This window comes from Natrix helvetica (genome assembly GCF_964273705.1).
Source record: "Natrix helvetica genome assembly, chromosome: 4".
NCBI lineage: Eukaryota > Metazoa > Chordata > Lepidosauria > Squamata > Natricidae > Natrix > Natrix helvetica.
Window position 1 is genome coordinate 153110518 of NC_138550.1, and position 72089 is coordinate 153182606.

Below are 72089 nucleotides of genomic sequence, written 5' to 3' on the forward strand. Positions count from 1 at the left end.
GGAGTGGAATGGAACGGAACGGAACGGAACAGAATAGAATGGAATGGAGTGGAATGGAATAGAACAGAATAGAATGGAATGGAATGGAATGGAACAGAACAGAATGGAATGGAGTGGAATGCAATAGAACGGAATGGAATGGAATAGAATAGAACGGAATGGAATGGAGTGGAATGGAATAGAATGTAATGGAGTGGAGTGGAATAGAATGGAACGGAATGGAGTGGAATAGAATAGAATAGAATAGAATAGAATAAAATAGAATAGAATAGAAAGGAATAGAATAGCAGCAGAACCGTCCTATACCATTTCAGATAATCGACTGTCTAGTCCAGTGATGGCTAAACTTTTTGTTGTTGGGTGCCTATCTTGTGAGCGTGTGTGTGTGTGTGATAGCACGTGCCGGCACCCATAATGTAAAGCATGCTCCCACATGTGCATGAACGCACCACCACCCCACGCTCCCCCCATGCGCGCCCCACTGCTCGCCTCCAAGCTGAGCTTGGTATTCCTCCGGGGGGTGGGGCAACAGAGGAACCTGTTTTTGCCCTCCTCGGGCTCCAGAAAAGCTTCTGGAGCTTGGGGAGGGCAAAAAAGCCTGGTAGGCCCATTTTTTGCCCTCCCGGGGCTCTGGAGGCTTTCTTGGGGAGGGAGAAAATGGCCTCTCCCGGCCCTCTGCAGAGGCCGAAAATCACCTGGCCAGCACACATATGCGCGTGCTGGAGCTGACACCGGGCAACGGCTTGCGTGCCTGCAGAGATGGTTCCGTGTGCCACCTGTGGCACATGTGCTATAAGTTTGCCATCTCGGGTCTCGTCTCTTCTTAAAAATCTCCAGAGATGGAGTGCCCATGATTTCTGAAGGCAAGCTTTTCCACTGCAATGGCAGTGATTCATGTAACTTAACAACTAGAGCAAACAAGGCTGTAAAATGGGCCAAAACTCAATTAAGAACTGTCTCACTTAAAAACAGAAATTTGGGGCTCCATTGTGGTTGTAAGTCGGAGTACCTGTACTATTTTAAAAAATTTATAGCCACAATGGTGGCCCACCTTTTGCTTGAGTTGATTAATATCTAACTCCCTAAAATCCCAAGGATATAACTGATTACTTCCACCTTTGCTGTTCCTTATTCCCAAACAATGAAAAAAAGGATTGAAATGAGGTCAAGGTGTGTAGAGCTATCAGGCAAGGAAGACCAGACACTAATCCAATCAAGGCATGAGATATTTTAGCATCTTTCAGAGTAAGATGTGAAGGCTGAAACCGCCAAGGCTGTTTCGTCTGGTATCAGAAATATTTATGGTTACAGCTTCTTCACTTCTTCTTTTTATTGGATTTCAAGATAGAACACATGTGCATTGCCTCTTGTTTTATCCACAAAATGACTCACAATTGTGAATTATTTGGGGCTGAGCGATACTGAAAGGCCTAAAGCTGTCAGCCACTCAGCTTCATAGACATGCACATATTTGAACTTAGGAAACTTCTCATAAAAAAAGAACTGGAGAAAGAAATTGGAACTTTGGTACTATATATGTTGACAGCAGCAAGAGTATTGTAGGCACAAAAATGGGAGGACACTTCGATTCCTAGCATGGAAGAATGTTGGTGAAAATGGCAAAACTGACTACCTTAATTGAAGAAAAGAATACAAGTACTTTTGTTTGCACGTGGAAACCACTTCTGAACTTCGTGCTTGATGTGGAAAAGAATGTAACTCAGACATTGGGTTTTACAGATTAGATTGATAGATCAGTGATGGCTAACCTTTTTGTCCTCACGTGCCAAAATCATGTCCGTACGCCCGACAGCGCATTTGAGTGCCCACACCCACAATGCACTGTGCCTCACCCCCACTGCGCATGCGCACGACCCCATGCTCCCTCCAACTCCCAATGCATGTAGGCAATTCCCCCCACGCTCCCCCCACACATGCACATCAGAGACCCCAAAATCAGCTGGCTGGTGGGAGGGGCGCGCAAATGCGCAGTGGAGTTGAGCTGGGCATCAGCTAATTTGCCTGCAGAGAGGGCTCCACGTGCCACCTGTGGCACGCTTGTCATAGGTTCGCCATCATGGTGATAGATCTTTATAGAAATGACTTGTTCCTACTGTTATGGAAAAGCAAAAAGCTGGATTTGATGTTAATGCCTTATGTTAGAGAGATTTGGAAGTCAATGCTTCGTTTTCCCCCTCCATCTTTCCTCACTTCACTTCCCCCTTCCCCCTCCTCTCCTCCATTGTTCTTCTATTTACTTTTGTATTTTATAATACTTTATAACTTAATAAATTTTTTTGATTAGGCCTGCTTAGTTCCAGTCCAACTGTCTGATACGAAAGGCCAGGTCCACATATGAAGGTTTCAATTAGTTTAGTTTAGTTTAGTTTAGTTTATTAGACTTCTAGACCGCCCCCTCTCCCCGAAGGGACTCGGGGCGGTGTACAGGTACCAAATTAAAACCATACAATCGATAATAAATATAATTAAGATCGGATTAAATAGACCCCTGTACAAGTTTATAAAAATTAAAAAACTTGACCTTAAAACCAAACCGTAAAATTTAAAAATACAAACTGAGGTGGGAAAGCTGGAATTAGGCCAGGCCGGCTAGCTGAAACAGGTGGGTTTTGAGCTTCTGGCGGAAGGAGCGGAGGTCCGTGGTCGTTCTATTGTCAGGGGGAAGGTCATTCATAAATTAAACTGATTTACTCCTAAAAGCCTATGCACAGGAATCTTCTCAACTAATTGTTGGCACCTGCGCAGAGTTAGATAAGGGTCAATGGCAATCAAGGGGGTGGGGGGAATTGGACTTTGTTCCCTTGTGGCTATGTAGGGATTCTAGGCAGATCGCTCTTTTCACTTCACCCCCAGGTTCTACCATTCCTTCTCCTACACCAACTTCCTAGTCCCTATGCTACCCTGGTTCTCCCACTACTCTTGATATTTATTAAATTTATATGTTACCAATCTCACTATCGAAGCAACTCTGGGCAGCTTACAACACAATAAAATAGAATAGCCGGAGGCAAACAATTCAGGTGTTCTCCACATCCAGGGCCAAAACAGAAAGCAGAAGTCTGATTCTGGTAAAAATAAGAGATATAAGATTTCCATCCAGGACCTGATGTATTTTAACAAGCCAGTGACTGCATCTTATAGCAGCCAATCTTCATTATTAGGACTTTGATATCTGTGCAAGATTCATCCTTGATTCTTCCGCCATTAGCTACTGAATACTGGCTGACAGTTGTAGAGAGAGATTTATTGTCTTGCTCTGGGGCAAATCTTTGAATGCAGGCTGGGTCGTCCCCAGAGCTAAAGGTTCTAGTTTGATGTCCCCCAGCCTTCCTCTTTCAAGGACTAAGGGCACTTGCTTTGTGAGAATAGAATGAATGAGCTGGAAGGGACCTTGGAGGTCTTTTAGTCCAGTCCCCTGATCAAGCAGGAAAACCTATACTATTTCAGATAATTGACTGTCTAGACTCTTCTTAAAAACATCCAGTGATGGAACGCCCAATATTTCTGGAGGCAAGCTGTTCCACTGGTTAATTGTCCTTACCATTAGGAAATTTCTCCTTAATTCCAGGTTGCTTCTCTCTTTGATTAGTTTCCAACCATTGTTTCATGTCCTGCCCTCCGGGGATTTGGAGAATAATTTGACCCCCTCTTCTTTGTGGCAGCCCCTCAAGTACTGGAATAGTGCTATCATGTCACCCCCGATTCTTCTTTTCTTTAGACTAGCTAAATCCAAATCCCACAGCCGTTCTTTCATTCAAACAATCAAATTCAAATCACTGAAATCATTCAAAATGTTTGCCAAACAATCATTTGGCAAGAATGCAAGACATCCAGTATCCAAGATCTTCAAGCATTCCAGGTGAATTTAAAAATACCTTTCCTGCAGAAGTAACAACAGGACACAAGCTTTTACTTGCAAGCTTTGTTTCAAAGCTTCAGGATTTGGGTTTTCTAAAGCAAGACAGTAAAAAAAAGAAGTGTTTGGCAGCTATGTTTTTAAGTCCTTTTGATATTTATAGATGCTTTTTAATGTTATAATAATATGAGATCTTTACCAGCGAAATGCACTACAGGTAAAAAGTAGTGTTCCCTATCTCTAGATATGCACATTAAGAAGCGCTCAAGAATTACCTAACAATTAAGGTTTATGAGTGAAATAGCCTGTTCTGCAGGGCATCACTAATGAAATAAATTATTCTACCCAGCATGGATTTAATATTGTATCTCAAATTTGGCACACCCCCGTGGTTTTCAAAGTTTATAATCCAATAGGAAAGGCTTTGTATCTGTCATGAATTAATCTTGTGCTCAAATCTATCCTCTATTTTTCTGGGAAGTGTCTTCCTTTTAAGAGAATTTTTTTTAAAAAAAGGAAACAAAGAAACCTCTCATTCTCAGGGTCCTCTTGAACCTTTTAGTTCGATTAGACTACCAGCTCCATCATCCATAGCAAGGTGTTTGAGGATGTCCCATGCACACAAACCAGGGATATAAATAGAGATAATAAATAAGGAGCACATGTGTAAGGCTTTTAGTCAGAGCCGAATGAACTATAGAGCTATCTGTAGGTACCAAAAGTAGACCTCTTATGAAAACATGGAACATAAACAATGCATTATCCTTTAAAAAGGATGGATGAGAACTAAATAATTGATTCCTAGGATAGGCATACAAGATTGCACATTCTACATCCTGTCAGCGGCAAAATCCTTGGGTCATTCCAGCCGGAGTCATTCCTTGGGTCATTCCAGCCAGAGACTTCATCTGAGTTCATTCGAGTTAAGCAAGACATCATCAGTAGCAAAATGCAAGCATCATCATGATACCAAGTGCTTAGGGTACAGCTATTGGCACCTGATGCTTGTTAGCATTGTTTATTCTTAGATGCAGAAGGGGATCCTAGCTCAGATTGCTAATTATATGCTGTATTTCTTCAAGCACCTCTGCCTCTGACAATGACAAATGTGCAAGCTTTAGCAGGGCCCAGTTTCAGATCACGGTTAAACTTAAATTCATGTTACATTTATACCTGCCTGTCCTATCTATCTATCATCTATCTATCATCTATCTATCTATCTATCTATCTATCTATCTATCTATCTATCTATCTATCTATCTATCATCTATCTATTATCCTCTATCTATCTATCATCTATCTATCATCTATCTATCTATCTATCTATCTATCTATCTATCTATCTATCATCTATCTATCTATCTATCTATCTATCTATCTATCATCTATCATCTATCTATTATCCTCTATCTATCTATCATCTATCTATCTATCATCTATCTATCTATCTATCTATCTATCTATCTATCTATCATCTATCTATCTATCTATCTATCTATCTATCTATCTATCATCTATCTATCTATCATCTATCTATCTATCATCTATCTATCTATCTATCTATCATCTATCATCATGTATCTTCTATTTTCTGTAAACTATTTGTCTCTCTGTCTATAAATCATCTATGTATCTTTCAATCATCTATCACTCTATCAGTCTATTATCTAATCTATCAGTTTATCTATTTTATTTTAATGATCCCATAATCTGTTGCATCTGGGTAGAGTCAGGGCAACTGAATGGAGCTGAGTGTTTGCTGGCCAGATGCCCTTCTTGTCGTCAATGCGGAGTTATACTTGAATAATTATATATCAGATATATTTTCATTATGCCCAGAGAGAGAAATATCTACTTTTACCTAGGCTCGAACTCACAGCCTCTTGATTGTGAGGTGAAAGCTCCATCTCTAGGCCACCACACCACTCAAGAGTCTCTCTCTCTCTCTCTCTCTCTCTCTCTCTGTCTATCAGTCCACCAAAACAATAGTACTGGGGAACAAAGAGAGACTCTGGAGCACTGCCTGTTCATTGAATATCTAGCGATTGGTCATATATATATATATACTTCCAAGTATTTCAATCTGGACTTAAATTAGTTCGTGCTCTTTCATTTTTTTAAAAAAATTAATTCCTTCAATACACAAAAAGGAGGAGCGGAGAGAAATTGAAAATAAGAAACTTAAAAGCAAAAGGGGGAGGGAAAAATCATATTATGATACATATAAGGAATCATTCTGCTTAGGTTTTGAACAAGTCATTAAACCATGAATACATGGGGAACTCATTAAATTTGCAGATGACACCAAGCTGGCAGGAATAGCCAACACTCCAGAAGATAGGCTTAAGATACAGAAGGATCTTGACAAACTTGAACATTGGGCACTATCTAATAAAATGAAATTCAATGGTGAAAAGAGTAAGGTTCTACATTTAGGCAACAAAAACGAAATGCACAGGTACAGTATAGGTGGTACCTTGCTCAACAGTAGTAACTGTGAAAGGGATCTTGGAGTCCTAGTGGACAACCATTTAAATATGAGCCAGCAGTGTGCAGCAGCTGCCGAAAAAGCCAACACAGTTCTAGGCTGCATCAACAGAGGGATAGAATCAAGATCACGTGGTGTTAATACCACTTTATAATGCCTTGGTAAGGCCACACTTGGAATACTGCATTCAGTTTTGATCACCACAATGTAGAAAAGATGTGGAGACTCTAGAAAGAGTGCAGAGAAGAGCAACAAAGATGATTAGGGGACTGGAGACTAAAACTTATGAAGAACTGTTGCAGGAACTAGGTATGTCTAGCTTAAGAGAAAGAAGGACTAGGGGAGACATGATAGCAGTGTTCCAATATCTCAGGGGTTGCCACAAAGAAGAGGGAGGCAAACTATTCTCCAAATCTTCTGAGGGGAGGACAAGAAGCAATGGGTGGAAACTAATCAAGGAGAGAAGCAACTTAGAACTGAGGAGAAATTTCCTGACAGTAAAATTAATCAGTGGAACAGTTGCCTCCAGAAGTTGTGAATGCCCCAACACTGGAAGTCTTTAAGAAGATGTTGGATAGCCATTTGTCTGAAACGGTATAGGGTTTCCTACCTAGGCAGGGGATTGGACTAGAAGACCTCCAAGGTCCCTTCCAACTCTGCTATTATATTGTATTGTATTGCATTGTATATAAAACATAAAACAATACTGAACAGTTCATAGAAAGAGGAAGGCAAACAGTGATGGGTTCCTACTGCCGAACCGGAAGGGGTATGGTGGTGTGGGTCGGTGAAACCGGCAGCAACCCAGGCCTGCCATGCCCCAGAACCAGTTCCCTTGTTGCCGCCATCGTATTTTTTAGTTCTGCACACGCGCAGAACAATTTTAATTGAACTGCGCATGCACGCGCTGTGCGCATTCAATGCACGCGAGCGAACCAGCAGTAAAGTCGTGCAGAACCCACCCCTGGAGGCAAACTGTCCTGAACAAATTGAAGAACCACCTGGATCACATCTCTGACTTGGCACATGCCAGGTGTATTGAACTTCATCACCACAGGCCAACATCACATGCATTCAGAGGTTTAAAAAGGCCAACATCACATGCATTCAAACAGAGGTTTAAAAAAAAAGTCATTTCATGATTCCTATTGCGGAACACAATGAATATACGTATTAGACATAATTCCTGTATTCAAGCTTAGAATACAGAACATAGAATAATAGAGTTGCAAGGAGGTCTCTTAACCCACCCACCCATCCTGCTCGAGCAGGAGACCCTAAATCGTTTCATACACATGGTTGTCCAGTCTCTTTTTGAAAGCCTTCAGTGAGCACCCACAACTGCTGAAGGCAAGCTACTCCTTTGATTATTTTGTATTTTGCTTCACAGAAGGCAAGGCAATACTGTATATTCCCCATCTGAACCAACTCAAGGAATAGACATTCTTCAAATCATTTTCATCCCGTCCTGAGTATATTTTAAAAACTATGGTATCTCTTCAACTAAACCGACCCAGTTCACTTCCTATCCAGAAACTTTTCTGCATCTCATTCAGTGTATGGCCATCACTGCCAGAAATTCGATTCCTTTTGAGCCTTACCAGCTCAAGGTTGACTCATTCTTCCTAGGTCAGTAAAATGAGGACCCAGATTGTTGGGGGCAATATGCCGACTCTGTAAACCGCTTAGAGAGGGCTGTAAAAAACTATGAAGTGGTATATAAGTCTCATAAGTGCTATTGCTATTTCTCAAGTCTGACTGCTTTAAGATGGGTGGACTTCAACTATTTAAATTGGTTTTGTATGTGTTTAATCCATGCATAAGCCAGAAAAAATGGCACTGAACTTCCCCAAATATCTAACTAGTACTGGGTTAGCAAAGCTGTGTCTCAGCATTATTGACATAGTAGTATGTTACATATGAAAAGATCTTTATATACAAAAGCAAATCAAAGATAAGGCTTATTCCCCAAGCTGGCTTGGGAATTCTGGAAGTTGAAGTCCACTCATCTTAAAGCACCCAGATTTGAGAAGCACTGAATTAAAGGCAACCAGCATTACAATACAATACAATAGTAGAGTTGGAAGGGACCTTGGAGGTCTTCTAGTCCAACCCCCTGCCTAGGCAGGAAACCCTATACCCTATTAAACCTGCTGAGTCCCCCCACCCCCATTCTTCAGCTTCTAATCCAGCCCCTACAACAAAAAAGCTGCATTTTGCGTATAAGCTGTAGAACAAAACTAAAAAAAAAAGGTATTTTTTTTCCTCTTGATTTTGCGCTCTTCTTCGCCATGGAGGGAGAGCCGGCAGCAAAGGAGAAACGAGGCGGGGTGGGGAGAGCACGAAAGGGAACCCGTTTGCATTATATTGGCTGGGGGCAATGGGGACTGTAGTCCTCCCCATCAAAACGCAAAACCAAACTCCGAGGAAAATAACTCGATGAGGGCCACTCGGCCCGGTGGGGGGGAGGGATGGGGGTGTGTCTGAAAAGGAGTCCCTGTACGGATGGGGGGGGGCAAATGGCCACGCCCTGCCGATGCACAGAAAGCGTCCATAGCCACAAGTCCGTACCGCGTGACGTCATCACGTCCCGCCGTTCGACGTCCGCCGTACGGTTTGCGCGCCGGGAGGAGGGCGACGCCGGCCACGGAAAGAGTCGACTACCCTGGACGGGACTTCAAAAGGTGGTTGTTACTCGGACAACGACGGCTAGGTATCCGCGTGTCTATCGTCCTCTTTCTTTCCCTCCCGGGGACCTCCGGAGATAGTTGGACTACATCCTTTACCAGTCCAGCGGCTGGGTATGATGGGCCCTGTAGTCCAGGGCGAAGGAAAGAAGGAAGCAAGGCAGAGATTATAAATGTTATGAACGTTGTAAAGACCCAATTCTGTGCCTGAGACTGGGGACGTTCGGCAGGCTGCCCCAAAAGATGGCTGGTTTCATTTCTGGGAGTTTTGGGTTGGTTTGATTTTTGTAAAGGAAAATCTGGACTTGATGGGCAGAGATATTTCAGGGTTCTGTCCCTTTGGAGCTGAGAGCAAATGAAGGGTCCTGAGTGCCTGTCTTAAGTCTTTATTTGGTCTTGGGGGTGCCACCTGAAGTTGTGGATGCTCAACCAGGAAAGTTATTTATCTAGAATGGAAGATTCCTGCCCTGTCGGGGGTGGAGGTGCGGGCTGGGTGGACTAGAAGTCTACCCCAAATCTTTATCCTTAAACTATCTACCGTGGACCTCACCCCATTCCTAAGAGGTCTGTAAGGAGGCGTGTCATAAGCGCACCAGCGTGCCTACCGTCCCTGTCCTACTGTCCCCATTTATTTGTACTCATTTCTTATGTATATACGTATATCTGCTTATACTTATATGTTTATATGTTATAGTCATACTTATACTTGTTTTCACATACATACATACATACATACATACATACATACATGCTTGACAAACCAAAATAAATAAAATAAATAAGTCCTTCAGGATCCTTTTCAACCCTGGGTTTATGGGAACCTAAACGAAACAAATCCAAGAATAGGTTACCAACAAAGCAGAGGTTTTAGGAAGCAAGGATGTTTTGGAAAGTCAGCTCCCAACACCTTCAAGACTAAAAGGTGTCAGGTCTTCTGAATTGATTTTGGGTTGTCTTTGAGCAGTCTTTTAAAGTTTGGCTTAGCCCAGTGGTTAGTTTATATAGGAAAGGGAAAGGGTAGACTGCTGTTGTAAGCTAGGATGTGCAAAAGTGGCCTAGGGAGAAAGAATGCACTTTTCTAAATAAGAAACAAAAGCATAATAATTATATATGCCTAAATATAGCTGCATGGCGACATGATCAAATGTGCAACTCTAAAGGGAACTCACCATGTTTAAGCAGAAATTGGACCTGCTGTCTTTGTTTCTTTAAGGACTCCTGCACTGATCAGTTATATGCCCAAAATGAACTCTTCTGCCTCTGTAGTCCTACAAATCTATGAAATGTAAGATTTTGAGCGTGATAATTAATTTGTAGATGGAGGACCCCAATGTAATTTAACTTCAATATGTCAATAGAAAACCATTAATATATTAAACATCTGTATCCAACAGATTTGTGTCCTCTTTGACACCCATTTTCCTTTTTCTACCGTAATAGTTTCATTCTCTTGCACTTCAGGATGTCTACACCGCCTCTAGCAGGGCCAGGATTGCCTCCTGGTTCATTTTCTGGGCCTCAGGGTCAGGCTGCACGAGAAGTAAACACAGCTTCGTTGTGTCGCATTGGCCAAGAGACTGTGCAGGACATTGTATTCCGCACAATGGAAATCTTCCAGCTGTTAAGAAATATGCAGGTAAGTAATCACCTGTCTGAATAATGTTATTCTATTTTCTTCTTTTGTAGAAAACCTGAATTAAATTGAAAAAAGTGCACAGTGAAAAACATCAGCAAAACAACTTTGGTATTCAGAAAAGGAAGTCTTTGCCTCCTACATATTTTCATTAAAAAAAAACCCGGCTTTTAACGATTTATCTGCCTTTCTCCCCAGATAATTTACTTTTAAAATTAGAGAATCTTAGCTTCACTAGGAATATAGTAAAGGAGGCAGATAATTCTTTTCTAATTAATCTGCTTTTGGAGAGAATTCATTTTGAGTTCAAGATTTCTTTTAGACAAAATGGGCTGCTGAAAACAGACCAATTACATATTCTAGTTAAAATATAGGTAAGTAATTTATAAATTGATAATAGCAGGTATGTAAGTTTTCTTTGGGTTTTTTTTACTTAATGTAGTAAATAACCTTCTTGCTTCTACTTATTTGCATATACCTTAATTGCAGCTTTACCAGATGGTAAATGTCACTTTATTATTCTATAGAAATAGAATAACAGAGTTGGAAGGGACCTTGGAGGTCTTCTAGTCAAACCCCCTGCTTAGGCAGGAAACGCTACACTACTTCAGTCAAATGGTTATCCAACATCTTAAAAACTTCCAGTGTTGGAGCATTCACAATTTATGGAGGCAAGTTGTTCTATTGATTAATTGTTCTAACTGTCAGGAAATTTCTCCTTAGTTCTAAGTTGCTTCTCTCCTTGATTAGTTTCCACCCATTGCTTCTTGTCCTACCCTCAGGTGCTTTGGAGAATAACTTGACTCCCCCTTCTTTGTGGCAGTATTCCAAGCGCAGTATTCCAAGTGTGGTCTTACCAAGGCATTACAAAGTGGTAATAGCACTTCATGTGATCTTGATTCTATCCCTTTGTTTATGCAGCTTAGAACAGTGTTGGCTTTTTTGGCAGCTGATGCACACTGCTGGCTATAGTTGGTAGATTTGTAGGATTTTCCCATATTCACTTTTATTTCTAAGAATAATTCTTCCCCAGTTTTTAATCTTTAAATTGTAAAATAATTACCCTAACTTTTCTTTTTATTTTGATTTCTTAGGATTATTTTTTAATGTGATTCATATTTCCACTGAATTTGTTGAGAATGTCAATGTATTCAGCCAGTATTCTTTTAGCAATCAAGAGTTTTTATACGGACTGTTTTTAAAACATATTTTACAGTCCCTTGCATCCTAAAAAAATACAATTCTCCAGTTGCAGAATAATATTCTTTATTCAAAATTTAAGAAAAAAATTATCAAAGAAAATTGTTTTGATGTGCCCCTTGAATTTAACATGTTTATATATGTTCAACTAATCGCTATCAGATTCTCTTAATGCAGAAATTTTGAAGATGAAGGCTATGATCCCCTTCCTCTTTTCAGGACTTTGCGAGCAAACCTAAGGGGAATCACAAATTTGGTGGTGCCTTTGCATACAACGTAACATTGGTGTCAGAACTTGCTCATAATATGCTTGGACAAGCTAACGACAAGATCAAAATTTTCTTTAACTCCTGTTATAAGGCAGAAATATCGATCCAGAATAAATATGAAAAGTGGTCATGTTAAAAATAGAATCCCAGAGTTTAGGAATGATGCAGAATTATGCAGTCACACATATCCCATTAAAATCTGTTTTAAATGTTCTTGTTTTATTATTACACTGTTTCAGTAGCTAAACTGCCTTTCTAGGATATTACATAATAACTTTGGCATTACAGCAACCGATCCCTATCAACGTCCAAGGATCAGTGGGACTACCCATAACTGTTATTTGTTTGTTTGTTTGTTTGTTTGTTTATGTCACTGTGTTTATTTGGTTTGCCAGCTGTGCCTACATTCTGAGTTATACGGTAGAATGAACTGTGTCTTACCAGCAATGATTCACTGCGCGTGTCACACATTCCATACCTTCACTTTCCTTTTTCCTTTTGTCGGTCTGCCAAGGCAGACAGGAACTCTCTGCACAGATGTGATCAATTTGTATTTTTACTTTCTTTACAATAAAATGTTTTTCTTAGAATATACCTCGGGTTTATTTTGCTTATTTCAAAAGTATGCTTCAAGGATATGACAAGATCCACACCTCATTAATTTACAGGGCGGAATTCACACCCTGACAGATTATTTATGCATTTTCTATGGCTACCCATCTCAGTCAAGAGATGCTACATAGTTCTTAATTCTATTAGCTAAAATAGTATTTATTAAATTATTTTCATAAACTTAACTGTTTGGGTGTCAAGGAACACTGAAGCTTCATGAAGGCATCAATGAGCTGAAGAGCTTCAAAAGTTGTGGGTTGCCTTCAAAAGTTGTGGGTGCTTCATCACTAGAGGTTTTTAAAAAGAGACTAGACAGCCATTTGTCTCAAAAGGCATAGGGTTTCCTGCTTGGTGTGGGAGTTAGACTAGAAGACCTCCAAGGTCCCTTCCAGGTCTATTCTGACTATGACTAGATTGTGGACCTCTGTATTAGAGGCATCTGGAACTATTTTTAGAAAATAGGAGTGGGAACATGCTAATAATCAAAGTCCTACTTGCAGACTTACTATCAGCCTATATGATATATGAAATATTATTCTACTTCTAAACTGCCTGATGAATCAGATTTCTCTGATCTGTCATAAGATATGCAAAGATTTTCTTAAAATAAGAGGAAAATGCTTCTAGTAGGATCTTCTCAGAAGTAGCTCTGACTATGGAATTCTTTTCCAGAAGAAATTCAGCTGATATTCAAAAACATATTTTGTAGGCAAGTGAGATAATTTAATAGTGGTGGTTTAATTTTTGATTATTATTTTCTATTATGTTGCATGCTTCAGTGAAAGGAAGTATAGACATTGGATAACATTTATTCTAAATAAATGGAATGAAGCTCAGATAGCTTTGGAAACTAACAAAGTTTTTGTCAAAAACTTTTCATGCTTGTGGAAAAAATGAGTGAGGTTTTCTTTTGTCATTGTATATTTTCAAGGATGGCTAAAATTTGATTTCTTGCTATTAAATGTTCGAATATTCCAGCTTCCAAATGGTGTCACCTACCATACTGGCACTTATCAAGATAGATTGGGAAAGCTGCAAGAACATCTACGCCAGCTCTCAATACTGTTTCGGAAACTCAGATTGGTATACGATAAGTGCAATGAAAATTGTGCAGGACTTGAACCCATTCCAATAGAGGTAAGTGAAATGGAGAGGAGAGACAGGCACAAATATCTACACCAGTGGTGGGACTCAAATATTTTTACTACCAGTTCTGTGGGTGTGGCTTGGTGGGCGTGACGGGGGAAAGGATACTGTAAAGTTTCCACCCCCACTCCAGGAGAAGGTTACTGCAAAATCCCCATTTCCTCCCAATCAAGTGGGACTAGGGAGGCAGAGAATAGATGGGGGTGGGGCCAATCAGGTGGCTACCCACCCAAACTACCCAAAATTTTCACTACCGGTTCTCCAGAACTGGTCAGAACTTGCTGAATACCACCTCATCCAGACCTGAAGAAGAGGGAAGCTGATTTGTTTCCAAATCTCATTTATTCTAAAATCCCCAAATTCTCCATGTGAAACCTGGATTAAAATGGATACACCCAAATGCTAGTAATAAATACTGAAAAAATCTTGACTTAATGGCTCATTGGGAAAGGAGGGTTCCATTAAATACAAATGTCTGTAAAGTTCAAATTTATCTTGTTTATATCCATTTATATTGTTTGCATAATTACCTAACTGATGCAAATAGCACCATTAGCACTAAAACTTCAATTTAGTAGACAAATCCTCAATTTAATAGACATTTGTCTGCTAAATGGAATGAAGCCCAAATGAAATCTTTGTCCACTATATCTGAAGTCCACTCAGCTGAGGTCCATTAAACCAAGAGCTTAGAAATAATTCTCTCTGCAAAAATACTCTCCTGCTTTACCTCAATTGTCACAACAAAGAGAGGGGAAATGATTTTATTGCTCTTACTGTAACACTACTGAGAGCTGATGTACTGAAGATCACTGAAGGATCTGCCAGAAGATCCAGATCAGCTTACATACGGTATCCATCATGATTTCCATATGGTGAAACTTAATGTATTTTCTGCTTATGGCTTTTGATCGTGGTTGAAAAAAAGTTTTAGGGAGTTTGCAAGTTGGTAAAAGGGAAAGTATATATTTATTGTTTGGAGACTTCTTACATCTAAAAAACCAGATCGTATAATATAAACGCTGTTAGAAAAAGAAACATTTTTGTGATTTCATATTTACCATAATTAACATTGTTATGACATAGCTTCTCACGCCAGATTCCTCCAGATATTCTCTGTCTTAATATATGGTGTGTGCCTCCCCCCCCATTTATAGCAGCTCATTCCTTACGTGGAAGAGGATGGATTTAAACATGATGACCGAGGAGCCACCAACCAGCTACTCTTTGCTAGTGAAGAAAGACGGGAAATCATGGAAGTTATCAAGGTAGACCATATTCTATTTGGGGTACCTTTTTGTGTAATTGTAAGCCAAATATGAGAGGGATGCGGGGGTTCAGTGACACTGAACCACTTGTCGATCAGAAAGGTCCTCAGTTTGGCGGTTCGAATCCCTACCACTGCGTAATGGAGTGAGCTCCCGATACTTGTCCCAGCTTCTGCCAACCTAGCAGTTCGAAAGCATGTAAAAATGCAAGTAGAAAAATAGGAACCACCTTTGGTGAGAAGGTAACACTGTTCCATGCACCTTCAGCATTTAGTCATGCCGACTACATGACCTCAGAGACGTCTTCAGACAGCTCTGGCTCTTTGGCTTTGAAATGGAGATGAGCACCGCCCCCTAGAGTCAGGAACAAGTAGCCCATATATGCGAAGGGAACTTTTACCTTAAGCCAAATATATATTTTTGACTCATTGAAAACAAAGATTAGTAAGTAGAGCCCAGGGCACAAATGTTGGTTTATACTCATGAAAAAGAAATAGAACAGAATATAAAACAGAATATTCTTTATTGGCCAAGTGTGATTGGACACATAAGGAATTTGTCTCTGGTGCATAAGCTCTACATATACAAATAAGCAACAAAGCGATAAATCATAGGATATAATCATAAATCATAAGATACAACCAACAAAGTATAGTCATAAAATATCAATAGGAGTAGTTAATAGGAAAGATGGGAAGGATAATAATAATACAGTCCTGCTACATGGTTAGATATCCTTAGGCATAGACAGTGCTGTGGGAATTAGGTGTTTAGCAGAGTGATGGCATGAGGAAAGAAACTGTTTTTGTGTCTAATTGTTTTGGCATGTAATGTCCTATAGTGGTATTCTGAGGGTAGAAATTGAAACAGTTTATGTCCAGTTTATGGGAGGAGTCTGTAGATAGATCTATCTGTCTGTCTGTCTATCTATCTATCTATCTATCTATCTATCTATCTATCTATCTATCTATCTATCTATCTATCTATCTATCCACCCATCCATCCATCCATCCATCCATCCATCTTTTTTGAACAACTGCCATTGAAGGTGCTTATACAGAGATTCTGTAGCAAACATTTCAGAACATTCCAGAACTTTTATTTTTTCATTAAATTGTTTTAATTTGTAAAGTAGCCAAGTTGGCTTATCAAGCATATTGATAAACAAATTTAAAAAAATTATAAATAAATTTAGAATCCTAGAATGGTCTGAAATGTTTGCTACACGGTCTCAGCCAGTTTGGTCTAATGGTTAAGGCACCAGACTAGAAAGCAGGAGACTTTAAGTTCAAGTCCCAACATAGCCATGAAATCCAGCTGGATGAGTTTGGACCAGTCACTATCTCTCAGCCCGACCCACCTCACATAATCGTTAATTGTGAGGAAAATAGAAGGAAGAAGTATGTTGGATACATTTGCTACCTCAAGTTATTTCTAAAAATAATAAAGGCAAGATACAAAGAAATTTCATTTTTCTCTTTTAGTTGTATATTAATTTTCCAGGATATTACATTACACTGTTTTATTTATTTAAAGATTACATTAGAAATATATATTCCTCCTCCTAGGGCCATATATGGCAATTCTGTATTTTTACATTTTGAGATGATGATATTCTGGATATCCTTAACTGATCATGAATTAATATTTGTTGCCGATTTTTATTAAATGCTAATTCTTTTAGGACACTATCATTTTATGTTTTGAAAATTAATTATGTGTCTGGGGAAACCAATCAAACCTTAGAAATTCTACTTAAGTCCCAAATGCTCCTCTTGTAAGTCTTTCTGGTTCTGTGCCCTCATTGTAGATGCTCAGTCCTTGTAGCCACTTCATTCATTAGCCATGGTCTGGATTTGTATTAATTAAAAATATTAAAATTACCCTCTTTTTTCTATTTAAGTTGATTTGCTGGGACTCCTGGCTTATAATGGTTTGATGAATTTTGTTAGGTGCTTTATTCGTAAATTTACTGTGTGATAACCATTCAGTCATTTGCTTGGTCTTTCTATTTGTATAAGAATGGGGCTGGTTATTTATTCATGGAACACTAATTGAAAAAAAAAAAGAGTGCATTCTTCTAAAAAGACCTATTTTCTTTCTTCAACTGGACTTTTCTATCAAATGTCCCACATTATTCTCCCTTGAATTCCTATTGTCCATTGATAGTTACTTTTTATTAGAGTAAACTCTATGCAGTTCTTGGTACTCTCCAAGCTTGATTGTTTGCTTGCAGACATTTTATTACCCAACCAGGCAACATCATCAATGCAAGCGGGTGTAGAGTTTTGCTGCCTGTTTATATGCAGTAGCTTATAAGAATTTCTGTTTGGAACTTCAAATATCCGTATTTGTTAAGTGCATATAAACTGCTAATGAGGTGGCTGGATGGATTCACCGAAGCAGTAGGCGTGAGCTTAAATGGACTCTGGGGGGATGATAGAGGATAGGAAGGCCTGGAAGAACGTTGTCCATGGGGTTGCGATGGGTCGGACACGACTTCGCAACTAACAACAAATCTGCTAATTTGAAGAAAGATTCATTTTGGGCAGAAAGTCTACAGCTTCCTCCAAAATTAACATCTGACCCTGAGGTTCGACCATCCATAAGTACCTCTCTATTCCTGACATTTAAAGAAAGTCATGGATGTGCTCAATCATTTAACAACGTAGATCAATTTAGAGCATTCTATATATTTTTCCAGACACTATTTGTTTCCTTCGAAGGATTATCAGTTTTTACTTTTTGGAGAGAAATTGCATGTCATTTTTTAAAAAACCAGTAACAGTTGATGGGATCAAATATCTGTAGGTAAATATTTGTCTGTGGAGAGCAAGCGACTGTTAGCTTTGCATTGGTAGGTTTTGCTGTAAAAGGAGGCCGTAGAGCAGAGATAAGTAGAAAGATAGGGATAGAGAGATATATTTTCTACTTGGTATTTAAAAGATGAAAAAGAGCTTGTGTGTTTCTTTAAAATAATAAGCCACGCTGAGTTGTATTCAACTGGTACCCTTGAATAAAATTATTTATCCCCTGAAGGGAAAGCTTTTATCTCAGGAACGATTATTTTTTTTATCTCCCTGTCACCTCTCTAACTTACTTATTTTCCCCCAGTGTTTGTTCTAAAGGACCTGAATAATTGGGTGTTGTTGCACGGAGAAGAGAAGGATAACCATTTAGGCACATCCCGATATTTATTCCATCTCTCTGCTACCGTCAGAAGCTGCCATAAGATCAAAAAGCCATTGTCAGCAGAAAGATGCCAGCTGTTTATAATCCAGTATATATTCAGTTTCACCTACATAGGCCTCAAATTAATTGTCGCAGTGGGCAGAGTTTTCCTTGGTTCACTGATTTAACTCTCGCAGAACAAAGTTTGTAGGCATAAGCATACACAAATGTTAGGCTTGCAGGGAACAATCTTTTATGGCAGGTTTGCGCAGTGGCATGATGAACCTATAATAGAAATAAGAAAAGCTTCAGGAACCAAGGATGATAGAAGGCCAGACGGAATAGAGTAAGAGTCCTGTTCTCCCTCTTCTTGTCCATCTCTGGATAAGGCTTTGATTTCAGAGATCTTGAGAGTTGGACGCATGGTTGTTGAATGGTCAGGATACAGGAAAGATGATAGGAATGAAAAACTCTGTCTCTGCCCCTGAACTATTTTCTGCAAAGTGACGTGCAGTTTTGCACGGAGGGGGATTGTGTGAGTCTGTCATAATTTCTTCATGGCAGGAGGGAGGGGGACGCACGCTCTTTATGCTAAAGATGGAATCAAATTTTCAGCTTTGGTGTTAAAATCTACAGTTGCAAATTAACTTCCACGTTAATGCAGCTGTCAAATTAGCATTTATGATTAAGGTACTTGAAGTGTGATGTCTTTTAGCCATTTGTCTGCGAAACTGATCCTTGAGTTGACAAAGATAAATGCACAAATAAGATGAGGTAAGGTCTTGCGATACAAAAATCATTGAATGAAAAGTGGAAAATTGGGGTCCAGAGGACTTTGGCTGCAATCCGTCAAGGCAGAGCAGTGGTTTTCAGCCTTGGCAACTTTTAAGATGTGTGGGCTTCATTTCCCAGAATGCCCATCCAGCATCCTAAAGTAGCCAAGGTTGAAAAATATTGGGACAGAGCAGGGGTCGGCAATTAAACATTCAAAGAGCCATTTGGACCTGTTTCCCACAGAAAAGAAAACACAGGGAGCCACAAAACTCTTTCCACACCTGACTATTTCCTGAGCAGCCACAAAACAAGCATATGTAGTTGAATTAAAAGTTCTGTTTTCTTCTGAAACTTTTCTTGGATTTATCCATAGTTGGCCTTCCGGGGTCAAAGAGCTCAATAAATCACGTTCTGGCGGGTGTCACACATTGGCAGTTGTGACGCATATTTTGAAAGACAGGGAGCCACAGCAGAGGAATGAAAGAGCCACGTGCGGCTCCAGAGCCGCAGTTTGCTCACCCCTGGGATAGAGCAAAGATAGGGATCCTTTTATGTGATTCTGTCAGCCATAATCCAGAATGGTTAACATGGAATAGCTGCCCTGTGGGTGATGACCAGGGACAAAACATTCGTTTACTTGCAGAAAAAAAGGGGACAGATAAGCTGTGTCGTTCATCTCCGATGCCTTAAATATTCTCACTCAATGCTCTGGGTAAGCATACATATATAAAAATGAACGGTGAATAGGGAGTCTAAAAAGCTCTGAGCTCCAGCAGTCTTATTTGCAACATCCCTGTGCAAAACTAATTCGAGTGTTCATATGGAAATGCCAGACCACAGCCCTAATTCAAGTGTGATTAGAAATGCATAGAATAAAAAGTGACTGCATTGGCTGGTTCAGCCTCAGCCTCGCTTCCTGCCATTTGGCCTTCCGTGTAGTAATATAGACAGACACCCTGCGTGATTAAGAACCCTGATTGCGTTGAATTCTAAATTGCATTGGAAACCTTCAAATTTATGGAGAATAATGGGCCAGGCAAGCCAGGTACAGCATAGTCAATGAAGCCCTGGGCTGTCGGCATTTTTGTTGTTGTTGTTCATCGTTTCCTTTCTTCCAGCATAAAGATATAATTCATGCATTATATATAGTCGTCTTTTGACTGCAGACTTCCCCCCCCCCACACACACACAATAAAGCTACAAATCCCTGTGTTTTTTTAAAAAATTATTTCAGTCATTAAAATATCTCGGAAAGGTGAAAAATTGCTTTCAAAAGAACCAGTCTGACATTTCAGTTTCTGTCATTGCCAATTAGTGAGAAAAAGGATGCAAGGAAGCATTGGATTTCAATATAAAGGAGTGCCTAGATGTTTTTTAAAAAGCAACAACAACAAAAAAGCCAAATAGCGCAGTGTGAATTTGGAAAAAGCAAAGTATTAGACTAAATTAATAATGCAACATTACATAGGATTTTACTGTAATATAAATTTATGCGAGTGCTTTGCGTTCTTTAACTGTTCATATATTTTACAATCTCTTTGGGGGAGGTTATACCTTTTGCCCTTGTAGACAAATGCTGATTTGTTTATCATCCTTCTTGGAGTGATCTGGTACGAGGAATTTCATAAATGTTTGTGATATAATTTAATCACTTCTTTAAAAAGTACAGTGGTATCACTGCGTTATGATTTTTGCCTTGAAACTTCACCGCCAACCTCTTTTTGCCCTTCAAAAAAAAAATTGCAATATATTCTCCTGGTTTTAAATATATATATATATATATTTTGGGAGGGCACTTTTTCAAAGTAATGGGATAAATATTTATTAGTTTCTACAGAGCAACCCTGCTTGGAATAAACAGCCTGACTGATACCACACGCAAAACACTTGCTCATATGTGCACTACTGCTTTGGCTTCGGCTTCATTTGCAGTTCTATGGCTCAGTCAGGTGCATTGAGCTTCGTAGAACCTAAAACTGAATAGACATGCACAGGCCTGTATCATCAAGCCTAAAGCAGCTTTGTATTACCTCCGGGGTCCCCAACCGCTGTGGACCAGCACTGGACCGCAGCATGCCGGAAACCGGGCCACTCACACAAGTGAAGTGTGCAGTGGGATGCAGACCGCTTGAGAAACCACACCCCCTCCAGTCCACAGAAAAACTTCTTTCCATGGAACCCGTCCTTGGCATCCAAAATGTGTTACATGTTGCCACTCTTTGTAATATTTTCCAGCATAAAACCAAAGGGAAAGAAGAAAGTTGCTGCCCTGTTCTCAGAGCAGTGCTCTACCATCCTGCTCCCTCAGATAGCAATAGCATTTAGACTTGCAGTTTATAGAGCCAGCCTATTGCCCCCAACAATCTGGTTCCTCATTTTACCCGCCTCGGAAGGATGGAAGGCTGAGTCAACCTTGAGCCTGGTGGGATTCGAACTGCCAAATTGCAGGCAGCTGGCAGTCAGCAGAAGTAGCCTGCAGTACTGCACTCTTAACCACTGCGCTACCATGGCTCATTGATGATACAGGCCTGTGCATTAGAGTGAGTAATCCTCACTCTAATAATGGTTAGTTTACTAACGATTCAAAGTTACAACAGCACTGGAAAAAGTGACCTGCGGACCAACCTCAAAGTTATGACCGTTGCACCACCCTCACAGTCACATGATTGCAATTCAGGCACGTGGGAGCCAGCTGGCATTTATCGTGGTTGCAGCTTTCCGCAATTCCAATTTGCAGTCTTCCCAGCTGACAAGCAAAGTCGATGGGGAAGCTGGCAGAGAAGGTCACAAATCATGATGACTGGATGTTTCACTCAATGACTGCAGTAATTCCCTTAATGACCGCAGCAAAATAGGTTGGGTATGGTTACATGTTGCTTCACTTAATGACCGTACTGCCTAAAGATAATGTTTCCGGTCCCAATTGTGGTTGGAATTTGAGGACTATTGAAAGTTAATAAATAATTGGTGCCAGAGGAGGGAATGGTACCCCAGAGTAGCCATATTTTCTAGGGAGAGAGCCAAGATTGTTTGACATCCTCCAAGGTTACAATGAAAATTAGGAATAGCTTTCTTAACGTTTAGTTTATTTTGGATAAGTGTAACAGGCAGATGGATTCAGCACGTCGCACACATGACTTTTGCATCGCTTTGAAGAAACTTCAGTGCTTAAACTTGCGAATGGCATAAATTCTTAACAGATGTAAATCACCCCCATTGTTCCTTATCTGACAGTCGCTATTTATTTATTGGATTTTTATGCTACCACAATCGTGTGACTCTTGGCGCTACACAAATAATCACAGTATAATTAATATAATGGAAAAGAACAGGACCAATCAAATCAATGTTAACTTACAAGCGGAGCAATCTATAGGAATTCCTATGATGTTATCCAATTAATTTTAAAAAGTGTTCCAGAAAAACTCTACCTTGAGCTGGTTTCTCAAGGCCAACAATATCAGAGCAAAATTTTATTTCCAGGGAAAGGCTGCTCCATGACGAAGGAGCACGTCTTCTTGAGAGTCACCTCAGCACCCTCCATTTCCCAGTTCTGGTCATAAATTGCTGTATTCCAGGATATTAGTATCAGACAGGAGACCGCAATGGCTCATGTAAGAGTCGCTGGGCCTACACACTGCTGAGGTTGGTGGCTCGATTTCTGTGTGCGAATAAACCACTTAGGGATAAGAAAGGAGCCTCCCCCCATTGCCTAACACCATTCAGGCATCCCGTGGGTAAAGATAACACCGCCTGAAAAAAATCCTTTCACAGGCAGCCAGCCACCTCTGTGATCCCTGGCTAACACATGCCATACGCTAAAAAAAAAGTATATATCAGGAAATGTAATTGAAATAGAAGGTTATGAAAGTCCTATACAGCAGGGGTCTGCAACCTCCGGTCGGTGGACCAGCACTGGTTCGTGGCATGCCAGAAACCGGGCCGCAGAAACAAGCGAAACCCCATCCACAGGATGCACGCAGCACACAAAACTATACATACACACACACACCCCAGGACCATGAAAAAAACCTCCCCTGGAACTGGTCCCTGGTGCCCAAAAGGTTTGGGGGGGGGGAGCTGCTATACAGGTAGTTCTCGTTTGGCATCTGCTCTGTTTAGTGACTTCAAAATCATGATGGTGCTGAATAAGCAACTTTACAACCAGTCCTCGTGCTTGCAACCATGGCAGCATCCTCCAGTCACATGATAGTTATCTGGACAGTTCACAGCCAGCTTCTGACAAGTGAATCTGACTGTGAAATTGCATGTCTTGCTTAACAACTGCAGGTGATTTGCTTAATGATTGCAGTGGAAGCAAGGGCGTAAGCCTATCACAATCACATGACGTCTTGCTTAATATCTTAGCGATGAAATTCCCAATCCCAGTTGTGGTCTTTAAGCAAGGACTACCTGTAAAGGATTTCATTGAGTAAAACCAGCAATTCTTGGAAATCTACTGATAACTGATGCAGGACGCAGGTATGATGTGTCCCACTGCTAGTTATAAGCAGGTTGCTTCATTTTGTGTCAGGCGCCATTTCTGAGTGATTGTGTAAAGCTAATTGGACTACTCCAGCGTGTGTTGACTCTGTCAGTTACCATTGCAAGGTCCCCCACTCCAGGTAGAGAGATTTCCCGGTTACAGCCTTCACATACTTACACAACGTTAATCTTGATACAGGATGAGCCCTGTCACAGATAGGCTTTTTCGGAGACAGTTCCATCCTTTCCAGAGTTAAGACCAAGACAGCAGAAAACCTTAGTCTGAAAACAACTTTGAGCTTGACTTCAGCATGTTTACTCCTATCCAGACCCCAACAACCTCCAGGTGTTGAGAAAAGACTTTGCACTTCCAGAATAACCCAAGATAGTAATTCACAATTGGATATCATCAGCATCTTGATAGTGATGGCCCCATGGATAAGGTTTATATGTTGCTTCATGTTGAACAACAACACAAAATGCTATAGGACTTTAGGTGAAGGTAAAGGTTCCCCTCGCACATATATGCTAGTCGTTCCCGACTCTAGGGGGCGGTGCACATCTCTGTTTCAAAGCCGAAGAGCTGTCCGAAGACGTCTCCGTGGTCATGTGGCCGGCATGCCTAAACGCCAAAGGCGCACGGAACACTGTTACCTTCCCACCAAAAGTGTTTCCTATTTTTCTACTTGCATTTTTACATGCTTTCAAACTGCTAGGTTGGCAGAAGCTGGGACAAGTAACGGGAGTTCACTCCGTTACGCAACACTAGGGATTTGAACCGCCAAATTGCCGACCTTTCTGATTAACAAGCTATTTTTTGAAAAAGATGTCATGGCCCCATTTCTGTCAAGTCCAGTCTAAATCCGACATTCTTCTCATGTTATGCTGGGAAAACTTTGGGAAACAATGAATGAAACCAGGTAACTTTCCCTGATTGTCTTCAAACATTCTTCAAAAAAAGATTTTTGAACCTGTGAAGTACAACACTTAAGGGATCTGTCACTAGAGATAACCAACACCTTTTTCCCAGCTCACCTGTAACTTGCTCACTGGGATTGAAGTGTTGAATGGGTAGAGCGCTTTCCCTTGATTCCCGAATGACAATTAAAACTTCCAAAGCTGCTTTGTTGTTCTCCACACAGAGAATTTCATTTCTTCCTTAGTATTAGCTTGCACTATTATCTCTTTTGGCAACCTTTTAAACTGGGATTGCTAACTTGAGCTTTGGTTGAACTAAGGCCCACCTTAGACAAAATCTGAATGGAAACTTTTCTGGGTCAGCATTTGATTCTTTGAAGGGCACCGAGGCTCGCTCTGTTCGTTGCCCTCTATGGAGGGCCAGCCGAAGTAGGCAGCATGAACCGTGTGTACCATTTCTGAATCAATATTTAATTTGCACTTCCCTGTCAATGATGCAGACATATATTGAAGTGAATTAAATTGGCTGGAAGTCAAGGCTGCCTTTCACTGTAACCTACGCAGTCCGAAGCTGACATTTTATCAGCCTTTTAGTATTTGTGCTACATTTCAAACCAGGTCACCTTAAACCAGCTTCCTCAACCTGGGGCAATCTAGATGGTTGGATCTGAACTCCCATCAAATCTCGGCCAGCTTTTTGGCAGAGATGGCCGAATGTGATGCGAGTTGAACCTCGGGACATTTGGAAGGTGCCAACCTGGGAAAAGCCGCACAATTCGTTGCATAATCATAGCAAATTTCACACATCAGAATTCTGTGTAAGACTATCTTTTCTTCTCCTTCCCCTTCCTCTTTTTTTGTTCAATGGCTTAGGGAAGGTCACCTTGATTCCGAGAACATTATGCACTTGTGCTAGCACTTTTCACGGGTTGTTACTGATGAGAAGGCTGTTGTTTTTGTTTCTTAGGAGGGGTGGGGGGAAGCAAACTTACTTTGCAGTACCAAATATTCATGAGCAAATCTCTTCCCTCTCCACACCCCATTTATAATCTGAAAAGAAATCTGGAAGCCACTGAGATATTCTTGCCATCTGAATAATTTAAAATGTGTCAGGTTTCTTTTGCCGAAAGGACTTACTATTTAAATTAAAGAGCCAGATTCAGGGGAGCTGAATGGTTTTTTGGTGGTGTTGTTTTTTTGTACAAATTACATTCTGGATGCATTTCCCTCTTACGCATATGATATTTCTGGAATTCCAATCTATTGCATTTTTTAAAAAAATATGTTTATGTACTTGTGCTTAAGGCGTCTCTTTTATACTACGCTGCTTGCCTTTTGCTGCAAGTCCTAAGATTTATTTTGCCATTTTCTCTTTTCACTTTTTAAAGAACCAAGGCCAAGTTGTAGAGGTGATCTTTCATTGTGTAGAAATGGGTTCAACACAGTATAATGTTGTCAGTGACCTGGCTTTTGTCTTTGGCTAGCCTGTTGTTGATGACTGAGTAGCATTGATGACAGCCTATATACTTAGCCAGAACTAGCAGCAGGATCTTCCACACTGCTCTTCACCTGTCTTTTTTCCTGACTGCGTGGATTTTAACTAACTTTTACATACCAACTGTATGCAAAAGCATTTTGAATTCAGAGTATCTTGAGTTCTGAATGAGCTGGTCCAATCTTGAAGGGACCCAACCTGTCCTGTGTTCTAAGCTCTCAATGATCCTCAACTTGAAACATGGTTGATCAGAAATCAAAATACTTCTGATATTTTGAACACCCTGTACCCATTTCATACCAACTAGGTCTTACACATTTACACAGAAATTTCCTACAGATTATATTTCTTGTGGGCCTAAGCACAATTTTTAATTCTGTGTCATCAAAGTCTGGCTCAGGTGGTGATGACTACATAACACTTAGAACTTAGATATTGCTTCACAGTGCTTTACAGCCCTCTCTAAGCAGTTTACAGAGTCAGAGTATTGCCCCCAACAATCTGGGTCCTCAGTTGACCGAACTTGGAAGGATGGAAGGCTGAGTCAACCTTGAGCCTGGTAAGATTTGAACTGCCAAATTGCAGGCAGCCGTAGGCAGCAGAAGTAGCATGTAGTTCTGCACTCTAACCACTGTGCTACCATGGCTCATGGGCAAGGGATTGTCATCTTGAACTATCTCCAGCAATTAGATTTTTAAGGGCAGTTTTGTAATCTACTTTGGCTCATTTACTATCAATTGTGAATCGCTCCAAGTTTTCTAATCCAGTTATTACAGTAGGTTCTTGTTAATCAAGTGCTTTAAGGAACTATTATAACCAGATATCCTTTTAACTTAGCCAAAAGATCTGATATTTCTCTACATAATGCAAAGCTAGATATCTAGAGGCAAGGTAAAAGGTGCGTCTAACGTGCATACTTGCATTCAATGTCAGAAAGTAGGTACAAAACGGCAGTTGTGATTTCATGCCACACTTTTGTCACTGTTGTGATTTGTTGTGAATCCCTGTAGTTTAATATGTTAAAATGCATTATATATTTGGATAGGGTCTAAACAAAAGCTTTGCTGTAGGTAATGATAGGAAGGTAAAGCTCTTTATCATATTCGCTATCCTGTTCATTTCACATTTTTATATAATGTTGATTTCATACTCTTTTTTTTAATTTCATTTCGATTCTTTGGTACAAGTATGTGTATTAATCTTTTCCAACCTAGGCGACACATTTTTGTTCCATATTTGTTGCAATAGAGCTGTTAGTACTTTTACTGATATACTATTTGCCCAGGTTGTTTTCCTATTTAATTCTAGATGTTTCTATATGTATTCATTCTCTGCAGTGTTTCTGTTCTATTTTAAAAAAGATCTTCCTACAGTCTTTCCGTCTTTCTTCAGCTTTATTTGCCCCCATTAAGTCTCTTCCACAGTTACTTTTCATTACTTTCATCTAAAAATTGTCTTTCCTTTCTTGTTGTTTTTTTGTTAGCGTCCTTCATTAGTTTCCTCGTGTTTTCTTCTTTGTGTCCATACTCAATCGTCAATCCCTTCTTGTTTTTCAAAATTTTCATATTCCTTTTTTTTTCTTTTTGGTTATCATGTTAACTTGTTTTAAAAACAACTTGGATATTTTTCCCTTTGAAATTTTGACAATAGTTTTCCACTTCACAGATCTTATCTCTTCAGTAGCTCTCTTTTTCCATGTAAATTAAGCACCCCGAATCTGTTCTCTACTTTGATTTTATATTCTTGCTGGTACATTTACTTTTTTATTTTTGTTTTAATTTCACCTGTACATTTCTCTCTCTACAGAATTATACATGGCCTCAAACTTGTTAGCATTTCATAAGCAGACCATTACTCTAATTTGCATTTGGCTTCCCATGCCTCTGTTTGGGCCAATTTTATATTCCAGTTGCCCATTGTATTGCAATATATTTTCTTGCATTTAACACCTCTTAAATGTTCATAGAATTTTTCAGTCTTCTACAATGATAGCTGCAGCAAGCACATATTCTTTCTAACATTGATGTCCATTGGATGTTTGCCAATTCTAATGGATACTGTTACCATTGGATTGATGCCATTGGATTGTAAAGAGCATAGTGGCTCACATGGTTAGGATGCTGGTTTGACAAGCAGCAAGCCTGCGTTTGAGACCCAAGTTCTGCCATGGAGCGGTGTGAGCTCTCATCCTTTGCTCCAGCTGCTAATAGGGACATGAAAGGGAGGCTGCAACTGGGCATGTCCTGGGCAATGGTGACATCACCGGCTCATCCTTTCCACCCAGAAAGGCCTTGGTGCTTCTGACACGAGTGCAATGCGATTGGATTGTAACCAAGCACATATTCAGCTATCATGGCTTTTCAGATGTTATTTCCCCAAAGGTGCTTTGGAGTTCAGAAGAGTTTAAACATTAGCAATTGTCTATAAAGCAGCTGGGTCTTTTTCTGGGATTGCCTGGCTGCCTGCCATAGCTGTTCTGAAATGCCAGGAAAAGATGCATCTGCTTCAAAAGATTGCAGACACTTTGCAACTTGTACTCTCTGAAATCAACTCAGAATTACTTGCATAGTCAAATTAGTAACGCCCTTTGGAACATCATTCTTTTGGCAGTGGCCTTAATGCTTTGCACAACCACCTGATTTAAAAAGGCTTCCACTTCTCCGAGCTTCCCTTATTTCTAAAACATCCACTGCACTTTGCATCAGCTATTACAATTTATCTTTGCTTCAGTCTTTTTTGCATTCCCTGTTCTCTGTCCTTTTGAGATGTAAAAACTCCTCTGGCATAATCACTACTGGTAGCTATTAAAGTTGACAATATCGCCTCCAAACCTACTTGTGAAAAATTCAGCATTCTTCTCTGGTAATTAGAGAAGTCCTTTCAGCTCTCGTCACCTACTTGTGTAGATATTTCAGCCATGCCCATAATGGGTATTTCTTTGTCTGCAACCTTAGTTATTGTCTGGGTTCCAAATAGCATCCGAAAGTAAATCGGAGTCCGAGGCAAAGGATTCCTCAAAGTTCCAATTTATTAAGAGAGCCATGTTGGTCATCTGGGAAACCCCGAATCTGAAACCTTTCAGGTTTTCCGACCCAGTTGAAAGTTCAAGATCCTGCCCCAACACCCACAAGTCCATCACATGGTCCAATCTTCCACTGCCACGTTGGCACCTTCCACCCATCCAGTTCCGGCCAGGTGCAGAGACAAAGGATGACCTTGGATTTCTAGAAATAATTTTGTTATGGCTACATATCACCCAACTCAGTATAATCCCCCCCTCCTATTTTCCCACAATAGAAAACGCATAGTAGAATAATAGAAAGTGTGGCAGGCCTGAAGTCCAAAGAAGAAAAGATGGCTTGCAGGCCTGACAATTATATGAGTTGCAGTTGCCTTCTTCCAGGTTTGGTTTTGAAGTTTCTAGTGGATTGGTTTCTTTCATCCCTCCAAAGACTTCTTCTCCTCTCCCTTCTGTGAACTATATTTCACTTCGACCCTCTCCTTTTTACCTTATTGTCAGTGATGACCTCGGGTTTAAATCTACCTTGCTCTCAAGAAGCTGCTGGAGCTACTGAGCCCTCCCACCATATAAAGTCCTCATCTTCTGGGAGAGCGTACGCCCTTCTAAAATGTCTTGAGCTACTAACACTCTTTAAAGTGAGAGAACATTTAATGGTATGTTTATCAACTAGCAAAGTTAGCACTTGGGGTTGAGAAATCATACATTTGATCAGTGGAGCTTTAAAAAAAATCTTTTCAGGTCGCAGCAAGAGGGGAAGGAATGTTTGGGCATCGAAACCTGGTATCGATCCCTCCCTCTTTCTGAATCCAAATCCTTGGATTTTTTTTTAAAGGCCTGCTATTTGAAACAAGAGGAACCAAAGATGGTGTCAGGGTTAGGGTTAGGGTTCTCCCACTTTCCCACTTCGCATTTTCCCACAGTAGAAAGTGTGGCAGGCTTGAGATCCAAAAAGAAAAGATGGCTTGCAGGTCTGACAGATGGATGAGTTCCTGTTTATCTCGACTGGAAGAATGCTTTGCTTATTTATTTGTTTGTTTATTACTTCTCCCCTCAAAAAGATGTTATAGGGCTATGATGGCAAACCTATGGCACTCGTGCCAAAGGTAGCACACAGAGCCCTCTCTGAGGGCACGGGCGCCGTCGCCAGCTGCTCTTCCGGGTTCCGTCATGCGCATGTGCGCCGGCCAGCTGCTCTCTTCCGGGTTCCGGTGCGCGCATGCTGTCATCTTTTCTATTACCTATCTCCTTTTCTACTTATGACTATAACTTTGTTGCTTGTATCTTTACGTTTTGTATTGTTTTATTTAGTTTCCTAGTATGATTTGTGTTGATTCTATCACTAAGTGTTGTATCTTATGATTTATGATGAATGTATTTTTATGATGACTATGATCAGGATTTATCACGTATAGCTTTTACGTACAATGAGAGCTTATGCACCAAAGACAAATTCCTTGTGTGTCTCTTGGACAATAAAGAATATTCTATTCTATTTCTTTTCTATTCTAGTTCTGTTCTATTCTGCCATTTGTTTATTATTTATTTATTTTAGGGATTGCCCATCTCCTTCACAAAGAAACACACAGAGGCAGGTGTGCAAGTCAAATGTAAAAGCATAAAAAACTATATATAAAATTTTATTAGGAGGCCAAGAGAGTTATAATTCCAAGTTAAGAGGTGAGGGGGAGAGTTTTCAAGGCACCTGTATGAACCCCAAGCAAGACAGCAGATCCAGTTCTTCAGGCATTTCTGAAAGGCCGGGAGAGTGAGGAACCACTTCACTTTGGGGTGGTTGGGTAGGATGTGCCAAAGACTGAAGGCAACGGCACAGAAGGTCCTCTTCCAGGATCCTGCCAGTCGAAATCCTTTAATTTCAGCGTCCCTCCCTTCCTGACCAGTGGGACGGGCTGAGGTAATGAGGCAAGGATGGTTATGCAGTAGATCACCTCAGTGAAGACTGATTGTGCTAGTAAAACATAGAAGTGCACTTTTTGTGAAGGAGGAGTTAACAAGGCTGGCAATACAGCAGCTGTAACAAAACGGACCTATGTACAATACAATACAATACAATACAACACAATACAATACAATAGTAGGGTTGAAAGGGACCTTGGAGGCCTTCTAGTCCAACCCTCTGCCTAGGCAGGAAACCCTATACCGTTTCAGACAAATGGCTATCCAACATCTTCTTAAAGACTTCCAGTGTTGGGGCATTCACTTCTGGAGGCAAGCTGTTCCACTGATTAATTGTTCTAACTGTCAGGAAATTTCTCCTCAGTTCTAAGCTGCTTCTCTCCTTGATTAGTTTCCACCCATTGCTTCTTGTTCTACCCTCAGGTGCCTTGGAGAATAGTTTGACTCCCTCTTCTTTGTGGCAACCCCTGAGATATTGGAACACTGCTATCATGTCCCCCCTAGTCCTTCTTTCTCTTAAGCTAGACATACCCAGTTCCTGCAACCGTTCTTCATATGTTTTAGTCTCCAGTCCCCTAATCATCTTTGTTGCTCTTCTCTGCACTCTTTCTAGAGTCTCCACATCTTTTTTACATCGTGGCGACCAGAACTGAATGCAGTATTCCAAGTGTGGCCTTACCAAGGCATTATAAAGTGGTATTAACACTTCACGTGATCTTGATTCTATCCCTCTGTTGATGCAAGCTAGAACTGTGTTGTCTACAATTTTACAATGTAGCCAAATGTTGTCTACAATTTTTCTGTGTGTATGGTCCTAAAACTAGAAGCAGAGGGGAAATGCCTCTACCAGAAAAAAAAGGACATATAAATCATTAACTATAAAATTACTTTATATACAAACACATCTTTCTTCTCCATTTGAAGTTCTGAAATCATTCTCTTACCGGGGCTGTGTATTAATGTGTGTTTTCTAGATTACTTCGTCGTCGTCTTGATTTTCTGTTCAAGATTTACCTGCTATTATTTGACATGCTTAAAAAGCATCTCTCCAGACAGCTGTCCCCGTGACAAATGGCTGGCAAAAGAAGAGCTAGTAAACTTTATAGGATTTCATTCTTTAGAGCACTTCTAAAATACAAAAGAAAAAGGTTGCCCAGATAATTTGAATTTATTTTCCACCAGCCATAATATGCATTTTTTTTCCTCTGCTGTAAAAATAAAGTATGTTTCTCATTGTAACTTTATTGCAGAGGTTTTATTACAGCTACAGCAGCTGAAAAGTAATTAAGTTTAGCTGTTGGAAATGGACTTTTCACCAGATATGAAAGAAATTCAACAATTTCTCACATTTAACTCATTGAAAGGAGTGGGGCGGGGGACGGGACAGGGAGAGAGCCTCTACGAAATATTTAAAGTTTCCTCAACAAAACGTATCTTGAGTTTGATCTATAACAAGTGTTTTTCAAACTTGGCAACTTTAAGATGTGTGGGCTTCAGCTCCCAGAATTCCCCAGCCAGTTTTGAGGTAGAAAGTTGAAGTTCCAATGTTAAAGTTGCCAAGTCAAGATCATATGACGTATTACCACTATACAAAACCATAGTAAGACCACATCTGGAGTACTGCATCCAGTTTTGTTCACCACATTATAAAATAGACGTTGGGACTTTGGAAAAAGTGCAGAAAAGAGCAACTAAGATGATTAAGGGCCTAGAGACTAAAACACATGAAGAACGGTTGTAAGAATTGAGTATAGCTGGTCTAGGGAAAAGAAGGACCAGAGGGGACATGATAGCAGTGTTCCAATATTTCCAAGAAGAGGGGGTCAACCTATTTTCCAAAGCAGCAGAAGGCAAAACCAGAAACAATGGATGGAAACTACTTAAGGAGAGAAGCAACTAGATACCTAAGGAGAAACTTCCTAACAGGGAGAAAAATTAACAAGTGGAATGGTTTGCTTTCAGAAGTTGTGAGTGTTCCACCACTGGAGTCTTTTAAGAAGAGACTGGACAACCATTTGTCTGAAATGGTATAGGGTCTCCTGCTTGAGCAAGGGGTTGGTTTGAAGACCTCAAAGGTGCCTTCCAACTCTGTTATTCTGTAGCTTTGAAAAGCACTGATCTATAATATGAAATGGGCTTTAGAAAGGTTTAGTACAGCCCTGTTAACTTAATATAGACATGAAATACATTGCAATATTTGGAGGTATTGAACTAACCAAACAACACAAAGCAAAATCCATTGAGCACTATCTAGTTTAAAAGTCACAGCATGGTATGGCATTCCTGTTGCAGTCTGGAGAGAACCCCATGGGGCAGTTGAGAAGGAAAGCCACACAGTGTGTAGCACTAAAATCTAAAGAGCTGAACCCCAGGAAAAACATTCATCCGATAAAATATGCCTGAGTAGGCATGGCTCCTATCTTTAACTGCAAATTCAGATTGAGCTTGCTAACCTAGGAGGCAAAATGCTATGCAGCCGAACCAAATTGAACATTATTACTTTGGGACTGAATGTAAAATGGATTTGGGGGGGAGGGGGAGAATGAGTATTACATTCTTTATGCAGAGAGATCTAAGTGACATCACACTGTGAGACTGAAATTGCAAATGCCTCAGTTCTCAGTCATAGAGAAAGCACATACTAAGCTATAATTTTTGGCCTTGGCAAAAATCAAACTGCTTCAATGCCACATTTGACAGAACTTTGTAGTAACTTAATTCATCTCTACGCCAGTCATTAGTACAAACCTATTTGTACAATGCTTTGCGGAGGCAGTCCGGTTTTGTGGCGTTAAACAGATGGTTTTAAATTGGGAAAGGAAGGGGCTGCTTTGTCTTCACTTACTATGGTTTTCTTTTCCTTTGTTCCTTAAATATTGAGGGTAAAATTCAAGCCCTTGTGGCCTCAGATGAAATGCTGCTCAACTCTGGGTTTTAATTTCTGAGTAGATATGGCAAACCTACTTACAGTAATAAATAAATATAAATGCATGCTAGGTTCAGATAAATTAGTCACCATCTTTTAAAACGACGGGCAAATGCAGGTAAAAGTTGTCTTTGTTACTAAAATCCCTGCTGAGCAGAATGGTGCCTTAGACTTCTATTTCTAGTTCCAACGAGTTATTGGTAGATCTTTCAAACCTAATTGAATTCTGCTTGATTATTCATTTTCATGCAACAGGATTACTCTCAGCTGGAAATCAAGTTTATATTGGCAAAGCTGCAGAGCTGGTAGGGCTTTTTTCCCCCCCATGGCTCCATCTACCAGTTGTTAATCCTTCCAAGATGTAAGCATCATTCTACTCTAAAGTAGAATCTTCCAGTGAGTTTCTCCTTCAAAGAGGCAGTGTGGGTATTGCAAAGCTTTGCTCCCATGTTTAAAACCAGTTCCTGCAGTAGGGATCATTCTGTAATCCCCCTGTACATTCTCTGCATGGTTTAAGAACCCTGGAAAATGAAGGGCTGAACTTTTGCATGGACCCTTCATGGGTAAATAAAGAACTTCCCAGGTACTTATCATGTTCCCCCAATAATAAGGCAGGGGCTTATTTTCTTTTGACCCCCGAAATAAGTGCTTGGCCTTATTTTCAGGGAAGTCTTATTATTTTTGAGGTGCAGGAGGCAGTGAGCATGGTTGCTGCTGTGTTGCAATATTATCAGGGAGGGCTTATTTTAGCTCATGCGCTCAAAAGCCCAATTGGGCTTGTTATCCGGGGAGGTTTTATTTTCGGGGAAACAGGGTATTTATTCCACAATATTGAAAGGTGCATGCTAGGGGCTAAATCAGTGTATGGAATTTGTTGCTTTCCAGATACTATTGAATGTCAGTTTTTAGCATGCATGGCTAGTAGTGAGGCAACCTGGTTAAATCAGTAGGATTTGAATGGCAAAGGGTTTTCTATCTCTGACATAAATATAGTCTTATAATATCCTTTTTCTTTTCTTTTTTTTTTTCTTTTCTATTCTTTTCTGCCATTGTTGACTCCTGGCAATTGCCTGGACTAATCCCTACAGTTTTCTTGGCAAGGCTGCAGAAGTGGTTTGTCACTGCCTACTTCCTGGGGTTAGGAGAACAGGACTACTAAGTCCAAGGTCACCCAGCTGGCTTCATCTCTTAAGGCGGGACTAGAACTCACAGTCTCCTGGTTTCTTAACCACAATCCCAAACTGCCTCTCCTATCATCTTCATATTGCCTCTTTCCTACCTGATCAGAGCCCGTGTTTTCCTTATTTTCAGTGCTCTTATTCCTGTAGCCCCTATATTGACATAAGCTTGCTAACGGGGGAATATCTTTTTAAGAAAGGAGATATGTGCTGCTTTATTCCAAATAGGCATAGAAGTTGTAGCCTACAGTTGGGAAATCAAGATAGGCCAAACCACGCTCTTCTTTGACTGCCTCTTAACTCATTCTCTTTCCAGACAATGGCTATCGGCCATTAATCTTGAGCTTTCTACCTTGATTTGGCACGGAGCAATAGACGTGTTTTTTTTTTTTTTTTTTTGCTGTCCTGCATACTGCCATTGCTTCAATTAAAATTCACAGTGTGTAGCCCAAACAAGCAGCGCTGTTGACAATTTATTCCCCCCCCCCCCCAATCTCTTTTCACAGAAACTGAAACAGAAGAATCAACAGCTGAAGCAAATCATGGATCAATTGCGGAATCTCATTTGGGACATAAACGCCATGTTGGCAATGAGGAACTGAATACATTTTCTTTCTACCTCATTGTGATATTTGATGTTATTTGTTAACAGAAGAATAACTTTTTAAAAGAAGACTACGGGTATTTGATGGCAGAAGGTTGCAGGCGGCCGTCGCAGCTGAAAATGGAGCTCGGTTTGACATCCCTGAGCTAGAAGGCTTCCTTTTTAAGTATGGTTAGATCAGAAGCTGTTGAGTCTGCCGAGACCTTCTTCTGGCTGGTGAGATATAGAGATTGAAAACTAGTTGGACAGTACAAGTGTGGAACGAAGACCATCTTGCAGTTGTTCCATGTTACCCAAACCCCAGGTTTATTGATTTATGGAATGTAGGAATCCCAGTCGGGTGTCATCCATTTGTTGGGAGTTTCATTGAGACGTGTTCTGCATGTGTTGGGGTCCAATCACTGCCATCCCTAAGTAGCTGTCAAGGATGGTGGAAAATATAGTCCCGTCTCCTTCAGATGCACCAAGCTGAAGCAAACAAGAAAGCCAGCCATTGTTTAGCAGGCACTGTGATTTGTATTGATGTTTTCACAGCCTAAGAAGGCAAACAGTTAATTTGCCAAGACAAACCTTTTTATCTTCTTTTGGGGGGGGGGGGGGGGAACTGGCAGCTGATATATTTCTTGAGTTGTTTGAAAAAAAAAGATGGTGTGATCAGGGGAAAAATTCCCTCTATTTGCAACTAAAGTATATACAAATCAAGCTGTCTCGATGCTATGCCTGGAAGTGTTGTGGGAATTTGTAAACAAACCCTCTGACAACTAATTTTATGGAATCAGAAACAGCTAAGGAAGTAATGAAACAGCAGACAAAAATAAATGATTCTTTTAAAATTGCCATTATGTAACTTGCTATTTAAACCTACAATTGTTTACTCAGAACTAAGCCTCCCTGACTCCGGTGGGATTGCACCTAGAGAAGGTGTGCTGGATTGGGACGCCTTTCATATTTATTCACTCTTAATAGGATGTAGAAAGAAAAAATCACCCAGGGCAGAACTCAAAATGTTAATAAAGCAGTAGCTCCATTGCACTCAATTGCAAGGTTTTGGATTTATAACAGCATAACTGGGAGCAGATTTTGACTTCATTTATTTATTCATAAGGCAGAGATCTTACTAGACAAAGAGCTATGCATTTCCACTTAGTCATTTTATGTTTCAAATGCTAACGGGATAAGCTTGCACAAAGAGCATAATATATCTGGAACAAGTGCACCCATTTATTTGTTTGTTTCATTTATACTCTTCCTTTCCCTCCGGGAGCTCCAGGCAACATGTTGTTGTGGTCCTCCAGTGGCCAGCGGAGCTGCAAGCAGATTCAGACAGTGGGGAGGTTGGGGAGGAACATGGGCCAGTCCTGGAGTCTGGGGAAGGCTCTGAACAGGGCTCTGCGTCAGAGGCAGAGAGGGGGCCAGGGTCATCTGACAGTTATCAGCTGCCTTCAGAATCAGACATCAGTGAGGCAGATGAACAGCTGGAGCCTGTTCCCAATGTGCTCATGTGCAGAGTAGCCAGACGAAGGGAACCGCTAAAGAACAGGGGTTGACTTGAGAGTAGTCCACACCTGGACGATGAATGGCCCCTCCCAGAGGAAGTAAAAGAGGAGAGAAAGGGGAGTGGAGTTTGCAGGGTTCTCCAAGCCAGATAAGGTCTGTGACTGTAAATCCTCCCTTGAAAGACTATGTACGTACAACACCTCCATCTCTATCTCACACTGACTCTCAACACCCCTTCCTACACACCGAAAGGGTTCATTAGTGCAGAATTCTAGGCCTTGTGATTTGGATCAAGGCAATGATTATGAATAATGAAATGTTTCATTGGGATGTGAAATCAAGATTTTTATAGCTCTCTGAGCTTGATTGTTTGCTTTCCCATTGCCCATCTAGGTAACTTCATCAGCACTTATGATGTTGCCTACCTTGTTTCCCCGAAAATAAGACCTCCCTGGATAATAAGCCAAATCGGGCTTTTGAGCGCATGCGCTAAAATAAGTCCTCCCTGAAAATATTGCAACACAGCAGCAGCCATGAGGTGACCACGCTCGCCGCCTCCTGCACCTCAAAAATGATAAGACCTCCCAGAAAATAAGGCCAAGCGCTTATTTTGGGAATCAAAAGAAAATAATGCCCTGTGTCAGCCTCTGTTTCGCTATTTGCTTTTGGCTGCCATTGAAATGGAGGGGGGGGGGGAACTGCTGTTTGAGAGGGGAAGTTTAAGTACAGGAGAGATTGTAAAAAGGGAGTTTTGGTCTCACCATCTACTGCGCATGCTGGAGATTAGTGCTTGGTGTCTGTCAAGGCCAACCGTCCTGCATACCAACCTGATGATGCTCCTTGAAGATGGAACTCACATGACACCTAAGGGATTTGCAGATTGGACAGTGGGATGAGGGTTACCAGGGGTGTGTGTGTCACATATGAATATGTATGATTTTGCACGCCTTTGCCTCCGATCTTGCTTTGCTTAGCTGCTATCTTTTCATAACCAGTAAAAGTACTCTTAATTCTGCAAAATGGAGTTAAGTGGTTTCTTTCTTGGCTGCTGAGGGAGGCTGGCTTGACACCCTGTCTTATTTTGGGGGAAACACGGTAGTCTGGTAATGACCTGTCCATAAGTAAACACCCAAACTCAGAGAGCACCAAGGACTCCACAATTCAACCCTGAGCTACAGATCATCTCTTCTATTTTTGTAGTTTGCTGATAGGGCTTAATGAATTCAGCCTTTCACTACTTTGACTTGAAAAGTCTGGCCTCAAGCATTTTTTTCAGCCTGCTTCTACTCAACAAATCAAACTAAAGATACAAGTGTCTGCATTTTGTATTAATTTTACCTATGGATACCTAAAAAACAATACTCTGAATCAGTTGTAAACAACTGCAAAAGAATGGATCATTTATGCACCCATGACCTGTATTAAATCCGTCTTTTATGCCAAATGTGCAATAATGAAATCTGAGGAAGGCTTCTTCAGTTATTAAACTCAGTGAGTCTTGCTTTCAGGTAAGTCTTGTAAGTCTACATCCTTAAGTTATAGTTTCGTACTAAGATGAGAGGTATGCTATGGTCAGAATGCCCCAGCTGGAGACACCTGGCTTTAGATTTCCATTGACCGTTAATGTGCACTGATCCATTGGATCAATCACTGCCTCACAAAAATGGAGTGGACTGCTTTGAAGTTGCTTGCTTGAAGGGCAAAATCTAAATGGAATAAAGAGAGCTAGAGGCAGTTATCCTGGTTTTTGAGAGGTGGCTTTTAAGAGATTCCATCATAATAGCAAAGAATTGACCTCATGCTGTGGTGAGAAGTTAGATTACTTTCAATAGGAGGAATGTTCAACCTTGGCAATTTTGAGACTTGTGGACTTCAACTCCCAGAATTCCCAGGCCAGCCATGAGAAATTATGTGAGTGGAGGTTCACAAGTCTTTAAAATGTTGCCAAGGTTGGACTCCTCCTTTCTATAGAGAGGCTTTAGTTGCATTCCCATGAAAAGGTTGGTGTGTTTGGCAACTGCATGTAGTATGGCTAATGGAATGTGGATTTGCTGTATGTTCCTCTCTGGACATTTTTCTCCAGAAACTCCCCCCCCCCCCCTTTAATGTATGAGGTATGAGTTGTGGTGGTGCAGTGGTTAGAGTGCAGTACTGCAGGTTACTTATACTGATCACCGGCTGCCAGCAGTTTGGCAGATCGAATCTTCCCAGATTCAAGGTTGACTCAGCCTTCCATCCTTCAGAGGTGGGTAAAATGAGGACCCAAATTGCTGGGGGCAATAGGCTGACTCTGTAAACCACTTAGAGAGGGCTGTAAAGCACTGTGAAGCGGTATATAAGTCTAAGTGCTATTGCTAGTTTTGTTGCAATAGGGATACAACATCTCACTGATAGCACTAGCCTCTATTCCTCTTCACAGAACTTGAAAGCTAAGACCTATGGAAATTCCTCTTGATTGGTTCTAAGCCCTTTTGATTGCTGCCATCAAATCAATCTCAAGCCTTCCAGATAGTGGCAGTCTGCTTTAAGGAGAAGAATATAGTTTCTGAAGACAATTACTCACACCGCCAAGTTACTTATGCGCTAGCAGCTGCAACCGATGCTGCAGAGTTTCATACTCGTGTTGAAGTAGCCAAAGCAGGCCATGGACTTCTTCAGAACTAACAGAGAACTGTCCTCAAAACCCAAATGTAGCAAATGAATCTTATTTCCAAACTCAGAATATCAGAGATCACAAAGGCATGGTATAGGGCAGTAATAGCTAACCTTTTTGCCATCATGTTCCAAAAGCCATAATGCAATGGGCATACGCCCCCCGCGCATGCACGCATGACCCCCTGTACATGCATGTGTGACACCCCCATGCTTCCTCACCCCCTGCATATGTATTCCCTGTCGCCCATTTTTGACTTCCAGGTTGGTGCAGGAGGCCTTCCAGGCTCAAAACTGGGCTCAAGGGTGTGTGTGCACCCCACACCCCATTTTGGGCCTAAAAGCCACAAACGAGCGCTGTGCGCAGTCCAAAAATGCAATGTGTGTGCCCACACATACAACCAGCCCTCTCATACATGTCCCCCCCCCCCGCATTCGCAGCACAGACCTGCAGACTAATTGGCTGGTGGGAGGCACGTGCGCATGCGTGGTGGAGCTGGGCTGGGGCGACAGGTGGTGTGCCCGCAGAGAGGGCAGTGGGTGCCACCTGTGGCACACAATACAATACAATACAAAGGCAGAGTTGAAAGGGATCTTGGAGGTCTTCTACTCCAACCCCCTGCCTAGGCAGGAAACCCTATACCGTTTCAGACAAATGGCTATCCAATATCTTCTTAAACACCTCCAGTGTTGGGGCATTCACAACTTCTGGAGGCAACTTCTGTTCCACTGATTCATTGTTCTAACTGTCAGGAAATTTCTCCATGTGCTATTGGTTCGCCATTACAGTATAGGGTTTCCTGCTTAAGCAGGGCCTTGGGTTAGAAGACCTCCAAAGTTTCTTCCAACTCTTGTTATTCTGCTATTCGGGCATAAGAAAACCTTGGACAGTCCATACTAAGGACATTCTTGTCTAGGCTTTGTTTCCACCATGGCCAATTAACTGCCTATGGAAAGCCCAAGAGCAGGATCTGACAGAAATCTCTGTGTTCCCTAGCAACTGTTTATCAAGTGGCCTTCCCTCTTTGATGCTGGACGTAACATATAGCCATTTTGAGAAGCAGTTATTGAAATTTTTCCCCCCTTCTAAGAAATATATAAAGCTGCTTCGCACAGAGCCACTTCATGATATTCCACTGAATGGCCCAGTTTTCTAAGATTTTAAACTAGTTAGATCTGAGATTCACATGAAGCCCCCTTCTGTACCTTGAGCTATACCTAGAAAAGGATAAAGGGGGGAGGGGACCAAGAGGAATCGTGTAATTCAGAAGCTACAGAGCAGAGTAGGATCAGAAATGTTCCTAGATCTGAAAAGGTTGGAAATGACTCTCTATACCAGGGGTGTCAAACTCAAGGGCTGGGGGCCGGCCTACAGGTTGCCCTGGAAACAGTGAAGGAGCAGCCCGCAGTGCCTCTGCCAGCAAAAATGGAGCTCGGAAGGGCCACGTGCAGCTCTCCTGAGCTCCGTTTTCAGTTGCGACGGCTCCTGCAACCCTCTGCCAGCTTGGGAGGGCCACAAGCACTTGGGTCACCACAAGGACCCCTGACACGAGTGATGTTGAGTTGGTCAAGCCCACCATGGCCACACCTACCATGGCCATGTCCCCCCTCCCTCCCAAGGTCAAACATAACCCTGATGCGGCCTTCAGTGAAATCGAGTTTGACACCCCTGGTCTATTCTGTTGAAAAGGAAGAGATGAAAATTCAAAATAATTAACAGCACTTCCAGAGGATTTTGCAATGCACATCATTGTCTAGTCAGATCTACAAAGTCATCACAAGACTTACAAGGTACAAATTAGCTCCCGTGCTGGTCACTAGGATGCTGTCAGAACCATTCAGTGTAATTTTAAAGCCTAAAATAGATTTTGCTGCTTGTCTCTTAGCCTATTAACACCATTGTCATCGCAACAAAGCTGTCCATCTCTCTCTGTGTCCCGATGCCTTTCTTCTGCAGAAATGGACGTTCTCTCTTGATGCGTCTAGATTTAGAAGCTCCAGTTCCTTTGGACTAAAGAGTGGGAAGGTAACAGGCTCAACCGGTGACAATTTCAAAAAGCAACGTTGTCTTTTCCTTCAGCGGGTCTGCTTTTTTTGTTGTTGTATCACACAAACTTCCCACTTATTGGGTTAATGGGCTATGACAGAAATGACAGAAAGCATGTTAGGAATTATTAGGGGAAAAAAGATCCAAGCCCTGTACTTCTTTATTTTTTTTAATCCTTGGGCGCCTCTATCTCTTTTCCCATCTTCTTGACTTGGATGCGTTCCTTTTAAATGTGTGTATGTGTGTGTGTGTGTGTGTGTGTGTGTGTGTGTGTGTGTATTTCAAGCTATTTAGCTCTCATCAGCTAGCCATACCCTTACTGGGATTTGAATCTGGGCTGTATTACATATTAGGCAGGAGTCTTAGTCACTAAGCCACAGGCTCTCCTCCTTATCAGCTGAGCCAGGGAAATAGGTATGTATTTGTGTTACAACCAGGGCATACCAGGGGTATATATATATCTTAAAAAATTAGATATGACCTAGTTCGGTCTAGATATTTCAGAGGATCCTGGTGGCATACACATCACTTATCACCACCTCTTCATCCCCTGACACAACCCTATATGATTTGCTAGGCTGAAAAGATACCTACCTACCGTGATGGATACCTACCTGCCACAGGTAGCATGAGGAGCCGTCAGCCAGCTCAGTTCCACTATGCATGCACGTGCGCCTCCCCCCCAGTCAGCTGGTTTTCTGGTTTCTGCCACGCATGCAGGAGACATGCATGCATGTGTGGGTGGGGTTGCGCACACATGTGCAGGGTGCGGCGCACCCCCCACACCCCATTTTTGGTCCCAGGAGGTTTCAGGGAGGCCTGCTAGGCCCAAACGGGGTTCATGTGGGGCTGCACCCGCTCCCACCATCCGTGACCCATTTTTAGTTCCAGGAGGATTTAGGGAGGTCTGCTAGGCCCAAAATGGGGTGGGGGGGGTCACCCAGGCATGCGCAGGGAGGCACACGGGTGTGATACACACATTGCATTATGGGTGTGGGCACACACACACACTGTCGTACATGCGCGCATGCTTTTGGCACGCGAGGAGAAAAAGGTTAGCCATCAGTGCCTACATGGCTTTCTTGTCTCATCTTCCTTCAAGACCCTGGTTGGATTTTACATTCCTTGTAAATGTTTGGGGGGGGGGGGGAAATACTGCCAAGGAGAGTAGGTTCTCTCCAGAAGCCAAAAATAACAAGAGCCTCAGTGAGAACGATGGCACAATTCTACCTTTTGTTGACACACCTGGGGTGCTTGGGGCTTTGCCTTGGAAATCCAGAGTCTGCATTGCCAGTTTGTCTACAAAGCCTTCATTCACTTGGTGTGTCTTCATTCTACTCTGTCAGAAACTTGGGGGGGGGGGGGAGAATAGAAATGAAAGCAATGGATAATATGACCTGGATAGGCAGTCTGAGCACAGCCTCAGCTGGATGCTTCTCTGTTTAGCATTTTGCAAGCCATGCTACGATGAGATTTTATAAACACACGTTTCAGGACTGAAATGATTCTGGTTGGCTTCAGACTTTGGACCATGTGGATGCCCAGCAGGAGAGCACAAGCTGCCCAGTTCATCTTAGAAATCAAAGAAGGCTTTTGACTTGAAAACAATGGCCATGTGGACAGAATTCTTTGTTTAGAGGGGCATTGGAACAAATGGTGAGACTTTTGACCCTTACCTTAAGTATTCATACCTAGGCTGGATACTCTGAAGGGTCCTTCATGTCTGGGCTAGATAATTATTTGACCTACCTTAAGTTGGTAACGATGGGGGAAACTCTACTGCTGAACCCATTGACTCAGCTACTGCATGCCATGTCCAGCAACAAAACAAGATTTTGCCAGTAATTGATACAAAAGTTAAGGGACTGATATCTTCACCTCTGATTCTTTCAGTGCAAAGTATTCTGAGTAGATTCTTTCCAAATATATATCCTGACCATGCCCATTTAAATTGTAAAGGAAAGGAATATTTGATTGTTTTATTGGATTTATATGCCGCCCTTCTCCCAAAGGATTCAGGGCGCCGTACAACATTAAAAAACACACATCCCAAAAGTTAAAAAGAAATTAAATCCATATCCAAAAAAACAAACCCAATTTATAGGACAATACATTTAAAAAATGAGATAAAAATGAACAGGCCAGGCCGGCTTGCTGAAATGTTATTCATTTCAACATTAATAAACTTATCTAAGATTCTTCCAAGAAACTCATATAAAGTCACTGTATGTGAAGTATTGGAGCATGGAGTTCAATCCACTTAACTAACCATAGGCTATTGTTTGCTGAATAACATGTTCATTCATAATTCATAAATCATGATATAACCAAGGGTGACACCCAGCAGGTTCTGACAGGTTCTGGAGAACTGGAGGTGGAAATTTTGAGTAGTTCAGAGAACTGGCAAATGCCACCTCTGGCTGGCCCCAGAGTAGGGTGGGAATGGAGACTTTGCAGTATCCTTCCCCTGCCATGGCCACCATCCCACGCCCGCCATGCCATACTCACAGAACTGGTAGTAAAAAAAATGAATTTCTGCCCTGGATATAACCATTAGTATAACCTAGAAATTGTCAGAGTTCGTTGCAAAAATCAAATCCAGAAAGCACACACAGATAGCTGATTCAGCAGGATTCATTAACTTTTTTGTATACATAATAACACATGAATAAATGTACAATACCAACAGTAGATTCTTCCAATGTGGTAGAGAGTTACAAGCAAAACACAGGCAGAGGAGAGATTGGTTTCCAGTTTCAATTCAGAGAGTAGATTAGATTAGTTCTCTTGCACAGACTCAGAGCTACATAGGTAAGCCACGCCCAGGCTCCAAGCCGTCTGACATGGCTCTCAGTCACCAAATAGTTCTCATTGGCTGACCCAGTTGCCATGCCTATACATTGGCTGACCTTGTTACTATGCCCTATTCCAGCCAGTACCCAATGGCTGACCTGTTGCTTTCTTCTATTCCAGTTCATCAATATTCTGACAGAAGTGATTTAGTTAATATGCTAAAACATAGTATATGTTCCATCAGTATAGGGAACCTACTCAATAATTTAATTTTAAGCCCACTATTCCATTTCTTCACAATCTTATAGAGTGTTTTGAATTTTTCTAGAAGGCTGAGATACATTTGGGGGGAAAATGTCTTCTTTTTGTTCCCTGCATTTAATAAATTTAATTGCAAAATCCAATTGGGGTTGTCTTTGCAAGCCATTGCAATGGGATCCAATAATATATAGCAGTTCCTACAAGGACTGCTATAAATCAAAGGGCTTCAAGCTGATCTCGAACCCTATCCTTTATACTTTTCTTCTAACCACATTTGGGGTTAGAAAGCTTGTTAAAAGGCTCCCCCCCCCCAAGAAATAACCGTATAAAAGAAGCATTTCTTCCTGTGCTAGATTGTCTTTCCACTGTCTCTCCCAAAATAAACTCAAATTGTTGTTGAAATCCAGAGAGCCCTCTCATTCCACCATATTTAAAGAGCTGCCGCTAGATTTAGAAGTGAGTATTTATTTTATTGGGCTATTCAGAATTTGGGATTGTGAGAATCAAGAAATATAGTCTATTGATCTGTTAGATTCAGTAAGTCCTATGGATGATAAAAGGCCCCAGAAGAAAGAGATATGAATCAAAGTTTTCAGCTAGGATGATTTCAACATTTACCAGAAATATTTGTAATCCTGCTGAGCCATTGCTAACTGTGAAACGTGTTTTTGCAAAGAATACACTTGTATGGATACATTTAAAACAGGAAGAATGAAATTGTTGGAAATGAGGAACTCAAAGTAATGTACACAGGTGTTTACGGAAAGTGAGAGTTAGTGAAGTTGTGAAATGTGTATGTGGTTCAGTAGTGGGTTCCTACCGGTTCAGACTGGTTTTGACCAAACCAGTAGTGGTTTGGCGGCCTTGGTCGCTGGAACCAACAGTGACCCAGGCCTGCCACGCCCCTGAACCTATTCTCCTTTGGCGGCGCCATCTTGTTTTTCAGTTATGTGCATGCGCAGAACAATTTTCATTGCAAAATTTTTATTTTTTTCATTTTTTTACGTTTTGCGCAAGCACAGACCTATTTATGTGCAAATGGACATATGCGCAGAGCGTGCGTCAGGCGTGTGCACAAAATTGCACATGCACCAAATCAGCAGTAATGCTGGCAGCAACCCGCCCTGATGTGGTTAGAAGAAAAGTATAAAGGATAGGGTACAAGATCAGCTTGAAGCCCTTTGATTTATAGCAGTCCTTGTAGGATCTGCTGCATATCATTGGACCCCCTTGCAATGGCTTGTTAATACAAGTGTACTACTGCTGTTATATCTTTTATATCTGTTCATTTCTAATGTTCCAAATTATTAGAAACAATAAACCTCTGATCGTAAAGTAAGAATTACTGCTTGTGTTGTCTTTGTTTCCTATTGGAATATTTCCAATAGGGCAGGATGTACATAAATCAAAGATCTCACTCAACATGGAACTATCAAAATGCTTGCAGAACTCCTATTATTCATGGCTGTCATAACTTCAGGTTGACTCTGGGTGATCTGAAGCAGCTTCTCATTGGCAGGACGGGCATGCTGCATGTCTCTCTTTGATTTGATAAACCCCTCACCGGGCTGTTGGAACTGCTTTGTGCAACATGAGGCAGCCTTTTTGCCTTTCTCCACAACGGTCCTTTATCTATTCCATTAAAGGAAATGGTTTCTCTTGTTCCGCCTTCCCAAATGTCAGTGCAATGTGGGATTGTCAGTGCTGTCAGTCACATGCCATGACTGCTTCGCATTCGGCACAGTGCTATTTGCATGAAGGCAAAAAATAGCTGGAACAGATCTGCCCACCGCAGCCTTCTAATTTACATCAGTCTGCCAACCTTTCCAACAGAAGGAAAGCTACACATTAGTCACTTCTCTTGGCTTAAAGTGGGTGGAAGACTTGGCAGCCTGTTGGCACGGAAGATGGAGAGCTGGAAGTTCTTACTTCGGACACATATTTCCCTATCTGGATGGCAGGGTTTGGTTGCCAGCCTGGGCCACAGCCTAGAGCTTCGGAAGAAGCTGACAAAAACAGAGATTGTAGCTATAACAATTGATGAAATCTCAAGGCAAGCTAAAAGCCGTCCATTTTAATTTAAATTGTGAGGAAGCTTAGGATTGCTCTGTTTTCAGGGGGTTGGTGAGGACCAATTTTGGACCTCTTCTTGAAGAAAGTGAGTTTGAGCATGGGACAACAAATCATTGTGTTATTTAATACAATACAATAGTAGAGTTGGAAGGGACCTTGGAGGTCTTCTAGTCCAACCCCCTGCCTAGGCAGGAAACCCTATACCGTTTGAGTCAAATAGCTATCCAACATCTTCTTAAAGACTTCCAGTGTTGGGGCATTCACAACTTCTGGAGGCAAGCTGTTCCACAGATTAATTGTTCTAACTGTCAGGAAGTTTCTCCTCAGTTCTAAGTTGCTTCTCTCCTTGATTAGTTTCCACCCATTGCTTCTTGTTCTACCCTCAGGTGCCTTGGAGAATAGTTTGACTCCCTCTTCTTTGTGGCAACCCCTGAGATATTGGAACACTGCTATCATGTCTCCCCTAGTCTTTCTTTTCATTAAACTAGACATACTCAGTTCCTGCAACCGTTCTTCATATGTTTTAGTCTCCAGTCCCCTAATCATCTTTGTTGCTCTTCTCTGCACTCTTTCTAGAGTCTCCACATCTTTTTTACATCGTGGCGGCCAGAACTGAATGCAGTATTCCAAGTGTGGCCTTACCAAGGCATTATAAAGTGTTATTAACACTTCATGTGATCTTGATTCTATCCTTCTGCTGATGCAGCCTAGAACTGTGTTGGCTTTTTTGGCAGCTGCTGCGCACTGCTGGCTCATATTTAAATGGTTGTCCACTAGGACTCCAAGATCCTTTTCACAATTACTACTACTGAGCAAGGTATCAGTAGTTACTACTACTGAGCAAGGTATTTGGTTGGAAGTCATGTAAATTGTCATACATGGGGGATGATATTATGTAAAACTATCTCTGTCAGGGGAAGGATACTGTAAAACCTCCATTCCCTCCCCACTCCAGGGGAAGGTTACTCCAAAATCCCCATTTCCTCCAAATTAACTGGGACTCTGGAGACAGAATAGATTGGGGCGGGGCCAGTCAGAGGTGGTATTTACCGGTTCCTCTGAGCTGGTCAGAACCTGCTGAATACCACCTCTGATCATTGTGATGTGACCTTCGATGGCTTCCAAAGGATTTTGATGTTGCTTAGAGCTTCTTATAAAGCATTTTGCTTCTGCCTTATTTTATTGTGAATTAATTGCATTGTGGGATTTGAGTTGGTTTTCTTACAATTGTATCTCAACTTTCACACCAGATTAGTTACTTTTTAAACATTTTAATCCATAACTGAATATTTTAGATCCATCTGGAAGACTGAAAACTCTGTCAGGATAGCTTCCAGAATTAAATATATCTAATACTAGCAGGATACTTTAGAGATGAATAAAAACCAATAATAATACAATCATGTAATTCTCAAAATTCTAACATATTTTCAACAAACAAAACAAATAGCCTTTAAGAGCTTTTTAAAAATCCTGCAATGTTATATTTCATGGTCCCCTGGCTGATATTTTTCTCCCAAATTGAACCCAACAAATCTCAGATTTAAAAAGTGAAAAGTATTTCCATTATAGTCCTTAAAACATGTAAATGGACTGATATGCGTAAAGGCAGTCCTCCAAGTTTTTAACTTTGAAATTTAATAAGGTTTATAACTTAAAAGTAGCATTTTAATTGGACTCAGAAATCCAATGAATACTGGAGAAAGGGAAGACAATTTAAGGCATATTGGGCTGAAAAGTTTGGGATGAGCCACAAGATGGCAGCAACAGAACATCACAAAGCACTAACTTTTTGCTGCCATCTAGTGTTTCCCCCAAATTTTGCAGCCCCAGCTAAATTTACAGGAAAAGCTTAAAAAGCTTTAGAATAATTATCCAAATTCATCAACATCTTGGGCCAGACTTTTAATTAGGTTCAAGGTTGGATTAGACAGATTGTAAATCACAGGTCCCCACTGAATGATTTTTGGCAGCCTGTTAAAAAAATCATGCTACTGAGGGGAAAAATCTACAAATATCTCAGCTTTCAGACACACAAACACACAAAAATCCTGTAAATACCGTGACACCCACAAATGTGATTCATCTCACCCAAAACTGGGATGCAGAACTGCTGAAAATATAGTCCCACCACTTCATTGGGTCTCATGTTTATTGTTGTGCCTGCCGTTGCAAAGAAAAAAAGGGACAAAAAAAATCAGTAGTCCTAATTTAAATAAACGGCAATCAATTGCAAAGTTTGGGGTGTTTTAAAAATTGACCGCAGTTGATCAGTAGTTCTTAAGTGATTTCATTTAAGGCCAACAGCCTCACGAATTGTAAACAACACGTATCATCTTTCTCTTCTAGCTACAGCTGAGACAAGCTCTTCTTAAAGCCAGACTAGATGTGACTTTAAATCTATATTTGCATGTATTTTGCCCTTCTTACAAAACAAAAAACAAAACACACACACAAAAAAACACAAAAGCTAGCCGGATGGTAGGAGGAGTGAGGATGACTGGACTTTCCTCCCCTTCTGGAGCCATTTCTCCCTTCTCACCTCCTTGCTGTTTTCATTTGGGGGGGAAGGAGGGGTTTTCCAGTGACTACAACACCAGCAGAATAGATCAAATGTCTTTTTGTTAATGCGGATTGCAGCATTGTATTCAGGGGTGGGATTCTACCGGTTCGGCCCAGTTCAGGCGAACCGGTAGCTCCAAAGATCAGCTAAGAGAGAACCAGTTTGCTCCAACCTTCAAGTGGTTCCGCCTGCCAGCCCCTGGGTTATTCGCACCTATATTTCTTTGTTTTTTAGCCCAGCTGATCGGCGCAACAAAGTGGATTGCTGCGCCTCAGCTGTTTTTCTGTGAACTGCGCATGCATGCAAAGCGTGCTCTCAGCGAACTGGTTGTTAAACCCGTAGGATCTCACCACTGATTGCATTGCTTAAAAGAATAATCTTTAGGAGATCATGTGGTATTTGCAACATTCCCAGCAGATGCAAAATATAAGTGATTAGAGATGTGTGGGGTTAGGGTTAGGGTTAGGGTTAGGGTTAGGGGGGGGTTGACTTCCGGTTCCGGTGGCTGACGGCGACGGGCAAGTCCTTTGCCCGCTCCGGCTCCCCGGTGGGCTTCCCCACTTCTTGGGGGGCACAGGACGCCCTGGAGAGGCGTCCTGCCGAAGGAGAGGCTTCGCGGGGGATCCTGGCATTGGCGGCGGCTGGTGGGGGCCCCCCCGCTTCGCTCTAGGCATCGGTGAGCAGTTTCGGAGGGCGCTTCGCGTCTTCGCAACAGGCTGATCGGACAATGAAACAATAGAAGGAAGCAGCGGCGGTGTGGTGAGGCGCTTCCCCCCTTCATTCCCTTTCTGGACTTAAAGGACTTTTCAGCACTCTAAAACTTAAACTTTCGGATTTCTTTGGAGGTGCGGCTGGAGGGAGGGGGATTTCCCCCCCCTTGGACAAGCGGCTTGAAACAATTCTGCTCTCAGCCCCAGGGGAAAGAGGAGGGGGGAGAGCCAACTAATGATGCCTCACCCCTGCAAAAGTGATTTTTCACTGAATTTAGCTCCATAATTTATGGATGATCTGAGAACTTTGGGAACTTTTTAAAACTTTGTTATGCCTCTGAGCCCAAAGCTGGCAGGGCAAGATGGCACACTTCCGTTGTCTTCATGAACTCTGAAACCTGACTCCACCTTTAAAATTTAGGCTTCTGGTCTTTGTCTCCGTGCCACCCAGAAGAATCTCTTGTGGATTGTTATTCTTTGGACTCTCTGGGGGAAACATTTTTCTCTATTGCCAGACTGACTAGAGAAATTCTCCTCTGCCTGGATCTTCTGCCTCCTGGACTCATCTGGCTGCTCTGCTTCTCCAGCTGTCCATTCTCCATACTGACTGATCTCTTTATCTTATAAACTATGTCTCCTAAAAGACCACCCCCTGGAAAACCTGGCTTTGCTACTTCTGCCCCGACATCTGCAACATCCAGTCCTGCCACACAATCAAAGATCACAGACCTGATGCAACCTAAGAGCACAGAGATGGATTTGCAACAAATGCTGCAGCAACTTATACAGGGCCAGGAAGAAATCAAGAAACAATTAAAGGAAATGAAGGAAGAAATTAAAGAGAATCAAGTCCAAATCTACAAGAACTCACAGAGACTGGACCTTGTGGAGGGTGGGGTGGCGGAGGTGAGGGGGGGGGGGGGTAGAAGCGGTGCAGAGGGGAAACAAGGAACTTGATATCCAGCAAATGAAAACAGAGTTTGAGAGAATGTCCTTTTATCTTAGATTTCAAAATGTTATAGAAGCAGATGGGGAAAATATAAGGGACATTATGACTAACATCTTGGCTGAATACATTCACAAAGAAAAACAACAGATGGAATGGGAGATAGATCTGGTCTATAGAGTGAACTCTGCTTATGCCAGAACACACAATGTACCCAGGGAGGTCCATATTAAATTCCTTAGAAAAAGCACAAGAGATGAAATTCTGGGTGTACAAAGGGGGCAGGCACTGACATACCACGACAGGGAAATAACCATCCTGAAGCAGATCCCCAAGAAAATTAGGGAAAAAAGGAAAAGTTATTCGCAATTGGCGAATAAATTATACCAGAAGGGGGTGTGGTTTAGATGGTTGATGCCTGAAGGTATGCTGATATTCTGGGAGGAGACAAGAATTAGAATTAACACACCCATAGAGGCACAGGCCTTTATGGAAAAAAACAAAACAAACCTAGAAAAAACAGAAGATCCCACAACGGATATGCAGGACACGGGAGGGGCCGGAGCTCTGCCAGCAGGGGGAGAAGGGGCAATACCAAGAAAGCTCAGATCACAAAAATAAACAAGAAAATCTCATTATTATAAACTGACCGAAAGTAGTAATGGAATTATATGTGGAACATATACTACAATGTGTAAACTGATTGAAAATATTAATAGAATTAACATGCTGATTATATATGATTATGTATCAATGTTTTATACTTAGATGTATTCTATGAGTTTGGAGGGAGGGGGCGCCTGCCACATTTTGCAACTGCCAAAATTTGTATACCTTTCCATCTACCTTTTCCCTTATAAATGTTAAAAAACCAATAAAATTCTTTTTAATAAAAAAAAGAGATGTGTGGGGTTGCAACCCATCTTATTAGCAACTTAGCTGACAGACACTTAGAACATTCAGGATGTTTATACCTAATCACAATTTCTCTTCTGTAAGACTGAAAAGATATTGGTTTATTGGTTTGCTTATTTGTATCAGAAGCATCATAATTAATGTAAGGCATACTTCATGACACAAAATATAAAATACAAGACTGAAATGTGTACAAATTAAACAGGCCTTGCCCAGAAACTAGCAATATTGAGGTCCATTAAATGTCCCTTGAAACATTTAAACTAGCAACATTGATGTTCGCTGAGGTCCTTAAATGTACCCTGATCTGGGCACAAAGAGCAGGTATACATATGTGTTGTTAGCTGCATGTCACCACAATCACAAAGAGCAGAAGCCACTGGATTTGTTCGGAGTGTCTCTGGATATTGTTGTACCTGTGCACAATCTATTCAATGATTTACATACTTCCAAGCTTTCAAGCTTTCCATATGCCCACCCAGAGAAGTGTAAAGCTGATAGATCCTGATAACAGAAATGAGGCTTAGGGATCAGTGGGAAGCAAACCTGTGATTCTCTCTGTTAGTCAGTAGGTGTCACAGAGCACCAATTTTCCAGGATCTCTGCTTGAATGGAAAATATCTTCCAAATAGCACAGGGCTCTCTAAAAGAATGTTCTGAGGTACACTAAGTTATTTTTAAAAAGGAAGGCTTACGGTATACAAAAGATGATCCGTCAATGGAGGATTCGAAGAGAGAACTAGCCTAATTAAATATCAATGTCTTCTAATAAGAGTATTTAAAATGTTTCCTTCTTTGAGACTTCTCCTTCATGAATTGATTCTGTGGTATCCACATAGTATGGTCAAAGAAGTCAAAATGGAAACTGCAATAGTGCATTCCGAGCTCCTTTAAAAATACCATAGTAGCTGCCATTTTGACTTCTTTGTCTATGCCTAAGGTATCCAACCCTGGCAACTTTAAGACCTGCGGGACTTCAACTCCCAGAATTCCCCAGCCAGAATTCTGGGGCTTGAAGGCCACAAGCCTTAAAGTTGGCAATGTTGAACATCCCTTGTCTATGCCTTATGGACATCCTTGGTTGGTATAATTGGTGAATGGGGAAAGAAAGGTCCTAGATTAGAAAATGGTCGATTTCTTTCAAATCTTCTAAATGCTCAAATCCTTCAACTAAAGCAGGGGTGTCCAAACTTGGGAACTTTAAGACTTGTGGACTTCAACTCCCAGAATTCCCCAGCCAGCCATGCTGGCTGGGGAATTCTGGGAGTTGAAGTCCACAAGTCTTAAAGTTCCCAGGTTTGGACACCCCTGAGCTAAAGTGTACCTGAAAAGTCTCTTTTTCTGCTGATTAATTGTCACTGCCTCAATCCTCACTCTCTCAACTCTATTTTCATGTCAAATAGCCAGTTAATCCTACACACACACACACACACACATATTCCCAAACAATTAAAAAAAGAGATTCTTCCAGTTTCTGGCAAGAAATGTTCCCTAGCAAACAATGGGTTTGTTTAGCAACTGTGGCACCCACTTAATGACTGCACTGTTCACTTTATGACTGCTGCGTTCATTCACTTAACAAACCACCACAAGAAAGGTAAAATTGGGTACAGTCACGTGGTGATCTGGTTAATGACTCTCATGATTTATGGCAAAATTTTGATCATGACCATGGGGATGTTGCAACAACCGGAAGTGTGAAAAATGGTCATAAATTACTTTTTTCAGTGCTTTTGTGCTAAACAACAAATGGTTCACTAAAAAAAATGGTTGTGAATAGAGGGCTACCTGTGACCTGGTTTTGGCCTCAAAACCAGATCACAGGTAGCATCTATTGGCATCTATTTATACTGTAGAGATTAGAATTAGAATAACATAGTTGGAAGGGACCTTGAAGGTCTTCTAGTCCAACCCACTGCTTAGGCAGGAAACCCTACACATATTTACTCTAAACATCTCACCTACTATTCCCTTTCCTGGGTAGTTGGAGAAGTAACTATTAGAAAGGAAGTACTAGAGAGGAATCTTTGTACCCTGAGCAATTGTTTTCTCTAGGGTATCCAGGTGGCACTCATCTTTATTCATGCTGGTGCCAGATTATAGCTATTTGATCGAAATCAGCTTTGAATGGCAGCTGCAGTGAGGTCTTTCAGCTGCTGTTAGTTTCCTAACTATTGCTGCTGTTTTCAGTTGCATTTAATGGGGTTTTGGTTTTTTTTTTTCCCCATGGATGCATGCACCTCTTTTCCACATAAGACTCAACCTCCAGTGGGTTGTTTTTTTCTCACTCTACAAATTCCAAGTATAAATGGTGAGCTGAATTGGTCATCTCTGTCTTAGCTTTCTCTAGGGAGAGAGGGAGGGAGGGAGGGAGGGAGGGAAGAAGGAAGGAATTGAAGGAAGGAAGGAAGGAAGGAAAGAGAACAGAAGGAAGAAGAGAAAGAAAGAAAGGAAGGAGGGGGGAGGGAGGAAAGAAGGAAACAAAGATAAAGTAAGAAAGGGGAGATAGAGAGAGAAAGAGAAAGAAAGAAAGAAATGAAAGAAGGAAGGAAGGAGAGAAAGAAAAGGAAGAAAGAAAGGAATAAAAAAAAGAGAAGAAAGAAAGAAAGGAAGGAAGGAAGGAAGGAAGGAAGGAAGGAAGAAAGAATGAATAGAGGGAGGCAGGGAGGCAGGGAGGCAGGCAGGCAAGAAGGGGTCACCTCTGCCTTAACTTTGGCAAGGAAGGGAGGGAGGAAAGAAGGAAGGAAGGAAGGAAGGAAGGAAGGAAGGAAGGAAGGAAGGAAGTCTGGCTCTCTTCAACGCTGTCATTGCAACTCAATAATGCTATGTTAGGTGAATCTGTCTGCTCAGTCCCCCTGCTTGATACAATGAATGGAACTTGTGCCAATTTCAGAAGCTGAGCAGCGCCCACAACAAGCCAATCTGCTGTTGATCAGACCTTGAGCGCTGCCTGCGAGGAGGTTCCATTATGCTTAGCTGCTTTTTTACAAAAAAATCCTTCTGTGGTTGGTTGGTGGTGGTGGGTTTGTTTTTTGCAACTTGTTTGTACATGCTTGTAGCCAACAGATGTCCAGGAGCATTCCTGGGGAACTGAAAAGGGAGAAGGCTATGTACACACACTATGTTTCCCTCTCTGAATAAAGAAGGACACAATTGGTCCATAACCTCTCATCCACTCGATTTTGGTCAAAGTGTTTCTAATCACAAACTGGGTTGAGAGATTTCCCCAATTTTATTACTTCCACTTGCATTTCAAACATAGGGCTCCCTAACGCAATGTGTAACCTTTATTTCAGACATTACTCTTTGGGAATTTCTGTGTGTGTGTGTGTGTGTGTGTGTGTGTGTGTGTGCACGCCCGCGCACACGCACACACATTCTTTTTCCTTTCCATATGAAATTGGCAGCTTTAGAGATATGGGTGTTTTGCCAGACTTCTGGCTCTCTTTATGGGCTCCTCTGAAAAGTCAGCCTGGACTGTAATCTGCAAATGGTTTTAGGTATTGCCATGCCAGCATTCTGTTTAAAAATAATAAGGAGAAGAGGAAGAAAAGATAAAGAAGGGGAGGAGAAGGATGTTGGGAAAACTGCCGTGAGAAAGAATGAATTATTCAACCTGAATGGATTAGAAATTTCACAACGTTCTTTATTTTCCCCTGTGAAGCAAGCATCTTATATTTCCAACCACTAAAAAAAAACAAAAAAACGTATTCGTCAATTTCTCTGGACACTTGGCCGGCATTATTTTGCAACCTGTTCTCTCAATCATAAGGGCTAGAAACTTGCTTTCCAAAATTGAAAGCTGAAATGCTCAGGTAACTGCCTTTCTTCCTGCATTCTGGACTTTTCTTAAATTCCCATAAAATTGTGGGAGAGCATGCCTTGAGTGCAATGCTAACTTCCCCCTCCACCCAAAAAGTCATTATTCAATGGAATAAGGGAGGAAACTTGGCAAAAAAAAGAAAAGCAACAAAATTGTCTGCTGTCCAAAGCAAAAATCTGTTGGAATGTTCCTGTTTAAATTGTTTTTATATTTGCTGGGGTTAAGAGTTGTTGAGAACTGAACCCGCGAGACATTTTTTTAACATTGCTAGGGCTCTGCCATGTGCATTATGCACTGTTAATGAGGTCAGCATTGCTGACATGTTCATTTCTGTCTGAGTCGTGTTTTGGGTGGGGAGAAAGCATCAATCAATGGTTCTGTTTAGACTCACACACTCGGAAGGGGTCTCGGGGGTCATTATGACTACACTGTAATTCCAGGGTGTGGGAGAGTGGGTGTGCGTGAGCATTCATACACATACATTTATACAGACACAAAGGGAATTCCTTCTTGAAAGCAATTATGCCGTTCGGGTGTTCACGTCTATTTTGCAAACATTTAAGTCACCCTGCCTGACCAAAGTCTCAAAATGCCAGCATGGCAAAGAACATTTCAGATAAAGGACCACTGTTTGTTTGTTTGTTTGTTTGTTTGTTAACAGGAATAAGAATAAACTTGAATAAGAACCCAGGAAATGGGTACAAATAAATGGGGACAGTAGGACAGGGACATTAGGCATGCTGGTGCACTTATGCACGCTCCTACACAAAGCAGCCCCCAAATTGCAAGCTGTCTAAGGTTCAAGATCCTGCAAATCCAGAATGCAATCCTTAGAGATTCATAGTTAGTTTATTTTTTGCATCTGATGTGTCAATGGTCCATCTAAAAATCAAGGATGCAAAGATGAATTAGCATCTGATTGGCCCGACAATTTTTATGGCTCATAGTTACCCGAGTTCAGATTTCTGGTCATCTATAAAACCCATTGGGTGACTTAAGTTTTTTCATAGTTTAACATACTATTTGCAATTATTCTGGACTTGACAATCTTTTGGAGATGGGAAATGTGACTTATTGGTATAACGTACATTTTGAATGCAGACATATATCCAGTATGTTTGGATCAAATCTCTGGATAGCTCCACACAGGGGTTTCCAAACCTCATGAAGTTTGAAGAGGGCCTCTTTAGATGACAAGACCAGATGGACAAATTCAGTCCTGGTCATTGTTGTCCAATGTGTCCCGACTCTGCATCATTAGTCTGCCTGGAATCCACACTTTATATCGGACATTAATACAATTGAACGGGTCCAGAGGTCCAGAGGTATTTCAGGAGAAAAATACTCCACTCCTCTGCTCACAATAGAATCCCTTATGCCACCAGGCTCGAAATTTTGGACAACCTGGGACTACGCCGCCTACGGTCCAATCTAAGCATAGTACATAAAATTCTCTGCTACAACATCCTGCCTGTCAAAGACTACTTCAGCTCAAACCTCAATAATACACGGGCAAATGATAGATACAAACTCAAGGTAAACCGCTCTAAACTCAATTGCAGAAAATACGACTTCAGCAACAGAGTGGTCAATGCCTGGAATGCAGTACCCAACTCCATTGTTGCATCCTCAAACCCTCACAGCTTCAACCTTAAACTGTTTACCGTGGACCCTACCCCATTCCTAAGAGGTCTGTAAAGGGGGTGTGCATAAGTGCACCAGCATACCTACCGTCCCTGTCTTACTGTCCCCATTTATTTGCACCAATTTCCTTTGTTCATGTCCACGTTTATACTTATATCTGTTATCTTGTACATGTTTGACAAACTAAATAAATAAATAAGTTAGAAGGCTTTAAATGGATTGAGGAAGGGGGGGATATGATTATACAACTTTGAAGCTAATGCAGCTTCATGAAAAGTGGAAGTAAATACATTTGGTGGAATACTGAATCAATAGACATTATGTGATTGAGAAGTTCCAATAAGGATCCCTGGAGTGCCTTTGTCAGTCTCTATTTCTCAATACAAACAGAGTTGCGATTCTACTGGCATGAGTTGTAAGAAGGAGGAATATAGATAAATAATATAAATATCATAGAACTAATTAGGCCCATGAAACCCTCATTACTGCATCTCTACGCCTGGAAAGCATGAATTTCATGCCAGGAAAATGTTGATTTTGGCCAGTTGCGCAGCTGTTAAAAGACCTCTTTGAGTTGTAAATCCCTTGACTAGAGGCCAAGATGATGAAATAGCTGTCTTTGTAAAAGTAGAGCCTTTTGTTAGAACAACTTGAATATCTTCAAATACATTTTCACTATCATGAGGCCTATATTGATTTAAAAAAAGAAAGAAAGCAGAGTGATTTGGGATTCCAGATTCTGTGCCATGGACAGAATTCAACGTGCCTGGAATGAGGTATGAGATAGCCTGACAAAATTCAACCCGTTTCTATGAAAAGCAAATAGAATAGAACAGAACAGAACAGAACAGAACAGAATAGAATAGAATCTTTTATTGGCCAAGTGTGATTGGACACACAAGAATTTGTCTTTGGTGCATATGCTCTCAGTGTACAGAAAGAAAAATAAAATAAAATGCATTCATCAAGAATCATAAGGTACAGCATTTAGCGATAGTTATAGGTTATTAATAAGCAATCAAATCATACCAGGAAACAAATAAAACAATATAAATTGTAAAGATACAAGCAACATGGTTATAGTCAGAAGGGGGAAGAGATAGGTACTAGGAAGGATGAGAAGAATAATAGTAATACAGTAAATTATTGATAGTTTTGTGGGAATCAGTTGTTTAGCAGAGTGATGGCACTTGGGGAAAAAACTGTCCTTGTGCCTAGTTGTTCTGGTGTGCAGTGCTCTATAGCATCATTTTGAGGGTAGAAGTTGAAACAATTTATGTCCAGGATGCGAGGGGTCTGTAGATATTTTCACAGCCCCCTTTTTGAGTCTTGCAGTTCAGTGAGCTATATGTTATTTTACAATGAACAGGGATGATGAGAATAGTAAAAGTTGAAAATAAATAGGTGAGAATCAGTAACCCTTATCTCACTGAACATTCAGACAGAGCCTGCTGTTATCAAAATATTAACTGGGTGTATTTTATACAGTAAAACAATTTCTATTATAATACGGTTCTATGTGATGATTTTATATAAACATGGAAAGGGCAAAGAAGGCATGTTCCTATCCCTGATTTATTACATCAAGTGTGTTGTCTCATCTGCTATTTACTTACAGGCGCAAATGAAAATGCTGCTCTCTGATCGTAAAAATCCAGATGCTGCATTTGATAAGTTCTCCAGGGAGTAGGTGCGTCCACACATACATTTGCTCATTTGTTTCTGGCTGCAAAATTGGGAACAGCTTAGAAAAGAAAAGAAAAAAACCCTCTCTGATTGAACTGAGAACTGGTGGTAAGAAGAGTTGCTATGTTGGGAACAAAGCATCAATAGGGATGGTTAGAACTGCCCCACAACTGTTTTTTAGACCTGCTTTTTTTTTAAATAAAAAGTTTTTTTTTAATTTTTCAAAACAAACACAACACATAAAATCTTCCGTCTTTACATACTGTAGAAAGTGTATCAGTTGGTTACAAAAAGACTTTCGTGCATCTCTTCCACAGTCAACAAACATAATTCATATTAACTCAGGTATTTTAACTCAGATATTTATACATGTTACCATCATCATACCTCCATTTTCATTTGACTATAATTGTTTAAACATTCTTCATCATAAAATATACCAAGATTTAATACATACCCACATACTGGGATTTCATTTACTATTTCTAAAATCCTCCAATAACACTGAATCCTTATGTCCTATTCTAGCTAAACATCCATAATATTTAATAACAAAGTTTTCTAATCCTCCTTTCCAAATCACTGTTTACAATTTACATCCCATTTCCTTATGTTGTACCCATACCTGTATATACGTTGTTATCATTATCCCTCCTTTATTTGACTATATCCTGTATCATAACATTTTCCCTGCTTTTAATTGAATAGTTTTAAATGCATTTATTCCCATTGTTTTATTGCTTCCTATGGAAATTCGTGTTTATTGGTTATTGCTTTTATTCACTGATTAATGATATATCTGAAGAGGGTGTGGTGACAGTGAGGACAATGTAGTGTGGGGAGTAAAGGGTTGATCTGGACTTAAGACTCCCGTCCAAGGAAACTTATCAAGTAGTTTTTGGCCAGTCATTTTCTCAACCCAATCTACTTCGTAGAATTGCTATTGCAGAATAAAATGAAGGCAATTCTCATGTAAGCGCCCTTGAACTCTTGGAAGATATAAATTTAAGTAACAGTGGGTTACTTAGCAGTAAGTAAGTGGGACAAATTCACTTAACATCTGTCCTGCTTAACAATAGAAATTTTGGACTCAATTGTGGCCATAAGATGAAGACTACCTGTAGTGTGTCCTGGTTTTTGATTCCAGGAATCTGGTCATCTTCCTTTCTGCCATTTTGCTTCTTTTGTCAGAGACTTCCACGAACAGATTTCTTGCAATGCAAGGAGAGATGATCTCATGTCCCTTCTCTTAGAAGAATGCTCATGCAAATGGAATGTTGTGTGTAGATATCTGGAATGTTTATCCTAATATGTCAGCAATTCTGGTCCTGTCTTAGGCAGCGAAGGCTGGCACATATTAATGCCTCCCTGTTGCACTACTCATACATCAACTCATCACAACAGGAGCCCTCACAGCGTGAAGCATCTCTCCGAGGCACGGATGACTTGACCACAAGCTACAAGCAAGTTGGGTTTGAGAATGAGATGGATCACTGCTGCTAATTACTAGTTGGAATCCACGGGCATTCAAATCAATGTTTGCTATAGTGTGCAATATTCATATGCCAAAAACTGTGTCAGGAAGCACAGATGAAACACCAGCAATTCATACTCTCCCCTCCCATTGTGCTTTCTCATTTGTCCTGTAGATACCACCCAGTTTATCCTGTGATCAACTAGACCAGGGGTGTCAAACTCAATTTCATTGAGGACCGCATCAGGGTTGTGTTTAACCTTGGGGGGGCAGGGGGCATGGCCAACTTGAAATCACTCATGTCAGGGGCGCCTGTGGCAGCCTGAGTGCTCTGCCAGCAAAAGCGAGCTCCCAAACTCCGTTTTCAGATGGGAAGGCCTGCAATCCTCTGCCAGCATAAACGCATGCAGCCCTTCCAAGCTCCATTTTCGCTGGCAGAGGTTTACTGGAGGCCATCCCAGCCAAAAATGGAAATCTGGAGTCCATTTTCACTGGCAGAGGCACCACAGGCCGGTCCTTCGCCGTTTCCAGGACAGCCCCGCAGGCCAGATCTAAGCACCCCATGGGCAGGATCTGGCCCAGGGGCCTTGAGTTTGATGCCCCTGAACTAGATCCTGAATGATTGAGAAATATACCGTATTTTTCAGAGTATAGGACGCACCGGAGTATAAGATGCACCAAGGTTTTAAAGAGGCAAATAAAAAAAAGTTTTTGCACTCTGCAAAACTCCCCAAAATGGGCCGTTTTCCACGAAAACGGGCCCATTCCCCCCCAAAAGGCACGAATAACCTTTAGGGGGCTTGCATAGTGCTCCTGGGGGTGGGCCCCCAAAACGAGCAAAATACAGCCCACTTTTCACGAAAACAGGCCCGCATTTCGTAAAAAAGGCATGGATAGCCTTTAGGAACCTTATAGAGTGTTCCTGGGGGCTGTGGGGGTAAAATTGAGCAAAAAACATTTTTTGCTCATTTCTGCCCTCCCCAGCCCCCAGGAACTCTCTAAAAGCTTCCTAGAGGCTCTGCACAGCCATTTTGGTGAAGGGGGTGGGGTTTTGGGAGGCAAAAAATGCTGTATTCAGTGTATAAGACACACCCAGATTTTCAGCCTCTTTTTTGAGGGGAGTAGAGGGGAGAAGGAGAAGCAAACTGTCTTTGAGAAATCAAAGAACAGATTTTCTGTGGTATCACCTCCCTGAAAAGCATGTTGATGCAATCACAGCAAACTTTTTTCCCCGAAATTACACATCATTGTATTACACACCAATCAGGTTACAATGTGTCCTTGATTAGAAGAAATGACTGCTGGTTTGTTTATTGAAAATGTGCAATCAGTGTATTACACTAGGGTTGTTGTTGGTTTTTTTTGCTTGCTAGTAAGATAATAAAAGTAAACAACATAAATAAATGCAACAAATAAACATTAAACTAGAATAATAATTAAAAGGAAGCATTACATTCATCACAAAATAAATTATGTTTTATAATTTAACAACAGCACCATTGTGCTTGAACATCTGAAAGTTCATTTATAGTAGAAGCATCTAAAAAATATCCCTAAGACTTAAGGCCAAATTCCTCTACATCATTTTTTTCTCTTTAACTTTCTCCTCTCCTCCTCCTATCCCTTTTCTTCTTCTTCTTCTTCTTCTTCTTCTTCTTCTTCTTCTTCTTCTTCTTCTCCTTCTCCTTCTCCTTCTCCTTCTCCTTCTCCTTCTCCTTCTCCTTCTCCTTCTCCTTCTCCTTCTCCTTCTCCTTCTCCTTCTCCTTCTCCTTCTCCTTCTCCTTCTCCTCCTCCTCCTCCTCCTTCTTCTTCTTCTTCTTCTTCTTCTTCTTCTTCTTCTTCTTCTTCTTCTTCTTCTTCTTCTTCTCCTTCTCCTTTACAAATAGAAATTATATGCAAAAAATTTAGTAGAATGGAATAGAATGATGGAGTCGGGAGATGTCATAAATCATAGCAGTGTATGCAGACGAGAGGGTTGACCTATTCTGCAAAGCACCCGAGTGGAGGACAAGAAGTAACAGGTGGAAGATCATTAAAGAGAAATCCAAAACTAGGACTAAGGAGAAATATCCTGACAGTGAAAACAATTGGTCAGTAGAATGGCTTGCCTTCAGAAGTTGTGGGTGCTCTACCACTGAAGCTTTCAAGAAGAGTGGACAATCATTTGTCTGGAATGATATAGGGCCGTGATGGCGAACTTATGGCATGCAAGCCACAGGTGGCACGCGTAGCCATTTCTGAAAGCACGGGAGACATTGCCCGGTCTGTCCTCTTCAGGAGGGTTCTCTGAAGCTTTTGTAGGGCAAAATACAGCCCAACGTGCAAACCAGAAGTTCGGGAATGGACTTCCGGTTTGTGCATTGGGCTGTTTTTCACGCTCCGGAGGGAGAAAAACAGCCCAATGGGCAACCCGGAAGTCCGTTCCAGAACTTCCAAGGCTTCAGGGAAGCCTCCAGAGGGAGAAAAATGGCCCAATGGGCTACCCGGAAGTCCGTTCCATAATTTCCAAGGCTTCAGGGAAGCCTCCAGAGGGAGAAAAATGGCCCAATGGGCAACCCGGAAGTCCGTTCCATAATTTCCAAGGCTTCAGGGAAGCCTCCAGAGGGAAACAAATGGCCCAATGGGCAACCCAGAAGTCCGTTCCCTGACTTCTGAGGCTTTAGGGAAAACCCCTAAAGCCCTTGGAGGGAGAAAAACAGCCCAATAGGCAACCTAGAATATGGAAAATGGGCTGTTTCCCACCTCCGGGGGCAGGGAGGCCGTTTTCACCCTCCCCAGGCTCCAAGAAAGCCGTGCATGCATGCACGGGGCAGTGGGGGGTCATATGTGCATGTGCAGGAGTCACAGCACAGGGGGCATTAAATTATGGGGTGGGCACGCACTTGATAGCACACATGCATAATTTTGGCCCCCGAGGCAAAAAAGCTTCGCTATCACTGGTAGAGGGTCTACTGCTTGGGCAGGGGGTTGGACTAGGAGACCTTCAAGGCCCCTTCCAATCCTATTATTCCATATTCTACATTAAAAGAGCACCAGGTTGGGAAAAGCTGCAGCAGATGGATTCAAATACAAGAAGAGCTCTTTGTCTTCTCATAAGATGTAATACAGTTGTTGTTTTTTATACATTGTGGGTGACAAGTTGTCTTTGTAGCTGGGTGTTGTTGTTTTTTTGACTCGCTGCGTTAAGCTGTGTGCAACTGGGATTTATTATTTGACAAGCTCAGTTTATTATTAATCGGTCTGTATTTGCAAGACACTTTGGGATTTTTGTCTGGTCACTTAGTTGAAGGAGAAAGGAATGTAATACGTGTCTGTTTATTTTCCCATCAAAAATGAGTGAAGAATTCCCTTTACCTCCACTTTTCTTCTTCTCTGGTCTGTCTGCCCAAAATTTCCGGTAGAAAAAAAAAAGATCTACAAATAAACGATCGGGTAAGAATCATATCCATTGCCAACTCCACAAACTTAGAATTTTTCCCACTATGATTAACAATATGCTTCTTCAGCTTTACTGAGACCTTCCCCCCCCCCCCTAAAGCAGCATTTTGGCACACATTGAGATCCAAAGAGAAAAAATAGAGGAGGATAAATGAGCATGCAGCAGGTTCCAAGGTGTAGGAGTGGGGGGAGAGGGAGAGATTCAACCATTAGTGCTCCTGTTCCCATTTCGCTCATTTTGCCATCATAGATTAAGCATTGTGAAAAACAGAAATTTCCAACCTAAGCACCCTCTAGCTAGATAGACTGTCAGAAATCTCAGCAGTGGCCACACTGGCAGGGGAGTTGTGGAAAATGAAGTCCACATATCTAGAAGGCATGTAGGACGGGTAAAGTTGGTGAAGATTGATGTCTCCATCTAGAAAGAGTTTTCTTCGGTCTCACACACACAAACACAGACACACAGACACACAGACTCACACACACACACAAAATCAGGAAGAATCCAAGCATTTGACTCTTGAGGAAAAGGATTTAGAGGTTAGCAGATGAATCATTCAGTTCAGATTTATATAGCTTTCCTGAAGCAAGCTACCTCCAGATCAGGAGAGATCAGGCAAGCATAGCATCACTCAAGCAAGACTCACAATACCTTTTCTTTTCCATCCTTCCCACACGTGACTTTGCGATGCCCAAGCTGGATATACTGACTTTTATTTTATTTCCTAAACTGAAGTTAGTGTGTGCTTTCTCCTCTCCACTTCTTCTTGTAGAGAAAAGAGAGAATGGCCTTGATGGACAGGAGGAAGAGCCACTACCAAGGCAACTATCAGTTAAAAGAGAACTGGATCTAGGGCAGGATTATATTGGCCTACATGACGTTTGGTTTCCTATCTCCCTTGAAGAACCTCTCCTCTCCTCTCTTTTTTTAAAAAAAACATGACTGTTGCTGAAGTCATAGTGTTGAAGATGACCCCTGCTCACCGAGAAATCCACTAAAACAACTCTGACAGATGACCGTCCAGCTTCTAGCTGATGATCTTCAACAAAAGAGAACTCCTTAGTTGTTGTGGTAGGATGTTCCACTATCTGGTAGCTCAAACACTCAGAAAGTCCTTTCTGAAATCCAGCTAGAGCCTCCTTCCTTATAGTTTTAACACGGTGATCATGGTCCTGCCTGCTAAGGCAATATAGGATACTGTAAGTCTACCCCTTCTTCTGTCTGACAGCCCTTCATAAACAGTATATGAAGATATGCTATTATAGTTCTCTTCAGTTTTCTCTTCTGTAAGCTAAACACATCCAGGTCCTTTAGCCATTCCTTGTGGGAATAGATTTCCAGACACCTCAACGTCTTGGTAAGCCTCCTCTGAATGTGTTCCAATTTGTCAACTGTTTTTGCTTGCTTGTTTGTTTGTTTCTGACTTGTGCCCAGGCATTTTCCTTCAAATGCACTTAGTAGAGTAGAATGTCACCCATAAACTGGACTCTGTAAATGCATGCAACTCAAGGGTGAGTTGCTGCCAGCATCAGTGATAGTTCGGTGCACACACAATTTTGTGTGCGCTCTCTCGTTTTACTTGCGTGTGCACCAGACGCATGCTCTGCGTGCGTGTGCAGTTGCCCAAAAATAGATCTGCACATGCACAGAATCTTAAAAGGGGGGGGGTGCGACATGCCACCCTGACTGGAGAACTGGTTCAGAGGCGCTGCCGGTTCCGGCGACCCAGGCCGGAAAACCACTACTGGTTGAGTCGAACCTGTCTGAACCAGTAGGGACCCACCTCTGTTCCAACTTAAATTAAATTTTCTCATTTGGGATTTTGCACAAATGGACTGGTTTAATCAACCTAGAGCTTCCAAAGGTCCCAGGACTGACTTTCTGTCCTTTCCCTAATATCATTCCTACTCTATCCCAATTCCTAGTTTATGTTCAGGTGATTTTCTAAATTTTGAATCACCACCTTGCTTGATTTTCTCGGAGCGACTTGAGTTGCCTTCCAGTTCCTAGAGAAAAAACTTGACTGTCTATTAGATATCAGTTAAGACCAAAAGCAGTTCCCGGTTTGATGATGCATTTCAGGTGTGACTCAGGCATGGGTTGCTGCTGGCGTTACTGCCAGTTCGCTTTGTGCTGCACGCTCATGCACAGCTGCTTGTAAAATATTCTGCACGTGCGTAGAACATTTAAAAAGGACAAAAAAAAAACCTTGCCGGCAACGCCAGCGGCGACCAGGGAAGCAGTTCAGAGGCATGACCAGCCTGGGTGACTGCCAGTTCTGCGACCCAGGCCAACAAACCACTACCGGTTCATGTGAACCAGTAGAAACTGGTAGCAACCCACCTCTGGTGTGACTTTCTTGCTTTTCTTTCCCCTGCCTATAGTCCATCCGTTTGGTCTGAGTCTTTGCTGCATTGATCAAGAAGATTCTAAGGTTTCTATTTGTGTACAAACTCATAAGCATGAAGCCTGCTTTATCTTGGTCCATGGACAGTAGGAACATTCTGCACATTCTTAATTTTCATTTGCAGACTTTGCTGCTTAATATAGCCAAGGCTCAAATTGAGAGTTTTAATATAGCAGAGTCTCATATTGAGAGTTTTAATATAGCAGAGTCTCAAAAGCAAGCTTGTCTCTGTTGCCCTATCCTACCTTAAATGTTTGTTTGTTCAGACATCCTCCGGAGAAAGCTAGGGTTTCCTCCATATGAATTTTTGGTCCTACATAGGGCTTGACTCAAGTGCAGACATTTTAGTCACGTGCTTAATGTTGAAAGCAACTTCTTGGTTAGTTCCTCTCTCTTGCCACCATTCTCTTCTGTTTTATGTTATATTTTTTTCTGTGCATTCAGGTTTTAAAGAAAAGACCCATTTGTGAATGTTCCATTTAAACTTGCAACTAAATGGCCATACGGTTAAAATCGAGCAAGTAATAGTACCCCAAACAGTTGAAGCCATCATTCAGGTTTGATGGCCAGCCAAAAGTTGGGAGATCTAAGAGTGATATCACGTGAGTCCATTGTCCTTTTCCTGTGATCAGCAAGGAAGAACAACTATTGTTAGGGATGTAACCCTAGGCTTGGCTTGGCAATGTATATAAGCCATGATTGTAACAAATGTATATGTTACTTTAAATGCTTAAGAGATGTAATTGGTTTGTTACCTCAAGCAGCCATAAGAGGGAGCCAGAATGGCTGTTAGTTCTCTGTTTTGTTAGACATTGATCGGTGTATTGTGAGGTATTGTGGTTTGCTACTGTTTAGCTATTTTGTGTGTTAGACTGACTATTTTGATAACTGAATTACTGAACCCTGTATGACTTGTACTGTTAACCGGACTCTGAATACCTCTATATTTCTACATAGTAAACTACTATATTTTATACTATTCAGTGTCTCTGTATGCTGGTTTGTGCGTATTCTTCCATACCACTCTCATTACGCTTCTCTGCATACTCGTTCTCCTAATGGGGAGCCTAATTACTTAACATCTATGGAACAAGGTAATTATAACCAAAGGTGGTGTTCACCCAGTTCTGACCGATTTCTGCAAACTGGTAGTGGAAATTTTGAGTAGTTTGGAGAACCAGAAAATACCACCTCTGGCTGGCCCAGCCCCTATCTATTCTCTGCCTCCCGGGTCCCAGCTGATCGGAGTCTCAGCTGATCGGCTGGGTTGTCTTCTGTTGCCCTGCACAGGAGAACAGAACTGGAAAGCAGGTTAGTGGTATGGAGAGGGAATACAGTCTCCTTGTCCTAGATTGGGGTGGAAATAGAGATTTTACAGTATCCTTCCCCCAGGAATGGGGGGAGGGAATGGGGATTTTGCAGTATCCTGCACTGCCACATCCACCAAGCCACACATGCCCACAAAGACAAGCCACGTCCACCAAGCCAGACCCACAGGACCAGCAGCAAAAAAATTTGAATCCCACCACTGATTAAAACCTGTGATGTTCCTTTTCTTAATCAAAATATATAGCTTTTTGATGACCAGGAGATGTAACCTGTTTTATGTATTTTTTAAGGAAATCTTTTTCCCCCCTCCAAAGGCTCTCAGGTGTTAAGATCTCACTTTTAAGAAAAGTTAAAAGGCCTTTTGAGATGTTAGGAAGCCAAAAGGGTGCCTTAATCTTTACAGCAGATTAATATTCTCAATTTGACTCTAAATCACTGCCTCCCCCAAAGGAAAAAGTGATCCTAATTTTTGGAGAGATGTTGAGGGTTAAAGAAATGTAATGTGTGCTTTAAATGTCTACAGGCGTTTCAAACTTGTCCCAAGTACCAAAAGTGTTCCAAAAATATTGGTGTTGCCCATTCCAACAATCTATTTGGGGCTGTAAAAAGGCACCGGGATCTACTGGTTGCCTAGGCCAATGCCAACTCTATTTATTCTCCTGACACCCTCATTTTGACCAATATCCTATATTTCAGACATAATTCTTTTTATAGAGAAGCCTTTCCCTTTCGATTTGATGTAGATGGATTCTCTCCCTGCAATTCCCAAATGCTCTTCCTCATTCGAGGTTACTTGCTACATTAAGTACAGTAAGCCATCTCTCTCCCTCCCTCCCTCCCTCCCTCCCTCCCTCCCTCTCCCTCTCCCTCTCCTTCTCCCTCCCTTTCTCTCTCTCTCCCCTTCTCCCTCTCTTTGTCTCTCTCTTTCTTCCTCCCTCCTTCCCTCTCCCTGCCTCTTCCTCGCTCTCCTTCTCTTCCCCTCTCTCTCTTTTGCTCTCTTTTTGAAAAATACATGTTAAAATAACCATACTTGTTGATTTGAATAGTTGAATGAGCTATTTTTCTCCTACTATCGACAGCAATTCCTAACACTGTGACTAAGTTCACATCAAGCCATAATTTGGCCGGTTGGTTTTTGACTTAATATGTTGCAAACTTATTAGCAATCAAGGCCAATTATGGCTCATTCAACAAAGCGTGTCTTTAAGGTCTTTCTTTTGGATCTTGCTAGCAAGGGAATATCTCTATGAGCGTGTGCCATTGCTCTGATAATGTATGCATATGTGTGTCTGGGTCTGCCTGTAAACATGGAATGGCGAAAGATCAAATTCCTTTTCTCCCACACCACAGTCCCAATCAAATACCTCCCACAACCCAGTTACTTTTAGGATTTTTTAAAAAAATGTGGGAACATCCAATTCTGGATGCCTTTTAGCACATTTAGTTTGGGTGCTTAATGTTCACAGCACATCATCTCTTTCATATTGACAAAGGATCCATAAAAGGAAAGTCTATAATATTATCCCCATGTGGCAGATGTGTGTAGAGGAATTAGAAAATCACACACAGTAATCATAGAAGAAGCTACTGTGTGATTTTCTATCAGTCTTAAGTCATAAGCACACATACACAAAACAATTTTGCAAAAAAGAGCAATAGCAATTAGACTTATATACCGCTTCACGGGGCTTTACAGCCCTCTCTAAGCAGTTTACACAGTCAGTCTATTGCCCCCAACAATCTGGGTCCTCATTTTACTGACCTCAGAAGGAGGGAAGTCTGAGTCAAGGCTTGAGCCAGTCAGGATCAAACTCCTGGCAGTGAGCAGAGTTAGCTTGCAATACTGCACTCTAACCACTGTGCTACCATAGTTCCTCAAATGTTGAATGAAAATCTTGAATGTAATCTCTCAAGGGACATGGAAGGCACACCTGGATCACACATTGCAAGCAGCCAATAGGTCCTCAAACGCAATTAAACATTTCTTTTACACAGGCGGAGGTCAGTTAGTACCTGCTGCCTTAAAACTTTTTGAGGCCAAAATATTGGCACAAATTCTATATGGGGCACAAACAGGAATCTTTGCAAAGAAAGACTTGCTAGAAATCATACAAACCAAATTCCTGTGAGCCATCTTAGCTGCACCCAATGGAACTCCAAATCCCCAGTTAAGAATTGAGACAGGCATGCCTCAAATTCAGGTAAGAGCCTGGAAGATGATGATCATTCATTGGCTTAAAATGCATTTCTTTCCAGAGGGACTGTCCTCACTAGTGTTGACTGACAACTTCCCCTCTCCCTGGAAACATTCAATTGATCACAAGCTGGGCTCTTATGGGGTCTCACCGGTATTCTTAATGTCTCTAGGCTTTGATCAAGCAAAGCAAGTAGTAATCAATAGAATGAAGAACATGGAGTTCCAAGAAGAACTAAATAGGTTGCTTCTCCACAGTAGGGACAGAATAAAACAGGGTGTGTGGGAATCGGCAAGATGTCTAAATGACCTGATCTTTCCAAAACAAAGAATAGCTTTCTTCAGAGCCAGATATAACCTTCTTCCTTCAGCACACCTCCAGGGCAGGTATAAGAGAACACCTATAGCAGAACGGGTTTGTATATGTGGTAAAGGAGAAGTGGAAGATATCTCACATGTTCTATTACACTGTGAGCTATACAGAGCTTGTATCTCCCCTTATTAGAGAGATTGCCAGGGTGGGCAGACAATTTTTATCTAGGCTTTCTCCTCCGGGACACAAATCCAGCTACCATGTATGAAGTGGCAAAGTTCTGTGCTGCTGCAATGTCCACAAGAAAAAAATTGGTTACAGAAGTATAGTTGTCATCTTGTACCAATTATGTGGACATATCTCTAACAATTTCTGGACCATTGTATTTACTCCCATACTTATCGGCTTTGCACCCAGGTAAACCAGGGAGTGACCTGAACAATTTGAGAACATGTATGTTATTCTCCACTTTTAACGTCAATACCTTTTAATTATATCTTAATGCCAGTACTTTTTAACATGTTGTAAATGTATGTAATGTGTATTGCTGGTCTTTGACCGTAATAAAGATTTTTACTATACTGAATGTAATCTCAGTTCCACGAACACCAGCAAGTGTGTCAGTTCATACTACAATAAACATTTGTTTTCTTGAGAATTTGTATTAATCTGTAGCTTCCAGGCATACAGGTAGTATGTAGTAGACAGCGGTGGGTTCCGGATCCTGTTCCAACCGTACCAGTTGGAACGGGCCCGGCGGCGTCCACATGGATTCACGCCAGTGACGTGCGGTGAGGTTTATGACTGGTGAGGCACTGACACAGTGCTGAGTTTCAAATATTTTTAGTCTTGTGGACTTCAACTCCCAGAATTCCACAGCCAGGCATGCTCAGTTCCAATTTAAAGCGACAGCATTTGTTTTTCTCCTTTGCTCCTTCTTTCTTTTTCTTCTCCTTCCCCTCCTTCCTCCCCCTCTCCCTTCCTCCCCCTCTCTCAAACACACACACACACACACACACACACACAGAAGTTGGATTGGACTATCTCTTCTACCCCTTCCCTCTCTCACTCACTCTCAAACAAACCCACCCACACACAAAAGTTGGATTGGATATCTTTTCCAGTGGCTTGAAAGCAGCTCCTCTGCCATCCCCCCCCATTCCCCTGCTGCCTTTCCCAAACACCTCCACCATTGCAAATGCAGCCTGCTGTCTGGGTGGGAAATGCCTGGAACACAATAAAGCCCACCCACCACCTCCTGCTGGCAGGCTGGGGTGAGAGGAGAGGCAGAGAAGCCGGAGGGGAGCCGAGCCGAGCCTTCCAAAAGAAAGAGGCTGGGGGGAAGTGTGTGTACTACAGCATGGCTCTTTGCCTGGCTTCCTGCCTCCTCCTGTGGTCTCCTCAGTGCTCGCTTGTGCTCTCCCTCCCCAAGTGTAGTTTGATTGCAGGTGGAGCCACTTTGCCTTTTCAAACTTGTAATCAGTGAAGCTGAGCTAGATTTTTATATAGTTTTATCCAGCTGTGTGTGTGAGAGAGAGAAATGAATGGGGGCCTGGGAAGGAAGTCACTACACTTGGGGAGGGAGAGCACCAGTGAGGTTAAGCAGAGTCATCCACGGTGAGGCAGCAACTAGCTCAGCTTTTTCCTTTTACTTTT

General features: G+C 41.5%; 1 protein-coding gene across 5 annotated transcripts; it reads left to right on the forward strand.

Annotated features, from left to right (window-relative positions):
* Window positions 1–8896: 8896 nt before the first annotated feature.
* Window positions 8897–36504, forward strand: MED30 (mediator complex subunit 30). 5 transcript variants are annotated; one of them, XM_081952498.1, is made up of 5 exons: window positions 8897–9049; window positions 10514–10688; window positions 13745–13903; window positions 15070–15180; window positions 35570–36504. In XM_081952498.1, exons 2-5 carry the CDS (start codon window positions 10515–10517, stop codon window positions 35663–35665), a joined length of 540 nt encoding a protein of 179 aa, XP_081808624.1. In that variant the 5' UTR covers window positions 8897–9049; window position 10514; the 3' UTR covers window positions 35666–36504. The 5 variants fall into 5 exon arrangements, with proteins under 5 accessions (XP_081808624.1, XP_081808626.1, XP_081808625.1 ...); XM_081952500.1 differs by having other exon boundaries at window positions 8907–9049; window positions 10493–10688; XM_081952499.1 differs by having other exon boundaries at window positions 8909–9078; window positions 10493–10688.
* The last annotated feature ends 35585 nt before the right edge of the window (window positions 36505–72089 follow it).

Excerpts from the sequence above, each read along its gene's own strand:
- MED30 (XM_081952496.1), top strand. The coding sequence starts at position 9,296 with ATGGCTGGTTTCATTTCTGGGAGTTTTGG. Across the intron at positions 10,689-13,744 it reads AGCTGTTAAGAAATATGCAG|CTTCCAAATGGTGTCACCTA; the intron begins GTAAGTAATCAC and ends CGAATATTCCAG. Across the intron at positions 15,181-35,569 it reads AAATCATGGAAGTTATCAAG|AAACTGAAACAGAAGAATCA; the intron begins GTAGACCATATT and ends CTCTTTTCACAG.